The 71682-nt window shown below is 37.1% G+C and overlaps 6 protein-coding genes across 7 annotated transcripts; 2 read left to right on the top strand and 4 right to left on the bottom strand.

The window, feature by feature from the left end:
- The first annotated feature begins 5702 nt into the window (after nucleotides 1-5702).
- On the top strand, nucleotides 5703-13448 carry LOC147866993 (ABC transporter C family member 14-like). The gene is made up of 11 exons (XM_087339796.1): nucleotides 5703-7876; nucleotides 8439-8759; nucleotides 8875-8961; nucleotides 9154-9822; nucleotides 10057-10221; nucleotides 10312-10606; nucleotides 10724-10938; nucleotides 11372-11677; nucleotides 12177-12240; nucleotides 12375-12614; nucleotides 12875-13448. Exons 1-11 carry the CDS (start codon nucleotides 5771-5773, stop codon nucleotides 12973-12975), a joined length of 4569 nt encoding a protein of 1522 aa, XP_087195922.1. The 5' UTR covers nucleotides 5703-5770; the 3' UTR covers nucleotides 12976-13448.
- Nucleotides 13449-14692: 1244 nt separating this feature from the next.
- Nucleotides 14693-26752, bottom strand: LOC147866992 (uncharacterized). The gene is made up of 16 exons (XM_087339795.1): nucleotides 26457-26752; nucleotides 24875-25423; nucleotides 24607-24792; nucleotides 24405-24518; nucleotides 24200-24258; nucleotides 24060-24126; nucleotides 21323-21374; nucleotides 21101-21193; nucleotides 20810-20893; nucleotides 20291-20706; nucleotides 17759-17820; nucleotides 17605-17674; nucleotides 16705-16785; nucleotides 16101-16202; nucleotides 15575-15750; nucleotides 14693-15278 (listed from the first exon to the last, which is right to left on the bottom strand). The coding sequence occupies exons 1-16, from the start codon at nucleotides 26583-26585 to the stop codon at nucleotides 15149-15151; spliced, it is 2370 nt and encodes a 789-aa protein (XP_087195921.1). The 5' UTR covers nucleotides 26586-26752; the 3' UTR covers nucleotides 14693-15148.
- A 14364-nt stretch (nucleotides 26753-41116) lies between these two features.
- On the top strand, nucleotides 41117-50711 carry PGM (phosphoglucomutase). Its single transcript, XM_087339794.1, has 22 exons — nucleotides 41117-41389; nucleotides 42333-42398; nucleotides 42491-42535; nucleotides 42779-42871; nucleotides 42971-43023; nucleotides 43105-43156; nucleotides 43236-43304; nucleotides 47181-47249; nucleotides 47343-47465; nucleotides 47554-47606; nucleotides 48081-48159; nucleotides 48247-48311; nucleotides 48418-48485; nucleotides 48579-48697; nucleotides 48813-48887; nucleotides 48957-49072; nucleotides 49167-49308; nucleotides 49443-49524; nucleotides 49627-49673; nucleotides 49777-49854; nucleotides 50155-50260; nucleotides 50465-50711. Exons 1-22 carry the CDS (start codon nucleotides 41150-41152, stop codon nucleotides 50530-50532), a joined length of 1908 nt encoding a protein of 635 aa, XP_087195920.1. The 5' UTR covers nucleotides 41117-41149; the 3' UTR covers nucleotides 50533-50711.
- A 2266-nt stretch (nucleotides 50712-52977) lies between these two features.
- LOC147866990 (uncharacterized) lies at nucleotides 52978-57205 on the bottom strand. 2 transcript variants are annotated; one of them, XM_087339792.1, is made up of 8 exons: nucleotides 56786-57205; nucleotides 56561-56582; nucleotides 55448-55504; nucleotides 55285-55366; nucleotides 54682-54777; nucleotides 54469-54593; nucleotides 53674-53692; nucleotides 52978-53589 (listed from the first exon to the last, which is right to left on the bottom strand). In XM_087339792.1, the coding sequence occupies exons 1-8, from the start codon at nucleotides 56883-56885 to the stop codon at nucleotides 53251-53253; spliced, it is 840 nt and encodes a 279-aa protein (XP_087195918.1). In that variant the 5' UTR covers nucleotides 56886-57205; the 3' UTR covers nucleotides 52978-53250. The 2 variants fall into 2 exon arrangements, with proteins under 2 accessions (XP_087195918.1, XP_087195919.1); XM_087339793.1 differs by lacking the exon at nucleotides 56561-56582 and having other exon boundaries at nucleotides 56786-56809.
- A 3503-nt stretch (nucleotides 57206-60708) lies between these two features.
- LOC147866989 (threonine synthase, chloroplastic-like) lies at nucleotides 60709-63026 on the bottom strand. The gene is made up of 2 exons (XM_087339790.1): nucleotides 62970-63026; nucleotides 60709-62755 (listed from the first exon to the last, which is right to left on the bottom strand). The coding sequence occupies exon 2, from the start codon at nucleotides 62451-62453 to the stop codon at nucleotides 61047-61049; it is 1407 nt and encodes a 468-aa protein (XP_087195916.1). The 5' UTR covers nucleotides 62454-62755; nucleotides 62970-63026; the 3' UTR covers nucleotides 60709-61046.
- Nucleotides 63027-66669: 3643 nt separating this feature from the next.
- On the bottom strand, nucleotides 66670-68630 carry LOC147866988 (threonine synthase 2, chloroplastic-like). Its single transcript, XM_087339789.1, has one exon. The coding sequence runs from the start codon at nucleotides 68566-68568 to the stop codon at nucleotides 66874-66876; it is 1695 nt and encodes a 564-aa protein (XP_087195915.1). The 5' UTR covers nucleotides 68569-68630; the 3' UTR covers nucleotides 66670-66873.
- Nucleotides 68631-71682: the final 3052 nt, after the last annotated feature.

Below are 71682 nucleotides of genomic sequence, written 5' to 3'. Positions count from 1 at the left end.
TTATGTATGTTGTTTGTGTTAATCATAGATTGACACATGCGTGATATTCGTGATATTCTCCATGCGCAATATTCTCTATATTCGAGAATATGAAATGGCCCTAAGAATATTAAAAAACCATTCGTTTTGCAAAATAGATATAAAATATTTATTTATTTATTTAAATAAATTTATTTTACCAAAAAAAGAACAATTATTCATTAATAGATTATAGTGTCAAGAGAGTTTATGAAACTTATTTTAATTAATCAATTTTTAAAAAACGAATATTTTTATATTTACTATACAAATATGATTAGTATAAACTTTGAATATATGATTAGTTTGAAGTACTATTTTTAATGTCAAAATAAAAATATCCATAAAATTTGAGGGAATAAAAAGTGAGAAATTAATGAGCTTTTATTTTATTTATTAAAAATAAAATAAATACTTATAATTTATAAGTTATACATTTATTATAAAAATTTAGTAATGACAAATCCCCAAGTCCCTCTTTTATTATCCCTATTTATTGTCTAAGTTCCTTTTTTTTTATCCTAGGAAATTAAAAAAGACAGTTTTTTTTGCTTTTTTAGTTAAACGAATACTTGACCACACATTCGTATTCGTATTCGTTTGCATTCGAATGGGAAACCCGACGAATGCGAATATGTCAATCTATGGTGTTAATATATGGGGAAGAGTGAGAGAGAGTTGATACCAAGGAGTGACTTAAAGAATAATAGAGATTGGAATATCATTAGAGTATAAAGTAGTTGTACCATATGATTATATGACCAAGTTAGAGGGCAATTGAAAATGGATGGTGGTTTAGTGATGCAAAGCTTCAAATATCTTGGTACTAATGTCCCATTGACAAATACATAGAATGTATGCTATGCGTTTACGCTTCGAATAGGTTGGAATAGTTATTATGTGTTTGAGAATGAATGCAACCGAAGTGATACTCAAGGATAGAAGGCGAGGTTGACGGTCTTCAATGTTATGGTGGTCCAAGTGTTCCTTTTATAGAGTGGAAGTGTTGGGTGGCACTGTCCGACGTAGTGCACGAAATAAAATAGAGAAATTTCTAAAAAGCCCTTACATGGAGAATTCAGAGTCAAATCCTCCACGCCTTACTTTGTCATGATATGAAAAAGAGCCATGTAAATCCATAGAGGTGCTAATCACGCAAAGAGTACGGAAGTATATCATAAAAGACAATAATATGTATGATCACATATTGCCGAAACAAGCTTGGAAGATAGGATGCAAGATATAAAAACCTAGTTTTTGGAAAAAAATAAATATAAAAACCTAATAAACACAAGTCTAACTCCCTCACACAAGTTAGATGTTGATATTGTACCATGGCATCATCATCCTAGTACTTGTTTGGAGGTAGTATGATGTGGCTAGATACATTTTGGCATTTTTGCCTTGTATCAAGGCCAACGTTGGGGGTTAACATTGGCAATATAAAATTCCAAATTTGTCTTTTTAGCATCCTTAGTGCCTCTAGTATTGTATCATCCATGGCATCATCACCCTAGTACTTGTTTGGAGGTAGTTTGATGTGGCTAGATACATTTTGGCCTTTTTGCCTTGTATCAAGGCTAACATTGGGGGTTAACATTTGCATTATGATATTCCAAAATTTTCTTTTTAGCATCCTTAGTGCCTCTAGTATTGTATCACATAGTTCATAGCATTGCCCAAGAGCTCCGATAGATCTTTTACTCCCCGCCTTTGAAATGATTTCATGATGTCAATCACCCAATCAAGTGAGAGAAATTGGCTCAAAATAGGCTTTCATATTTTGCATCTTGTCTTCCTATCTTGTTTTGGCAATATGCAATCATGCATATTCTTGACATTTGTGATATACTTATGTGTCTTTGTGTGACTAGCACCTCAATGGGTAGAGCAACTATTTCTAATAGCATGATAGGTTAAGACGTGGAGGATTTAACTCAAAATTGTCTGTGTAAAAGCAATTTTTGGATTTTCTCCATTTCAGTCCATGCAATGACAAAGTTTATTCTCCCATTAGTACCCATACCTCCTATGGATATAGGGGATCGGTATAGCTTGTATGTTTAGCCTTATGGCGGTTTTCTAATACTAATGTAGTATCTTTTTTTGGAAAAAAAAAAAAAAAAAAAGGGTTCATGGCTAGATGTTGAAAAATGCAATATTAATATTCCAATGGGATTAACACACATTTTGTGTACAGGTTGCTACAACTCTCGTCATGGTTTCAAGAACATGGTAAAATGTTTCGGGTAGCCTATGAAGAAATGCTTATTTACTTCAATCGACTACATTATGGGGAGGCAATTTGAACCATCTGGATGGTCTGCAACTGTAATGTCTTTGATGAAGACCAAATGCATTCTTGGCATTGAGTGTTTCCAAGAACTTGTATCCACTCGGAACATGTTACATTTCTTGTTAAGGGTTACAACCAATAATATAAGGCTTACTAAAAAGGGTGTTAGGCAATGGCACCATGAACAACAATAACCTTGAGTGATATAAGAACTCTCACTAGTGGAAAAGAGGGCAAATGCATGCAATAGCACCACTTGCACCATGAACTGAGTTAAGTGAGTAACTAACTAAGTCGGAGATAAACTCAATTGCAAAAACGTATGATCTATTATGGACATAATTGCAATCAAATTGTTAACTAGCAAGACTATGATGCTAAAGGGTTTTCAATTCATGATGTTTTAGTTAGTGGTTTAAATTGTTTCTAACCCATCACTATATCTAATATATACATTATGTGGATACATGTTTTTTTTTTTTCCAGAAAACACTACTTCGCATTAGTTAGCAAATAGAATACAACTGAATTTGCCCGAATCTATAGTGGGATCAACATAGACAACTCGGAGGAACAACTCCAAAACTATCAAACAAAAACAACAAAAACTCACACAGCCCTTAACTCCAACAAAACTGAAATAAACCCCATTTTACCCCGACTCTACTTCTCCCAACTAACTCTTTTATAACAAAGTTATCCAGGTAACATGACTATATTAACCCACTTGTGCTTCAACTACACATACATAATTACAACGCATGTACAATATTGGTAGCCATCGGCGGAAACAACCACCTAGGCACCTAGTAATTCCACTTAGGCCTCGATGAAGATTTGACCATCATGGGAGAACCACCCCATTTCAGCAAGAACTTTGACCTTTGCCCTTTTTGTTTCATTCAATTCCCCCTGACTCAAGTCATACTATCCGCACAACCAAGCCACAAAGCTCAAACCAGATATTTAACATCACCTCCCTACATGAGAGCGTTTGCTGCTGAAAAACAAACTTACATCACCTGATCCAGATGTGCCAGACTGATAAACACACCACCATAAGCCAAATCTCCTCAAAAATTTCAGAATTTCTGCCAGGTCTCACCCCATCACATTAGAAGACGTTACCACCCTGCACTATAAATCCATGTGGATACAAGTGTTAGTTAACTAAATCTCTATGTGTTGAGTTTTTGTTTTTATATCCACATTGATCAATTTTAACTTTCTCTAATTCCACCTAATGCCATATATATCTCAAAAGATGCGCCATTGAACTTCAAAAAAATATACGTTACAAAGAGAGATATTCCCCTTCAATTTTCAAAAAGAAGAAGAAAATACGACATTCAAGAATCATTTATCAAAATAATTTCTCGAATCTCGCACCACATATCCCTATGTTTTTTCGCAATTTTGATTGATATGTGCGTGCATGCCTTCCTCTCTCTTGATTCTCTAAAGTGGGCGTCGACAAGTTGGTTGGAAAAAGAGAAACAATAGTTCACAATGCTAGGATCATGACACATGTTGAGCTTGGAATGGAGAGTGTGGACAAGTAGAGGCCAATAAGTATTGTGTGAGTGTGTCATAGAAAGAGAGATATTCATGTACAATGCTACAACATAATCAACACATACATCCCCATGTGTGACATTTTCTACTTGACCTTATGTCTTTGATATTATGATAATGATACGTTGGTTGTATTGATGTATATTGATACAGTGCATTCTTTACAAAGGAGAGAGGGTTGTGGCAAATCATAAGCATTATGGTTAGCGAGGAATTAAAAAAGTTTTATATTGACATCATGTGGGATCATAGGTAGATTTATATATGCCCACGTCTCTAATTCTCCACCTTTGGATTAGCATGAGAGCATTATAATAAAAGATGTAAATTACCAACGATTGAAATCAACCCATTCGATGAATCATGATTCATTTGTAGAAGAGAATGGAAGGGACCGTGATACATCTATTAGTTAACAATCTATTCATTTCAAAATAGTTTTATCTACATTTAGATATCATTTATTGAGAGCACCAACAAAAAGCTCGTTTGTCCTTCAAAGGTAAAGCAAGCACACTAGAACCCCAAATGGGATATCGGCCTTCGAAAATAGAAATTATCTTTAAGATTATCACAACATAAATTGTAATGGAACAAGGCCTTTTACGAATGACGGAAGCAAAAGGTAACACGTGAAAATCGTGTGATTGACTATCGTGTGCTGCTTTCCGAATGATTACAAAATATCAACAAGACGTGGAGCATGATGTCACTCACGATTTTATGTGTGAAGAGCAAACAAGACACGAGTAGCAAAAAAAATAAAGAGAAGCAAAAACAAAAGTGAAAAACTTTGTGACCAGGAGTAAAAAGCCATGGGATAGTGGGAGAGGATCCATGTCCTATATAGAGGTCCATCAAAGAGAGAAATTACATATTTGGTTCTTCTTTTTCGAAGCTTCCCCACACACAAAGATGAATGAAGGAAAAGCAAATAGAATCCGACATGCCACCATAAAGATCCAATAAGTAGAGTAAAAAAGACCGCATTAACGAGCCTGAGTGGTGGAGTTTCACTTTCCTACACAAATTGTTGCTTTCCTGAAAGATTGATGGGACTTGGGAGAGAGAAGTGGACAAATAAACTCTGAAGTGTGGGGTGCAACCTTTTTACCCCTCGTGTGATAAAAAAGAAAAAAAGGACAAAAGAATGCAATGTAGCTACATACATTGGCTCATTATGTTTTAAAGAAACAGAAGCAGTACAATGGAGCTTGGAACGCAAAAGCGAAAAAGCTTCAAGGGGCGGTCGGGATGTGCCGTGTAAAGCAAGCAACGAGAGAGAGAGCCCAGATGGATGTAGCTCAGTTGGTAAGGTTGCCCAATGGAGACCAGGTGGTCATGGATTCAACCCCTACATTCCACAGTGGCATCTAGTGAATTAAGAGATATATATGAAGTATATAATAGAGAGAAGTGAGCAAATTGGATTTTGAACCCAAGACACAGTGCTTGTTGTGTTAACAACTTACAACTAGGGTAAGCTAATTACGAGAGAGAGAGAGAGAGAGACAAGCATAAGAGAGTCTCAACGGGCCGCAACGACTCCGGACACGAAGCCAAAAAAGGGCAAGTGGAGGGACATATCGGAGAGCGAAAACATGTGTCCTGGCAAAAGCAAGAAACCGAAAACCAATCAAGCAAGCAAAAGGAAAGGGGCCAAAAGCAAAGAGCAAAAAAAGCAAAAAAAGCAAAAAAGCAAAAAGCAAAAAAGCAAAAAGCAAAAAAGCAAAAAAACAAAAATGCTAAGTAAGGCACCCCCCCCCCCCCCATTTTCTCTGTTCTCCTTTTCTCTCTCTTTCATTCTTTTTGCTCTCTGTTCCTTTCTTCCTTAATTTTTTCCTTTTCAGCTGGAGCTCTGCTCTCTCTGAGCTCCCAGCTATGGCTCAGTGGTTTCTTTCCTATGCCTGTGCAGGCCCGGGAGCCCTAACCTCAGACCAAACGCCATTTCTAGAATGGCTTATCTTCATCCTCTTCTCGCCTTGCACGCAGCACATATTCCTGGCCGCAATCCACATCTTCTTCGCCATAACCCTAACCCTAACCCTAATTTACATGAAAGCAAATAACAAGAACACTGACAGCCTCAATGGCGAGAACAGAGGAGGATCCACATCCAGCAATAAGAAGGTGCGACGACCTAGCATTGCTGCCGGACCTCTCTACATAATTACCCTGATTCTGCTGGCTCTAACCACCCTATTTACCTACTTCTCCATTTTCTATCACATCTGGGCACTCTCTGCATCCGTGCCAAATGTGGTAGCATCCGTCCTAGATGCCGCCGCCTTCTCCATTTTCACTCTCGTGGCTGCCCACGAGATCCCAAAGAGGTCCGAGAAATACCCCCGGCCTCTTCGAGCATGGTGGTTCTTCACCTTCATCTTCTCTGCCCTCAGATTGTGCGCATCAATCATCAGAATAGTGAGCTATGGCGGATTAGATTCCTACGGAAATGAGCTTCGATTCGACGATATTGCGAGTATATGTATCTTCCCTATTTCAACACTTCTCCTATTCCTTTCCATAAATGGCTATTCGGGTCTCCGGATCATCGGCTCCAAAGAGCCTCTCGCAGAGCCATTCCTTGCTAATAATAGTAAAGAAGAAGAATCAGGCATTGATAGGAATGAGAAAACTACTGGTTTTTTCACTGCCAATTTGTTGAGTAGATGCTTTTGGCTTTGGTTAACCCCTTTACTGTCCAAAGGAGCCACACAAGTTCTAGAAATTGAAGATGTTCCCGAGCTTTCCCCGTCTGATAAAGCTGAGGTATTGTATACTATCTTCCACGCGAACTGGATAAAGAGTAAAGGAACACATCCATTGAGGCAAGCTCTCTTAAAAACTTTCAAATTGAATTTGGGTTTCACGGCAGTTCTTGCAGTCTGCAAAGGTGTATCAATGTATGTTGGACCTTTGCTCATACAAAGCTTTGTTGATTTCCTTGAAAGCACTACCAGATATTATAGTGAAGGCTTTATGCTTGTCTTCATCCTTTTCTTTGCTAAGTTTGTCGAAGTTCTATCTACCCATCAATACCAATTCTTATCTCAAAAGCTTGGTATGATGATCCGATCATGCCTTATCACTAACATTTACAGGAAAGGTTTAAGGCTGTCGAGTGCGGCTAGACAATCACATGGAGCCGGCCAAATTATTAATTATATGACCGTTGATGTTCAGCAAATTAATGATTCTATTGTTCAGATTCATAATGTATGGATGCTTCCCTTTCAAGTGGTTTTGGCCCTGCTTATTTTGTATAATGAGATAGGAGTAGCGATGTTTGCTGGATTTGGTACGATGATTCTATTTGCCGCTATCATTAGTAACAACTCTCGGATGCTTCGTCAATTCTCAATGAAAGTCATGGGTATGAAGGATGTGAGGATGAAGGCTACCACCGAGGTCCTTAACTATATGAGGATCATTAAGTTGCAAGCATGGGAAGACTACTTCCAGAAGAAAGTAGAGGAGTGTAGGAAAGGTGAATATAAGTTCTTAAGAGGGTTTCAATTTGCGCTTGCATCAAATATCACTTCCCTTGGCATGTCCACATCGGTCGTTGCCATAGTAACCTTTGGAACATGCATTTTGATTAACACTGAGCTCACTGCTGCAAAGGTGTTCACTGTCATCTCTACATTCAACATCCTTTCAGAACCGATTCGAACTTTTCCACAAGCAATTATATCTGTTTCTCAAGCACTTGTATCACTGGAGCGTCTTGATAAGTACATACGGAGTAATGAAATAGATGACTATGTGGAACGAGATGCAGTGAATGATTCTGGATGCTCTATTGTAGTGGAAGGTGGACAATTTACGTGGGATGAGAATGAGGTCTTGTCGAGGCCGGTTCTTGATGGAATCAATTTAAGCATTCCGAAAGGCCATTTGGTTGCCGTTGTAGGAATGGTGGGATCTGGGAAGTCTTCCTTGCTTGCTGCTCTACTTGGAGAAATGCCCAAATTGTCTGGAAGAGTAAGGCTTTCATGTTACCTCTTTGTACACATATCATGACATCTCTTTTCATGTTATTATGATCTTGGGGCAGAAGTAACTAACTGTTTTAGGGAGAATAAAATTAAGACCTGAGATAAATAAGCCCATTAGCCAGTGAGCAGCTTTAGGCAAGATAAAGGGTGGATGGCAATGGTGGGCCTAGGTTTTATCAGCATATAAATGCTTTAGTGTGTGATAATATCCCCTTTCTGTACCTAGTAACCCTAGTTCTATCACCTAGACGGTAGCTGTCCACCCTTCGTAAGATGTTAATAAACCCCTAAACCCCATTGTGTCTGACCAAAGTTCTTCCACTCGTTAATGGGTCTTTCTCTAGTCTCTATTTGACCCCTTCATTTTGGTTACATGTATGATCATAATATGCATGCATTTATGTAAATACTGAGAAGACTATTTCCCACTCGATGAAATGTTTATGCAAAGTTTGGTAATTAGAAGATGATAATCACCATTTCTTAATCACTGCCATCATTAGGAGATGATAGTCATCATGACTTATTTATTGCAAATTTATCAAAAGGTTCAAGTACGTGGTAGAACATCATATGTTCCTCAAACAGCATGGATTCAGAGTGGAACTGTGGAAGAGAACATATTGTTTGGGATGCCCATGGATCGATCGAAATACCGGCGCACAATAAAAGCTTGCTCTTTGGAACAAGATATTGCGCTCTTCGAGTTCGGGGATCAAACGGAGATAGGAGAAAGAGGCATAAATCTCAGTGGCGGACAAAAGCAAAGGATTCAGCTAGCAAGGGCCTTGTATCAAGAGTCTGATGTCTATTTTTTAGATGATGTCTTCAGTGCAGTGGATGCCCATACCGGATCTGCCATATTTAAGGTTTCTCAACAATGTCTTCTCTCCTTTGTGGTTCTATAGATTGAGGACACAAAAAAACTCTCCGAAACAACTTATGGTATTTATTTTGATCCGTTTTCTCTTTGTGCTGCAATAGGATAGCTTACTTGGACTAATGAAGAACAAAACACGGGTTTTGGTAACACATCAAGTGGAGTTCCTACATAAAGCTGATCTTATTCTGGTATTTTCTTCTATTTATTTTGCATATGGCAAAATTCTTTCCGTATTCTGTTATGGAGGCCAGGTGTCTAAGATATATACCCACCTATTTTTACACATTGATTCTATTCATGTCTATACTTCATTTCTCGAAACAATGTCAACGTAACTAACTGATGCTGATAGATTGGAATGTTATATGTGATTTATGCAGGTGATGCACGATGGAGTTATCAAACAATCGGGAACCTATCCAGAGCTATTAGAATCTGGGGCTGAATTCGGAGCATTGATAGCAGCCCACAAGAAATCTATAGGGTCGGTGGAGATTGGAAAGGACAAAGAAGAGGAATATATGGGAGTGGAAGAATGGGTTGACTCATATGATGGAAGTATGAAACTATTAGCAAGGGCAAGATCTAGTTCATTCTCTTCAGAAGAGAACCTAATGAGGCATAGGAGCTCAGGCTCCTTCTCATCATCTACTGTAAAGGGGAAGGCAGGAAAGCTTGTGGAAGCTGAGAAGAGAGAGACTGGGAGAGTGGGATGGGACATCTATTGGCTCTACCTCACAAGTGCATTTGGACCTTTCTTTATAGTACTTGTATTGGTAGTTCAGTTTCTCTCCCAAGCCTTCAGTATAGGTGCTGATTTCTGGCTCTCACACGAAACCTCACAAACTAGCTTCAATGCGACCACCTTTATCAGCTTTTATGTCCTCCTTTGTGCTGGGAGTTGGGTTTTCTCGATTATACGAGCCATTCTTATGGCTTATTTCAGCTTGAATACTACCCAAAGCTTTTATCTTACTATGCTCAAATCCATTTTCAGGGCTCCCATGAGCTTCTTCGATACTACTCCAACAGGAAGAATACTAACTCGTGTAAGTATTATCTTTTATCATGAATTTTGAGATCTGAGACCTCTTATTCTCGATTACATCTAAGCTTTATTCATGTGGTGATTTTTTATGGAAGAAAAAAAGATGTTTTCTTTGCCATATTTTTGTCTTTATTTCAGCATCAAAAGATTTAATGGTTTAATCTATGATCCTGCGTCTAGTCCCTTGGGACAGCTATTCTGGGATGAATTTTGATAAACTTTTACCTATATACAGGCATCCAATGATCAGGCAACCTTGGATATCATGTTACCTCTTTGTTTTACACTGGGAATGCTCCTCTACTTTGCTACAATAGGTGTATTGGTTGTAACCAGTATTGTCACATGGCCAATTATATTTGTTATCCTTCCACTAGGATGGATATATATTCAATATCAAGTGAGTATATACTCTTCCTTACCATTAAATTTTAGGAATGATTTATTTTACTTGACCCTGTAATAACGAAGAAATTCCAATTTTGGGCAGACATTTTATATCAATTCATCAAGAGAGCTTACTAGGCTTGACTCGATCACGAAAGCCCCTGTCATCCACCATTTTACAGAGACAATTGCAGGCTTCATGGTTATCCGCGGGTTCCGAAAGCAAGAAGATTTTGCTGCAACCAATTTATCTCGTGTTAATGCCAATCTTAAGATGGATTTCCACTTCAATGCTGCCAATGATTGGCTTGGATTCAGGCTTGAAATTATTGGAGCAGTGGTGCTTTGTGTGGCAGCCTTTCTTCTTGTAGTTCTTCCATCTGGTGTAATCTCAGCATGTAATTAGCTTGTCATCAACCACATACTTATATGTTGAAAACACTACTTTATAATTTCTCTCTTACGGATTATTCTGTGTTGTATCTAAACATTAGAAATTATTCTATCTTATGCAGCATTGGCAGCTCTATCTCTCTCATATGGGCTATCTTTAAACACCACATTAGCAGCATCTGTCTTTTTCAGCTGCACTGTTGAAAACAAAATGGTTGCGGTGGAACGTATCGGGCAATATACAAGGTTGCCGAGTGAAGCTCCATTAGTTATAGAAGGTAGTGTCCCAAGCAAAGACTGGCCATCTCGAGGAGCAATAACTATCCGAGACTTGAGTGTAAGATTTACTGGATAATAGATTAATACTGTTTATTTTGTGAAACTAAGGCAATAATACCTTCTATTTATTTATTTTTTAATACAATAACAAACATATACAGGTCTCGATCAGTAAGATTTTCTTGATTGTAGATTAATACTATTTATTTGTAACATTAGGGCAATAATACCTTTTATTTATATTTTTGTGAATAGAAGAACGAATATATACAGGTCTAGATCATTATCAAAAAAGCATTGTAATTAACACATAATTATCTGTATCCAAGAGTAATAATATGACGTGAGTTACATTGAGACAACTGTTCAATATATGTGCACGTTTACATAAGGGGATTATCTGACATTGTTTGGGTATTAATATTCAACCAGATACCAACTTTTTTCTTTGATAAATGTTTAACAAAAACTTTACTTGAATCGTCACACAGGTGAGGTATCAACCAACAATGCCCTTGGTTCTGAAAGGTATCAGTCTAGATATCATTGGTGGACAGAATGTTGGTGTAGTTGGTAGAACAGGAAGCGGGAAATCAACAATGATTCAAGTTATGTTTCGTATAATTGAACCAGCTGGTGGACTGATTTTGTTTGACAATACTGACATCACATCAGTTGGTCTCCATGATTTGAGATCAAGGCTGGGAATTATTCCCCAAGACCCAGTTTTATTTGAAGGTACAATCAGGACAAACATGGATCCATTGGGTGTGCACACCGATGAAGAGATTTGGGAGGTATATACTTTTTTTGTGGTGCCATGAGTTGATTATTGTGATTGTTTTTAAACCTTAGGTTATGGTGTTATGAAGTGAGATGTTGAGGCGAGTCATTTGGAATATCCACTGGCACATCACAAGATGTACAATGAGTTAATTGCACATTATGTGCTCGGTGTAGGTGCAGATGGGTGATGGGGTTTGTGGAAAGTAGTGGTACATTCATAGTCTAAGGTCTAAAACATGGTTTCTGCCAAGTGGCAGAGGAACTCCACCTTTACACTAGGTGAGCCATCTATATATAAGAGGGGCCTTGGAGACCTTCTAGCTGATCAATAGGTTGGGTAGCAGAGAATCCTCCTGATGGCATTAGAAGACCCCAAACTTGTGAAAATGTGGATTTGGAAGGCCATTTTGCCAGAAGAAAAGTGTTGGTGTTGGTGTTGATGATCTCAAATGAAAAAAAAGTAATCGTATAAATAGTTTTTTTGTATCATACTAAATATCATTTTCTCAGGGGCTAGAGAAGTGTCAACTTGCTGATATGGTGAATGCGAGGAATGACAAGCTGGATGCGATAGGTTAGTCATCCCTCTTCTATGAAGAAATATAAAATTTTGCCGTAGTCATCATCAACAATTTCAAAATTTGTCGAAACTTTAAACGTGAAGGAAGAAAGAGGGGATCTAAAATATATATATATTCATCTGTGTAGTTGTTGACAATGGTGAGAATTGGAGTGTGGGGCAGAGGCAGCTACTATGTCTCGGCCGGACATTATTGAAAAAGAGCCGCATATTATTCTTAGATGAAGCCACAGCCTCGGTGGATACCAAGACTGATGCTGTGTTGCAAGCAATCATAAAAGAAGAGTTCAAGTCAAGTACTGTCATCAGCATTGCACACAGAATACCGACTGTGATGGATTATGACAGGGTTATGGTACTTGAAGCAGGTAAAGGATCATTAATGTCTCTATAGGCAACAAAGCCGATGAATCAATAGTCAATTACGTCTTATAGCCAACTAGATCTGAAAGTCAACCACGACCATTCAAATATAAAGTTGCACACTAAGTGGGCAGAATAAATCGACTAACTATTTATGTTGATGGTTATAGAGTGACCATGCAAGTCGTCAAGTTCTTGCTTTCATACCATGTGTGTTTTTATGGTATTTACCATGTATTTACTGTCATACTTATTATTTTGGCAGGTCTTTTGAAGGAATATGATAGCCCAGCCAAGTTGCTAGAATCATCGTCGACAATGTTTTCAGCTCTAGTACGAGAGTATACCACAAGATCAAGCAACTAACCATTTCTTGGAATTTTTGGCAGAAAATTCCCGGCATGTATATTGGCATGATGTTTTATAAGGTGTTATTTACACAGCACCATGACACAACTGACAACCACAGTTTTGTTCTCTCAATCATGGAAGAAAGTAGGATTGTGACACCGTTACACCATCATGGCAGTACAATTATGACATCCCGAGACTTAAATAAGACAAATAAACTGTTTCCCCTTGGTATATACATTGATTTTGATAATCTTTTTGTCTGATATGCATTAAGACATTAAAACATATCAAATATCATCATTGTCATCTTCAACACTCTAGTAAGGACTACTGTAATTTATACTTTTTTGCTAACATTATTGTTGAGCAAGGATGCTCCTTATCACCAACCCTCATTGGCTTGTTTTGATGAGGTAAAGAAGTCATTGAAAAAGTTCCAATTGGGAATATTCTTATTCAGTGAATGATTTGGCACTTTTAGCAAATATTTTAGAAGCCCAAAAGCTTGAGTGCACTGGGAAACTTTAGTGTGCATTGGAGTTGGATGCTTGTGGACATTGAAGAGACAAATGGTCTATGCGTTGGGTACAACATTGAGCCCCTTGAAGGAAAATAAAGTCTTAATACCTTGGGTTTGAGGGTCCGTATAATTTTAGATGGAATGAACATGCTACTTACCCCTTAGCATTGTAAAAGAGAGCTGACTATGGATTTGAGGACATGCAATGGAAGCAATTTTTAAAGTTTGGTTCTTGACAAGTACCTCATGATCACTTTGCCAATGCTAGTGCTTCTCCATTAGGTTGAGACATAGGATAGTAGCATTCATAAGTTTATTTGAAAAGAGTTTGAGAATGTCCAAAAGAACTTTCTTTTGAAGTATTTCAAGTCAATATACAAATACTTTGCTTATATTTCACTTCAACTAGACAATGTGATCACTCATTTACACACCTACAAATCACTCAGCCAACAATGTCAATCTAGTCTAATCCCTACCCAGATTTATCACAATCACTATGTGCACACTGAAGTTCAATGTTTATTAGTGAAAATCTTGCGCATCAAGAGTCACTACTTTGATCCACATACTTATTTTTTTAGTCCCCCACACAGGTCACTTTTGATATCTTAGTGACAATAAAATACCTCACTTAGTCAATGTCTCATATTGCAATAAGAATATGCAGATTGCATCTGAATTCAAAATGAGATTAAGTCCTCTTCTCATTTGTAAGAACCACATGAAACAGAGATTAAGTTTTCTTTCCAAAGCACAGCCACTACATAATCATGTGCCTCAACTCTTAAAAAGCTTCAAGTTGGCATAACTATCCAATATGTATCATATCCTTGGAGTGTTATCCTCGTCCTTCTGAAAGTATCGTCAAATACTCAAGCATTCAATGAAGGTGAGTGAACCATTGCACAATCTGCCAGTCTGCAAGTATTGCTTGTCCTTTATTTGCCACATTTGTAAGGCTTCTATAGTTGTCTTCGTGTAATGATCACAGGACCTGGTGCAACAATAACTTTTCTGTATGCAATACCTTGTTTTCTTGCATTTGTATGCAATACCTTTTTTGTTTTGTATATAATAACTACCATTTTTGGACATCAAGTGTTAGCAAGACTGTGTACAAGGAAGCAGCCAATCAGAGTAGACCAGAAGATTAATAGTAAGGCATCTGCACTTACCTTCACTCCATAATTTAACATACAAGATTCATTTTTGAAGCATTAAAAACAATGCTAGAAAATTTCCATTAGCTTTTAGAGAAGGCATGCACCGAAATTATGGAGTCTCCAAAAAGAATTGGTGAGTATACATTGCTCTCGGCTGATTATCCAGTCAGACAATGGTAAATGTTAAACAATAGTATTTACTTTACAATAATGGGATAGTTGTCTCTCCTGCAACCCAATCATGAGTATTTGTAGCATCTGTTTGCAGCATGGGCCAACAAATTAACTATAATCTTCAAAGAACTCAGGTAAAGAATGACCAAGAGTGAATTTACAAGGCATCCAGCCCTCTTTAAAGGAATACTTCGTAAATCTAAGAGCGCCCACTTTGACAAGTTGAGTTTCCTTTGAGCTCAACGTAGTTGTTGACAGTCATGTTGAATATCAATTTTATATAGATTTTACAAACAAAAATAACTCATGGAGATTGAGAAACTGTTCACTTTTCACGCCATCGAAATAGTAATCCTTGCTTTTGTAGATCAGGAAGCTGGTTTGTTTTGCCTTTCATCTTTAATAGTTCATCAGCAAGCTCTGGCATTTCTGATGTACGTGGCAATTCGGCAGGTCTGTCATATCATAAGAAAAGGCCTGATTCAAATTTACACTCAATAATCTATGACATAGTATTGTTCCAATTTAACTTCTTCCTTGGGGGCTCCATGAAAGGTTTCAAACAGACGTGGAAAGGAAATTATGTCCATAAACATTTAAATTTCATTCATATGATTTCAAACTTTGTCATACCATGAAAAAAGGCTGTCTTAAGTTGCACTCTTAAACACTGACGTGCAATTGCAAGAGTGCAAGATCATCATTTCGTATAAAGCAGTTTATCAGAAAACAATGGATAAAAAATGTTTACTTCATTGGGAATCGTGGCCACCATCGAGATTGTTCTCCATTAATTTCTTTTGGTTGCCCAACTGGAAAATTACTATCAAGGGCCTGATACTGCAAGGTAGCTGTCAACATGCTTTCTGCCAGTACTGCTCTCTTCTCCATTTCTTCAAGTAAGACAATGGCATCTTCATATTTAACCTGCAATCAAAATGTGATGCTTGTATCAGAAATAACATTTAATAGCTGGACTAAAACTACTACTGATAAGATGGCCAATATAAGACATCCTCTCAAAACACTCATAAAAGAACAGAAAATAAAGGGTGCTTAAATGGTTTGGATACATCAAGTACTACGTGTGCATGTGAGATGTGTCTCTTACTCTAGCCTAGGGCATTAAATCCCAGTGACACAATGATCCAATTGCCATGTGATTATGGCCAGCTGACAAAGTTGTCTCTTTTCATTTCAGTGATGAAACATCTTGTTGATATCAATGAATATATATCATAAAAAATAGGTCTATCTAATACAAGCTTCACAACTACCTGAATAGCATTTGCCACGTTTCGTTGTGCTGCAGCATCATCCTCTGCATATCTGCGAGCATCATCAGCAGCTTGTTGCTCTTGCTCCATTTGAAGCATTACCTGACAAAATGTTTTAAGATTATGTCCTTATATATGGTGCTAACAAGTCATAGCAAAAAAAAAGTCATAAACTAGCAGTGAACCTAATTTCCACACATACTACACTTTCTGAGCCCAATGAAAATGACGTCTTTTCCATCAAGATATTGAAAACACTGTTAAGAGGTTAATATTCATGTACTTTAACTTCAAGAAAGAAGATTTCATGCTCGAAGCATCATTTCTTGTATACCAAAACATGGCATAAGGGTTGCTGAGATCAGAGACTTTTCATGCAGGTTACAAACTTTAGAATCTAATGACTTACTGCAAGTCATCAAGAGTGACAAAAATAGTATGAGATAATCACAAATTATAGCTGAACATTAACTGTTAATATTTATCAGCTTTACTTGTAAAGTAAATAAGATATTCAAATTTTATGAACAAAAAAAACTAAATGTTACCGTAAACACAAGCTCTATCAAGCACAGAATCAATGAGCTTTTTGTCCTGTTGCTACCTTGAGCATGGCCTGTTCTTGTTCTTCTTTTTCAGCAAGAGCTTGTTTTAATTGTGCCACATCATCTTCTAAACTCTCTACCTGTAAAGAGCACATGGGTATATTTAATTCGTAATAATAGACTTCAAAATGCCCCAATTACTGAAATCGTTAATACAAAGAAACAAATTCTCATGCCATGATATTGCAGCATTTCAAGACTGGAAATTTTACAAAATCATAGCCCCATTTTAAGGCTGTGGAAGAGTTCCAACATTTCAAGATTGTGGAAGAGTTTTAAATTTTTTTTTAAATGCTTACAAACTAAGAGACAGAAACAGAGACTACAATCTATCACCATAGTACTACTGTAGAAAGTCATATACAAATTTGTAAGCACATAAGATGTGATCTTTTGTATTTTAATATCGCCAAAACTAAGAAAAACTAAGATTGTGGAAGAGTTTTAAATTAAAAAGAAAAATGCTTACAAACTAAGAGACGAAAACAGAGACTACAATCTATCACCATACTACTACTATAGAAGGTCATATACAAATTCGTATGCACATAAGATGTGATCTTTTGTATTTTAATATCACCAAAACTGAGTAACACATTAAATACACTAGTAAAACATATAGATATCCCCAAACTGAATGCAGGTATCTTATTATTCCTGAAAAGAATAGGAGAAAACAGATAACAGATAACCCCAACAAAAAGATAAAAATGAACAAAATGAATAAAAAAAAGTAAAATAGAAGTTACAAACATATTAACAAACTCAAACGCAATCTTTCTTTTTTGGGGTGACTCCAAACAAATGAAGACCCATCTTGATAACTAACTTGATGACAGTTATAGATTTTAAGATTTAGCTACATATTTTGAGACATGAACCAAAAACCGAAATTTAACCTTTGCAGTCAGTGAACGCCTGTTGTCTTCCTTCACAAGCTCCATAAAGGCAGTTTCCAACTCCTCTGCTCTGATGATAATCAACAATGATGTAAGCAATAAAGAAATGGTAATGTGTGTATCCTTGTTTTCAGATAATGCACAAAAGAGACACCTTAAATTTGCAGCTCTACATTCTACAAGGGCTCGAGAAAGCTCTATTTTCAACCACTTAACCTGCAATATATAAAAGCACTTTAGCATCACCTTAACTACAGTAATTCCACGTAAGCCATGTTCTATCGCCGATAATGATATATAGCGATAATGAACAGCAGAAATTTGCAAACTGAATTCTACCATAAAGAGGCCATAAGCAACTAGATGCACCAGCACAGTGCCAGAGTGCCAACCTCATTATCTTCAGGGATGTCATCTGATGCAGGGGACAATCTGACCTATGATTGATGAGAGATGATCAAAATGATGAACATAATATACGCACTTCTGGCTGGAATACAGGCATGCAAAGCCTCCGAAAGGAAAATGAGTGAACTAGCATTACTGGTCAATGCCTATATGTTGAAAAGTATGAGCAGATTCCTCATGCAACAAGGATCAGGCGGCAGAGTTGCCATTAGCACCGCACTAAACCATGTAACACCACCAATTGACAATGTACAACTCTGGTGTTCATGCCTCTTTTCTGAGCAAATGGGGTGGGGTGATATAAATCAACCTGAATTTGGATACCATAGCAATTAACATTCACATAGAGGCATTATTTAGTAGAGGCATTGATGCATCCACAGAGAGGTTTAAAGATATATAAAAAAGAATAAGAACATAATTGGAGCAGGGAGAAAGTTTTGTATCAGAAAAAAGAAGATGAGTAGTGCAGAGGAAGGCAGGTACACTGGCTCTTCATATCTGAGACAGCAAAAACATCCTAGAAATTCTTATGGTATAGAACAATTTTATTTATAAGAAAGAAACGACGATATATTATCATCGTTGCCAAAATGGCCTATAAGACCAAACAAGAGATTACATCTTAAGTGTTGTCTCGTCTTTGAGAACAACAAATCAAAATAAAATAAATACTACTAAGTAAATATAAAAGTAATAAGATAAAAAGATACTAAAGAATCTGGTTTTTGGCACATGTAAGATTCTCAAGTTAAATATATTATAACTTTTGTCCTTGAAATATCTCTAGCATAGGTTGATCTAGAATGGAGAGGTTTCTGAAGCGAGGGAAGCATCTGCAATGGCAGGACATAATGGCCTTTATCTGTCGATGAAAAGGGTCGTGGGGTCGTGTTCCGTGGGCCTAAGCCTACATGCACCACAAATCGCTATCGCCCGATCTAGTGCAACCCCTTTGTTATGTCCTTGATTGACTTGTAGCATTATTAAGAGTGATGGGGCTAACGAAAGTTGTGATTGCTTTTTGTGGATGAGCTTGTGTGGTTGTACTATTGTCCTACAACAACTTTTCCCTATGTCTCTTGAGTTCTAACAGGAAAAGTTCTAGGCACCATTGGTTCTCATATTCCATTAACTTGCATTGTGGGCCAAATCCTAGTTTAAAGAGACAATGGTGCCTAGGACTTTCCATAAATGACGCTACATTAACAAACATAGTGTACTTCGCATTCCACTCCGTGATGACACAATTGGTAAATTTTTACTTCTAAAGGTATTCGTGTATATCTATTTACCTCAATCTCTAACTGATGTGATGAAGTTTGCAGCTGCCCTATCACACTGTGCAGCGCATAGGATAGATGTATCTCCATATAAGGTGGTTTGATGATGAATCCATCCTCCGATGTGTGTAAAAAGTGAGTCTCATAATGGGCCATATTCATACCAAGTGATATTTTGGGGCTTATCCATGTTATCCTGTTTTAAGTTAATAATATCAGTTCGAAACACTTTATTCTTTTCCACTTTGGTCATGTTTAGATAGAGACAGTCCAAGCTTTATTGGAACGGGGGTAGTGCATTTATGCTTATGCCATGTGACTCGAACCATTGCTGCATTTCAGCATACCAACAATGAATGTCTCCATTTTCAGCCAATTGTCTTGATGACGTAAATGTCAACCTTGGGTACCTTCATTTAGGAAGCTCCCAAACACGTTCGATACATATCACTGATCGGAACAATGCCTCGGTGATTATAGGGGCTGCTCGCGTCTAGCCATTGCATAAATCGAGCATGTGGCACAGTATGTGATAAAGAGGGGTTCCCCAACAAGTATCTTTTAGCAACGAGCCTTCCATATGCGTCAGGGAGTTGTTTGCAATGGAGGAAAAAGATTCATGCGTCACTAGGGACTTTGGCAAGAGTGCCATGAGAAGGAATTGTATCATTATAGTTCTCTCAAACTATAGATGAGGACTATGTTGTCTGGCTATCGAACTTTCTGCTCCACAAGTAGCAATATTCTCGTCCAGCTCATATTGCTTCCAATGGATGTATTATCAATTAGTGAACCATTCTATATGACCTATATACAGTTTCTTTTCGCTTTTCCTTGTTATTGGATATTATATTAAATCTCTCTGGGATGCAATTTCTTTGGTTTCATTTCTCTCAAGGACATTAAAGTAGATTTTATTTCATCTCTCTCTCAAGTCTCTTAATCTCTCCATCCTGAAAGCCCATGCATAAAAGATAAAGAAACAATGTCAGCACCTGTTCTAATATGTCAGCAACACAGATTTCATCATCATCTAAATCATCACTTTGAACTGTAACAGCGGGTAGAGAATTATTTTCCAGCTCTTCATGAATGGATAATTGTTGACCATCGGTAATATCATTGTTATGATCTGCTGACTTTATTTGGGAGCCATTTGAATTTCCACGATTTGAGAGAGTCTTTGAAGAAAATGATCTCTTTGAACTTCTCCATTGAGACCTCTCAGAAAGGGCTGCAAGAACTAGAGGACGATTCTTTGCACGTAGTTCTTGGAGCTGAATCTCATCTATGAACTGATAACCCATGCATGCAATGAGAACTAACTGGCTGCTATCAAAGGTTGAACCAACTAGGGACTGCCATAGTGACAATGCATCACCAGCATCCTTTGCAGCCATTATTGCTGACCCTATAAACAAACAAATGAAAACCATACAATATTCTTCATTCAATTTCCATTGATTCAAAAACAGATTATTAAGGTTTCTGTAAATAGTATTTTCTGACTTTACCATGTTGCTCCAGAAGGGCAAGAGCTGTCCTGAATAGCATACTGCGATTTCCATCATACAAAAGAACATCCCAAATTCGTAGAACTGCAAAGGTATGATGGAAAGTTCATTCTTATTTCTGTCATAGAGTATCCAATATATTTTAACAGAACATAAGAATTCCAGATACTTCATGTTAGATACTAACCATGCAGACAGCATGACAAATAATACTTCTTATATATAGAATGCACCAAAAGTGATTTTGGTCACACTGAGTAAATCATATGCACAAACTACAGTTATACTAACCACTCTCCCAAGGCAATATGTTTACGAATATGGATAAGAACCAAGGCCCGGTAACCCAGGCTACTTGCACTCCAAGAGCATCTAGATGAGACACTGCAAATTATAGAGCATGTTAATTTTGGTGCATACTACTTTCACATCATGAATAACAAAACAAACATAATGAATATCAGAAGTCAACTCTATATTATAATCAAAAATTCAGTTCTTATTAATATTCACCTAGCCTTGGAAAATGTTTGTGCACCAGTTCATCTAAAACCAACTGATCAACCTGAAACAAATCAAAAAGAGCATGTTTCGTATTTTCTGAAATCAGTTTAGAGTACGAGTCATGTCATGCATAGTTAAATTATGCAGATTATCATACAGATTTATACCTGAATGGATAACAAATCATATCCTATATATGAATGTGTTTAAAAGTGGAGTGCTACTGACAATTTAATAGGCATATGCAAAGATGATGAACCAAATCTGGTGGTTGGATTCTATTTTACATTGCAGTATACCAAACAGCCTCAGTTTTCTTCTATGACTGGCAACACTTACAACATCCTTCTCCATTGGTATAAATTTTTTCAATGACAGGCAGATCCTTGGAACAAGCATATTTCAAATTTCACATATTATATCTGGGAGGTAATAAAACCTCATGTTTATCAATACATTATGTTTAGTTAGTTCCACTAGCTTGCCAAGATTAATAGAAGTGGTGGAATTGGAAGCAAATAATAGAAGTTTATTGCAGTCTGTTTACAACGCCAAAAGTCAAATTTAACATTGCATATTACTTGGTCTCTCCGAATACTCATTTCAGATCACATCCTCACAAGAGCCATAAAGAAACACATAATTAAGAAGGGGCTATTTAAATGGTACAAATACATAAGGGGGATTTTGCACCAGATGAAGAAATTCTCATAATGCTCTAAGCAGTGTCACAAGAACACTTCCTGTTTACGTTGTTACAAAGTTTTTAGGGCCCAGATGAAGAAAATTGAGCTTCATAATATATGAATAAGCAAGAGAAAGAAAGAATGAGCAGCAGATGTCAGAAATTCAGAACCAATTCTGGACAATTCAACAAAATTGTAGAGGTTCATAATATATGAATAACCAAGAGAAAGAAAGAAAGTGCTGCGGATGTCAGAAATTTGACCCAATTCTGGTCAATTCAATGAAATTTTGGAATGCACCAGGAAGATACACCATCGACGGAGACAATAAGATAGAATAGATGTTTTAGCGTCCATAAGGAGGTCAACATTGCCTACGAGACCACGTCAAATCGTCTTGTATGCCAATTCTGGTCAATTCAATGAAATTTTGGAATGCACCAGGAAGATACACCATCAACAGAGACAATAGGGTAGAATAGATGTTTTAGCGTCCATAAGGAGGCCAACATTGCCTATGAGACCAAGTCAAATCGTCTTGTATGCGATTCCTAAGAATGGGGATTACTACTCTGAACTCTCTATGTGTAGTAAAAACTTTCTATGATGGGCACACAGAGATGAAGGTTGAGGCCGCAAGTAATCCATAAGCATAAAACATTTTGTTACTTAGATATTTTGTTTTATGGGCTAAAGTAGTGGTTTATTACAGGGGTTGTGGGACTTGAGTAGTCCATTGATGTTTCAACCTGACGTATAGTCACATATAGGCAAGGACAAGCTCAGAGAAGATATCTCCATGTTAGAAAATGCTGAATAAATCCTGCCAAGGGAGGCCACAAAAAAGAAAGAGGACAGTGGAAGATTGACCCTTTGTTGTGATGTTTTGAATCTACTTACAAATGAAATTTAATATAATATTAGATTCTAAATGTCCATAGAGCCCTACTCCACCAGTTTTACAACCATCATTTGATGCATGCATAAATGTTTGATACAGAAGCTAACAGTAGTAATAAGAACCCAAGAACTGAGGAACAAGTAGTGACTAGTGGTACATGCATAAATGTTTGATAAAGAGGATAACAATTAGTAATAACTCAAGACCTGAGATACAAGTACTGACTACTAGCACTATAGAATAAAGGCGATCACACATGGCAGTGATTGATGATGGCATGTATCGTCTGAAGTAGGCCATACATGATGTTAGGATTCACCTATCTGTGGACATCAATAGCATTCTAGCTGAAGTGCTCTATGCAGTTGTACCCCTTGTGTATGAAAAAACAATAGGCCTATCAAATGACATCTCGAGTGGTGTCAATGTAGAAATCTATAATGTCTTTGTAAAGGATATTTATGCCACTATCTCTCTCTGAAAAAGATTCTTTAGCATTTATGCCTACATACCTACAGTGGAAAGTTCTAGAGAACTCTGTTCATAGTAATCTACGGGTTTTGTTAGCCAATTATGCAACAAGCCTGTGCACAAATGCCCCAAAAAAGCTGTAGATGCCCTTCATTTAACATGTGTACTTATAGGTGATGAGCTTACTTAATTCTCAAACAGATTCAAAGGTATTGCAATGAAGCCATCCTATCTAAGTGAAGTTTTCATTACCTTCATGTAAAACCCTATATAATACATGCTCCTTAAGAACAGAAGGATCTCTCTTTTGAGATAAGAGTTTAAGCCTTAGAGATACTCTTATCTTGATATACATATTGCATCCCCCATGAATGGGCCAAGGGTAGTGATCCCAATGTCACTATCTCATAGTACCTGCATACTTGGTTTGGATATTGATTTTAAATTATTAAAGTCAACTTTTCTCTTTACCCAATGCTTGTTATAAATGCAAATGAATAAATAGCCATAACTGGGATACATGAACTCATGCATCTGTGGGATTGGTGTGGAGAATCCACATGTATAGTATTGTCATTTCCTAAATGGTGGAATGATAAAAAAGACACCTCCCTAAGAGAATGTATATTGCACAATCTCTGTTTTCTCAAGAATTTTTATTAAAATATAAATGTGTGGATTTCCATACCTGAGACTCTAACATCTTCTCTGAATAGTAACCCTCAAAGTAATCATCAATAAAACCAGTTAATGTCCTGCAGAAAAGGAGTTAAAAGTTTTACAAGAAAAAGCAGAAACTATTTTCTAAGAAGAATCGATCACCATTACCAAAACGCATTCTCTTCTGGCATCATCAACAATAATAGGGCTGCAAAGAAGTTCATTGCCTGCAAGCAAATTGCCCATTATGAAATTAAACTGTTATCTGCTGAACCTTTATGTTCTGTGTTGTGTTCTCCCCAAATCGTATCATTCACAAAGCTCAAATCAATATAACCATATGTTTTCAATATGGTCATTTCCTAGGCTGTACCTGGCAATACCCAACATCAGGATTGTGACGAGCATATGCTGTGAGCAAACGTCGAAGTGCGTTTCTGCCATCTACATCCAAAGCTGGATGGCCAGGAAAGGTCCTTGGCAAGTCCTATTAGATCCAAGTTCAAATCCAGCATACAGTTATGATCCACTGCCAAAAACCAGGGAGAAAAACACCAAGAACAATTACAAATCACCTTCTCTATTTGGTTAGTCCACTTCTCAAAAATTCCAGATTCTGACAGGCTATAATTATTTGATTCTCCCTTGTAAAGTCCGCCAACACCATCACTATCTCCACCACCATCACCAAGCAAAGTTAGAAGAGCTTCATAATGACCTGAAATTCTCCGTCTCTTTGTTCCTACAAACACTTGCCATACCTGCTTGGCCAGTTTCAATACTTTAGAAAGAATACAGCTTCTACACATTTTGGGAACATTGTCCAAGGCCATAGCCTACTACCTCACCCCGCAGGGCCATGGGAACTCCCCCTTGTACAAGGGCATCTAGCTCATCTCTCCAGGGACATGGTTCAGGATCGTTATCATTTGCATTATGAACTACGTCACAATGAGCTGCATTTCTTTCTTCATTTGTTTGTTCCTCTAATACATTGGTTTCCTCTATAACACTGTTAAAACATTTGGGAACACTTGCAGAAGTTTCATCTGTCTCATTGATACTCTTCACTTCCTCTGAGTCATTGTCAGATGCATTGATTTCCTTCCCAGAATTGCTGAAACCTTCAGATTTTACAAATGCACTTACAGCAGGATTGTCTGTTTCATGGTTACTCTTCACTTTCATGAGCCTAGCGCGCATGACTTCTTCAACTGGCCACAAACTTGGACGGATATGGCCCCATATCTTCACCCTTACTTTATCATCACCTCCACCTCTAGTAACTTCAATTGCTTTGTCCTCTTCTCTAACAGGTCTCTTTGCAACCTCTGATTCACCATACCTTTCAAGGAAACTTTCCCATCTGGCTGACCTTTCTGCTTCTTCTTCCTGTCAGGCACCCAGAACTAAACAGTTTAGATTATATTAATGGTACAGGCCTGAAGTATAGCTACTAATCTCTCGATTAGGTGATCATTCCATGTCATTCCTGTGATAAAATAAGCAAGCAATGTCAACTTTTGCAAGGAGTCCTGCATTATGATGGATTGGAAATGGAAATTTTCTGTTTTTACCATCTGACACATAAAGACTGAGAAATAGCGAACACCAAATAGCTTGTATGGGGTGGAAAACAGCCTACCTACCTCGTACATTCATATTATTATAGCAAATGTAACTACATGTTGCTAATCATTATGTGAACGATCCACTGTGTCATCACAACTACATATGTTAAGAGCCACATTGAGGTTAAAGATAACCAACATCAGCATTGGGGAGGCCTTATGGCCACATGTAATCTGGATAGCTAGCAAGTTTATTTGGCAGAAGAAACGCATATGAATAAAACATACAATGTCGTATAGGAAAGAAAAAACCTTAGCTTGCATATTGTAAGATAAAAGCATACCTTTGATAAGGGGGGGAAAGAGTATGAATTGATCAAAGCATACCTCTGATAAGGGAAAAAACAGCATGAATTGTATGTGGAACGTATATATTGTAAGCGTACGTTGCATATGTATAGCACATTGAAGACAAAAAACATGGCATGTATATGGTAAGAAGAAAAAAACATACGGTGTATGTAGCAAGAGAAATGCATAGGAAAAACTGCACATTGCATATGATAAAGCAAAAGCACACCTTGTAAATGGCAACAGAAAAACCATACATTGCATATGGAAAGAGAGAAAACAACATGCCTTTTATATGGCACGGAAAAAAGCGTATAGCTCATATGTTACGAGAAAATAAAATAAAAACATATGCAAAAAACCTTGTATATGGCAAGACGGAGAAAAAACAGCATAGGAAAAACCCATTCCTTGTTTGTAGCAAGAAGAGAAAAAAAAAATGCACAACTTGTTTTGAATATGGGGAGAGAGAGAAATCAGGAATCAAAAGAAAGGAGGCGTACCTTGTAGATGGCAGAATACTGTTTGTAGAGCTGAAGGTGTTGAGGTCTTATGGTGAATCCATAAACATCTCTGCATTGATTCTCATGCGTGGGAGGTTGTGAGGAGCCTTTGATAGGGCGTTTAGCCATGGTTAGATCAGATCGCAGATCAGAAGTCAGACGTGAGATCAGGGGAAGAGAAAGAGAGAGAGAGAGCTATGGATGTTGCCATTGACGCGAATACATGCAGATCTGCCAAAACCTCTCTCTCTCTCTCTACTTTCTGACTGTATCTCTGTGAATCTCTGTGGATATCTGTGAATCTCTGTGAATCTCTGTGTCTCTGTGTACCTCTCTGTTCTTGATTTCTTCTTCTACACAAGCATCATGAGATGGTTGATCCAATCCACTGCAAATTTGGAGGTCATCAAAACACAATTGTCAAAATGGAAGGGAATACATAATGAGTGAGTCATGACATATGTCATATACATACACATCAGCCAAAAAGCAGAAAAGCAAAAAGCAAAAAGCGATCGCCCGAGGGAAAACACGAGAACCCGGGCAACGAATATGTATGTATGTACACCTTGCCCCCCGGTTGCCTCGAGAACTTTGGGATTTTCGACTCTTCGATATGGAAGACCATGAGCTATGTCCGGATCGTTTTATTTCATCTTCATCAACACGAATTAAGGACCCGGGATGTTAGGTCCAAAGCTCTGGATGTGTACTCGCCATTCGTCGTACAACATATGGGTGTGTGGACCAGATCGCGGGGCCATATTGTATAGAGGGAGGCACATAATATGAACAATGAACCTTAGGATGACGGCGAATGTTGTCACCTAGCCCCCCCGTTGCCTAAAGAACTTTGGTATTTTTGAATCTTCGATATGGAAGACCATGAGTTATGGCCGGATCGTTTTATTTTAGCTTCGTGGACACGAATTAATGGCTCAGGATGTTAGGTGCAAAGCTCAGGATGTGTACTCGCCATTCATCGTACAACATATGGGTGTGTGGACCATATCGCAGGGCCATATTGTATAGAGGGAGGCACATAATATGAACAAAGAACATTAGGATGACGGCGAATCTTGTTTGTCATGCAACAACGATGTAATTAAACCTAAAGTGTAGAATGGCGAACTTGGTAGAACAAGTATACAAAAGCCTCCTGAAGGAGGCATAAGAAGAAGTTTTGCATATGGAAATCTATTTCTCTTTATGAACATTGTGTTGACATATTTCGGTAGTGATGTGTGTGAACACCCTTAGGACAGTGTTGTGTGAACACACTTAGGACAATTATGTGTGTGAACACACTTAGGACAACAAGGACATTTTTTCCCTCTTTAGGGGGTTTTTCCCCCTTGTCTATATATACTCTCATAACCCTAAAGTGGGTAAGCTTTTTGGGATTCAAAGCAAGAATCCAACAGTGGTATCAGAGCTACAAAGAGACATTTGAGCAGCAACGCAATGGCTCTCATATGCAGTTTGTTTGTGCCATATGTGGTGGCATTTTTCTGATGTTGAAAAAACAAATTTTTGCCGGTTTTCTTCCTCTGTGCAATTTCAGTTCTGTTTTTTTTCTGCTTTCAAGTCGATTCAATCCTAGAAATAGCCTCCTTGAGTCTTCCAAGACTTTCCTATAACCCTCAGAATTCAGATTTGCTTCCCTTTCTCTTCGCTTGTTCATCTTTCAAGTCAAAGAGGTACGTTATTCCCTTTTATCCATTCAGCAGTCCATTTTTTACATCAAAACATGTTCAGTCCACGGCCATGGCTGAGAGCAATGATGTATTTCAGATTCTTATTGTTGAGGATAAACTGGATGGAAAAAATTACCCTCTCTAGGCTTATTATGATGCGCCATGTATTAGTAGCAAAGGGGTTGTGGAATGTGGTTCAAGGAGCTGAAAAACGTCATGTTGTTGAGAACACAAATGTTGATGGTACTGATTCTGTTGCGGATGTTGATAATCCTGCTCATGCCTGTGCTATAGTTTCTATTGTACCAACTGCAAAGCAACTTCGTTGGGATGGCAGAGATGCTCATGCACATGCTTTGATTGCTTTGTCTGTGAAACGTGCCATTATTCCCCATATTCTCTCTTGCAAGATAGCAAAGGATGCTTGGGATTCTCTTACCACTTTGTACCAAGCAAGAAATGAGACTCGTGTTTCTTATCTCCGAAAACAATTGGAGAGCGAGCACATGAATGAAGGTGATTCTGTGGACAGTTTTCTTACAAAAATCAAATATTTAAAGGAACAACTGATTTCTATTGATGAAATGATACCAGATAGTTCACTTGTGCAGACCATTCTAAATGGTCTTCCCGATTCATATCAGAGTTTTGCTTCTACTCTTCGTTTAATGATGAAAGGTAATCCCAATGCCTTATCGTTCGAGGAGCTAGTCTCTGTTTTGTTACAAGAAGACCAATCTAGGCAAAACAGGTCTATTATGCATGTTGCAGATCAAGCTTTCCTAGCTAGTCAAAAGGGCAAAGGTAAATGGAACACATCTGCGACCAAGCAGAGATTTGCTAATACTTCACAAGTGAATGAAAAAAACAAGAGCAGAAACAAAAACTATTTTGCAAATATTATAAAGGAACTTATCATATTATAAAGAACTGTCCAAAATTGGTTGCAAAAGAGGCAGGACTCGTTGTTGCAGAAGTCTATGCACCGAAAACAAAGTCTGCAAATCTTGTGCAGAATGAAGAATGGGCATTTACTACTATTTGTAGTTTTGACCCATCTTCACTTGAACAATGTATGTCTACTATAGAATCAGATGTTTGGTACTTCGACAGTGGGGCAACCAAACATATTACCTCACATCGCAATTTCTTCACTTCATTGGAGCTTGCCCCTACAGGGAATACTATCACATGCGCCAACAACTCATCTTATCCAGTTATGGGTGTTGGTAAGATCATTTTGACTATTGTTGATGGTAGTCCTTTCATCTTGTCATATGCTTTATTTGTGCCAGGGATCAAGAAAAATCTGTTGTCAGTTTCAGCATTAGCCAAGATTGGCTTGGTTGTTAAATTTGTTGATGACAAGTGTATAGTTCATGATCTATCCAATGGGGATGTTATTATTGCTTCTGGTATTTTATGTCATGGGTTGTATAAGCTCGTAGATTATTAAAGATCTATAAACGATTCAACCTGTGCAATACAGGATTCTCAAGCCATTTCAGATGCAAAGATTTGGCATGCACACTTTGGTCATCTAAAAATTGCAAGTTTGCTTCACCTTTTTTCCTCTATTTGTCTAACGAATCTCTTGTGTATATTAGTGTTCCTTACCATCTACTTTCGTTTAATCCTAACAAGTTCTATTTTATTAGGATTCTTAGTATCCGCTACAGGTTTTGGTGGATTCGCTTCGCATGTAGAAATCTGAAATGGTGTCCTCCTTGCTCAAACTTGAGGCACCTCGGAAGCATGTTTGTGAAGGTTGTATTTTGGGCCAAATGCAACGTTCATCTTTTCCAAAAGATGGTTCGGTTAGAGCTACGCAAAATTGCAGCTTGTTCATATTGATGTTTGTGGTCCTATGTAGACACATTCTCTTGGGAACTATCTTTACTTCGTGACTTTCATTGATGACTTTTCTAGGCATGCATGGGTATATCCATTGAAGGCAAAGTCCAAAGAGTTTTTGTGCTTCAAACAGTTTCTAGCTTGGGCTGAAAATCTGTTAGCATGTAAAATGGGCACCCTCCGTTCTAATTGAGGGGGGGAGTATATGTCTTCTGAGTTTAATGCGTTTCTGGTTGAACGTGGGATAAAACATCAATGTACAGTGTCGTATACACCTCGACAAAATGGAGTTGCTGAAAGAAAGAACAGTTCACTCATGGAAATGGCGAGGTGTATGGTCAAAAGTCATGCCTTACCACATAGTTTTTGGCTTGAGGTTGTCATGTGTGTAACATATGTACTCAACAGGTGTCCCACTAAAGCAATGCACTCTATCACTCCATATGAATCTTGGCATGGCCAAAAGCCATTTGTTGCTCATCTGTGTGTTTTTGGTTATTTGGCATATGCATTAGTGCCTAAACAACAATGCAAAAAATTGGATGATAAAGCAGGGAAATGTATTTTTGTAGGATATAGTTCTAAAAGCAAAGGCTATCATCTATATCATCCACAATCTAAACGCATTTTGGTTAGCCGTGATGTTGTTTTTGTGGAGTATGCAAATTCAACCACTTCTTTCATGTACTATGGAGACATCAGTTAGATCCAGATATGTGTATGACACTTTGTTGCCTCTTTTTACAAGTGGATAGTTAAGTGTTGGCCCACTCGAGGCACCTTCTCAGCCTTTGGAAGCTACTCATAATTATGTAGATCATTCCATTTCTGATGCAGATCATTCTATTTCTGATGCATACTTACATGATGCACTTATTAATGAGAGGGTTGATATAGAGGAGGCAAAGATTGTGCCTAAATGGCTATTGTAGACTTCGTAAGATAGCAAATTGGATTTTCCTTTGTCATATCGTACTCGCTCAGGTTATCATAATGCTTCTTTTGCATCATATTTTTATTCTATGGCTACCTCTAGTCTTTGTGATGAGAATGAACCTGTTTCTTTTGATGAAGCACACAATTCAGAAAATTGGATGGTTGCTATGCAATCAGAATATGATGTTATTATGAAGACTGGTACATGGTCTTTGTGTGACTTGCCTCTTGGCAAGAAGGCTATTGGCACTAAGTGGGTATATAACCTGAAGCATAAACCTGATGGAACAGTTGACAAGTATAAGGCTAGGCTTGTTGCGAAAGGTTATGCCCAAGAAAAAGGCATTGATTTTGATGAGACCATTCCTCCCACCTGTCGTATGACTACTATTCATAACATTTGTGCATTTGCAGCTCAACGTGGTTGGAATGTACATCAATTGGACATTAAAACAACATTTCTAAATGGTGATCTTCATGAGGAAGTGTATGAGAAAGGCATTATATGGCTTGAAGCAATCACCACGTTCTTGGTATGAAAAGATACATGCCAATTTGATTGGATTTGAGTTTGACAATAGTCCAATTGAAAGCACCTTATATGTTAAGCATGTTGATGATGTATTTCTGATCATGATTGTGTATGTCGATGATATGTTGCTCACTGGTCCCAATGAGAAGCATATTGTTAACTTTAAGGCTGATTTGCATGCCTCTTTTGAGATGTCAGATTTGGGGCATTTGCATCATTATCTGGGCATTTTATTTATGCAAGTTGATGGTGGAATAGATTTGTGTCAATCGAAATACATTGACACATTATTGCAACATTTTGGCCTTGAAGACTATAAACCTATTGCCACTCCCATAGAGACAAGTTTACGTTTGAGCCTTCATGATGCTGGAGATGCATTTGATGTTGTTCTCTATCAGCAGGCAGTTGGATGCTTGATTTACTTATGCATAACCCGACCTGATATTCAGTTTGTTGTCTCTCAAATGAGTAGGTTTATGCATTGCCCAGGAGTTAAGCATTGACAAGCAGTTAAGCGCATATTTCGCTACTTGAGTGGTACCCGGTCACCTAGGTTGTTTTATCCCAAGGGGGGAACACTACCGCCAGACCTGCATGCTTTTTCTGACTCTGAATGTGCTGGTTGTTATGACACTCGTGTGTCCACAAGTGATTTTTGCTTCATGCTTGGTAGCTCATGCATATCGTGGTTGAGCAAGAAGCAACCTACTGTGGCCACTTCTAGTTGTGAGGCCGAGTATAGGTCAACTTTCACAGCTAAAGTTGAGTGTGTGTGGCTCAGACGCCTTTTAATTGATTTGGGTGTTGGTTAGTCTTCTGCCACCACCATCTTCACTAACAATCAAAGCGCAATGGCAGTTGCGAGGAACCTTGTGTTCCATGCTCGCACTAAACACATTGAGGCGCATTATCACTATGTCAGGGAAAGGTTCTCCACCGGAGAGATCAGTTTGGCTTATGTGCCCACGCAAGAGAACATTGCATACCTCTTCACAAAGGCTCTGCCTAGGGAGAAGTTTGAAGCTTTCTGCAAAGCTTTAGGCCTACTTCCATTTGTGGATTGATCTCTATCCACATAGCTTGGTACTTGCTTAGCCATGAGTGCTAGCTCCTCATTCACCGCATCACTCCCAATGGGGGATTTGTTGACATATTTCGGTAGTGATGTGTATGAACACACTTAGGACAACATGGGCATTTTTTCCCTCTTTAGGAGGTTTTTTCCCCCTGTCTATATATACTCTCATCACCCTAAAGTGGGTAAGCTTTTTGGGATTCAAAGCAAGAACCCAACATGTACCTCAACTAATTCCCGCTATTTCTGGTCCTTGCCTTATTATCATGTTTTGGACAAGTGTAGGTAGTGTTGGGAGAGGAATGGATAAGATATATGCGCGAGGTCCTTTGAGGTAGAATGTCGCTTTTGAGATCCTTACTTCCCTCTTGGACGCTAAGATATATGCGCGAGGTCCTTTGAGGTAGAATGTCGCTTTTGAGATCCTTACTTCCCTCTTGGACGATGATAAATGCAATGTATCATTTGAGTGTATTAACCGTTACTATCTTATAGTTACTTTGTGTTTGTATGGTCTAGAAATCATACAAATCTCACACTGGCATACAAACCTTCATACTTGAAACTTAGAATGACCTAAAGAGAAGCGAAATACTCGCAATAGATTAAGCAAATCAAAATCCCAAGGGAACATCTAGAACAAAATAATAATAAATATATGAATCGTATTGCACGAATGGTTTAAAATATAGAATGCTCCAAAATGTACTTTACAACAATGCTCATTCAAAGCAAATGTGACCCATGCAAGAGACCTTTCCAAAAAAAATTGTCCAAAATTGAAGAATATGTCTAGGATTGAATCATATATTTTATCCAATAAACACAATAATTGATTAAAACAAGTACAATGTTGAACTCCTAGTCTCAATAGTGAGGTTTCTCTCTCATGGGCCAATTTTGGTCTTAAAAGACGTGAACATATCTTTCTTTCTTCTAAATAAGCATCTCAACTGTAAATAAGAAAAATATTGACTTATGATTCCCTCCTTGGACGAGGACTTTGGAATTCTTTTGTTCCATTTTGAAGCACATAACCATGATGGCATCTCAAATGCTTGCCATGTAATGCTTCACTTTGCCTTTCCAACCGCATCGACATTGTCATTAGTACAATTATGGTCATGCCCCGGTTACAAACATGACCATAATTTATCCCTTGGTAAGTTGTACCCTAGAATTCTATACACGAGGATAATTTATGGTCATCCCCATAACAAGTACCATAGGGATAAGTCTAATGGCAACCCAAGAGAAGGGAAGTAGACAATCAACAAGAGACAAAGACCTTGTGTTGAGTATACCAGTTCTTGGTATATTATTGTTGTACGTTGGCTTTTTACAAATGGCCTAGACATTAATAACCTACCATGAGACTGATAAAACATCAATATGTCATGAAGATCGTAATAAAGTGATAAGCCCAAAAATGTGACAAGTTTCTACTAAACACAAATGGACTAACCCATCAGATCTACTCCCATCTAAAATGTTGTACTATTAGGAACACCTCATGCATTTTTTTGAGTTAGGTTTCATTATACAACCAAAATATCTAGATACGTTCTTACCAAATGCACCAAATGCACCAAAGGTTGCCATTGGACAACTTAGAGTATCATCCCACCAACTTGTGATTGAAAATGGTTGTGCTAATGGAGTTCCCAAAGAGGAAAAGACATGTAAATTATGTCACATACAGATAGAGGATGAGTATGTTCTACATGTAAATGTCTAGCTTACGTTGAGATAAGGGTAAAATACCAAGACATACTTGTGCCCTCTCCCAACTATTGGATACTTCGAATATAAAGACACTAGGTAGGTATATCTTAGAATTAAAAGAACATATAGAGAATAAGCTACAAAATGTTAACTATGACCTTTTTAATACTCACAAACACATCACCATTAAATTTTTTTGGGGAGTGGAGTTTGAATTTTTTTAAGAGGGGGTGACATGGACACACCTACACCACTCAACCTCTCCCTCGTTAAAGTAGAAAACAAATGAATGACCAAACGCCCTCGAATACTAGGCTTCAAAGTCACTCATCGTGTACAATAATTAAGAAGATAAGGGAACGTGAGTTACCCCGCCCAGAAGCTCTAGACGGGATATCATTTACATCGAGACCACGAGCCACACTCGCATCGAAACCCTTCAATTCCACATTCCTTTTCGAGAGACTTGGATGGAAATGAAACTAATCTTGACATATAGTCATTTCCTTTATAGAACATGTTACATTGCATAACATCTTTTGTACCATGCTCAAACTCTTTTATTTATGTTTTATTTATTTATTATTTTCAATGATTGGATACACATGCCCATTATTGTAATCAATTGTCTCATTGGCAAATTTGGTTTTAGAAGAAGTTAATCTCTCTCTCTCGCTCTCTCAGTTAGAAACTCGAACTCTAGTTTCTACTGCAAGTTTTTGAGTGTCATTCGCTTCTATCAATAAATGAGAGCATGTTGTAATTATATAGGTTTATTTTGATTTCTTTGAAAAGGTAAAATTGAGAATGTGTGTTAAGACTTTTCATTGATATATTTAATAAAATATTTAAGATGTTAGAGCGAAAGTAGGAGGACAAATTGTTAAGTGAACATGTTGCTTAATTAACATTTTTGAGAGTGGTCGACACCCTCACTCCAACTATAGGGTGTTTGCCTGCCAAACTTCATACCAACAATGCATATTCCTATCAAACATTACATAGGTAGAATCAACCCTTTTTTATTTGATGGGTAATCCCATTTTCAACCAAACTAATTTTATTATCTAATTTGACTTGAATGGTTGCAATTAGAATGTAGCCACAAATGTAATCTAATCGATGTGATCAAATTGTTAAAACATGTACCATTAGATGCAAACCATCTTTCAATGGTCATATAGTCATTCTATACAATATATTTGGGTCAATAAACTAGCTACCTTTGAAAGAGTCAATATAACAACGGAGACGAAGGAAACTTTGTTATGAAGAACGCATTTCCCAATGGTTGGACATTTTGGGAACCCCTAACCATAACGTCCTTGAGAGCAACATTCTTAGTAATAAATGAGAAAATAATGCAAATTTAAAACTACAAAAACAACAACAAAAGAGAACTATATCATAATCATAGATTGACATATTCGCATACGTGGGGCCTGCCCCACCGATGCATACGAATGCGAATACGAATACATGTAAATGTATTCGTTTTGTTTTTTAGCGAGCGAGGGAACAACGCAACAAGTGAGGAAGCCTCATGTTGCTCCGTATGCTTGATGCTTACATCCTCGCCTCCCTTTGCATCCTGTTCTTGGCTAGGAAATTAGGGTTTCGGCTGAAAACCCTAATTTCAATCAAAACCCTAATTCGACCATATTTCTTCTTTTCAGCCTACATCCTTGCCTATCTCTCATGCTCTATGCGAATTCTATATTCTGCTATTAGTTGCAAGCTCAAGGTTTCAAGGAAACACTAAGTTTAGTTGAAACCTAATTAATAAATTATTAATGAATTAATTGATGTTTTAGTGAATTAAGTAACGTATTAGTAAATTAAGTAATGTATCAGTGAATTAATTAATTTTTATTATATAAAATTAAAACGAATGGTAGTTTTTCATTCTCAAATATCGTATGTGTCAATCTATGATCACAATACAAAGAACTAAAAGCATTGGCCATTAAATTTATACTTATTATAATTCTTCATCAATGGAGATTGTTTAGCACCATGTGTGACATCACAACCAAGAGGAAAAATCATCTTGGCACCAAAAAAACCACTGACATACCTTTTGTGGCAACAAATATGCTATATTTAATAATGCTAGTGAATTTTTGTTTTTAATGTACACTAGGAAAAAATGAAAGTCAAGGAATTGGTTTGCCTTTGTGTCCTTGCTCATCCGCTATCGAGTTATTTATTGATACAATCACACTCATCATGTAGTATCCATGGGAGTGACTTTTTGACTACTTCGTCCACGTGGACTTATTTTGAAAATAAATTTCAACTTGGTTCTCTAGCATACCACATACCATGACTAATAGTGAAATATCAATTAGCAATCGGCAATAGTTCCGTTCAACGATGTCAAACTCAAACCGTAAAAAAAATTTGAAATTTAAACCGAAACCGTTACAAAAAATCCAAACTATTAAAACCACGGTTTTGCAGGTCAAATTTGGTTTTCAAGTTAGGTCAAAATTCAATTTTTCAATATTTCAAGCATTAAAGATTTTACTTAAAATGTTAGAATTAGACTTTAAAATGAAAAGGTTGTCCAAAAAAATATTTAAGAAAATAATCAAGTGGCAACCCTAAACCGTGAAACTGTTTAAATCGAACCGCTTAAATTGTTAAGCCGTTAAACAACGATTTTGCGGTTCGGTTCGGTGTTGCCGATTGCTAATATTAATAGCTACATCCATATGAAATTGTTTGGGTGTTTTATGGGCTTTCATTAGTATAAGCGCTTTATAATTAGACCTAAGATAACTCTTTGGTTTGTTTTAGACCCACCCGCTCCATAAAAACGCAAAATTTAGAATGACAAAATGGAATGTTGATTTATGTATATTCAAGAGGCGTTACACAACGTGCATGAGCAAACTAACATTATATATAAATAAAATCAATGTAAGCTTGCATATGAAATGTGGACAATACTTTGATATAAACACAAGTGATCAACACAACACGAGCTCAATGTCATCCCTTGTTTTTTATGGCTTCCATCCTTCTTCTTTCTTTCTTTCTTTTTTCCAAAAAAAAAACACCTTCCATTAGTTATAAAAATTTACAAATGAGATTATTATGTACAAATCCTTGTAGGGACGCGATAGTTCCATCTTATGTGGATGCCTACTGACTCAAGAAAGGGAGAGGACGACCATTGTTGGATGAAGGCTATTCGTTGTCTTTCAACTACATCAGAACCGCCCTTGAGGCCATCATATTGGCTCTTTAGAGTGGCTACAATTTCACTCCATATTTCTTACAGTAACCTTGTTGGGTTTTATCCTTGGCATTTCATCTTAAACAACAATGGCAATAAAACAATAGTTTCATGATAATAATAATGCGTCTCAATATTGGCATTGAAATAGTTTTTTGTGTCCCCTAAATGTTGTAAATTAAGTTTATGATGTTGTTGAATTTGTGAAATGTGTTGTTTGGCTATAATCAAACAATCATTAATAGTTTGAGGAACCATAAGGTAATGAAGGTCTTGATTTAGTAAACTACAAGATGCAATTTAACACATTATATACTCTACAAGCACCATTCAAGTGTGATTAAATGTTGCGTAGGCTTCCAAAATTGACTAAAACTTTTATAGAGTCCTAAGTTACCTTTGGTGGCAACATGAGTATTGCGTGAGGTTGTCGATAATCTCTCTCCATGCCATTTGAGATATAGATGACTAGGATAGACATAAATGGCATGTTAATTTGATCAAGACATCCTCAACAATGATAGTTCAAATAAATGTGTGAGGAATGGAGACTTGTAGCAAATTGGAGCTTATGTGCTTGATGTGGTGAAACTACACAATGTTCTAACTTATATACAAGATAAAATGAGATGTTATGTTAGGATCTTATGGTGAGATCTCCCTGAAAAGGAGTACAACGCATGAAAATAAAATTTGGGATACATGGCAAGAACAAAACAATGCCAAACCATAACAAAGACCTTAATAATTGATAAATAGATGGCACCAATATGTAATTTATGCAACACAACAAGAGCTTGATAAAATCTTAATTTCATACAATGATATAGGAGGATAATTATGGGTATTGCTTTTTTTACCAACAAGGCATCCAAATTTGATAAATGTCCCAATCACCTTTCCTTTTCCCATACCTAAAACAACACCTTATCAAGGTAAGTTAACCGATACTCAAAGCATCCCTTCTTCTTACTAAGGCTAATTAACAACGGAATATGCATAGTTTGATAACAACCACTATCACCTTTGAAGCAATTTTAAGAAGAAGAAAATAGCCAGTGATTGCTTTGTTCTTACAATGACAATAATGTACTCTTTACTATAAATTGATGCTATGTTTCATTAAAAGAACCTCTTAATTTTGGATGTAATTGATCATAACCATAATCATATGTTGGTTCAAATAACAAGCATAAGAATATTGTCACAGAATCAAGGGAAAGGGAGAATATTCGACCTAGCTCTAAATTATGTTACAAGTGAATATTCTAGGGCAAAACATAGCAAGAATGGAATTATTCGTAGATTTTGAAACATGCAAATATAAGGAAAAGTGAAATTCGTACTACTGGACTGATGAGCCTAGTGTTAGTCGTGTTCTATTTGTTCCTTGCACATTAATAGTTTGCTCCTAAAGAAACGACTTTATAAATTCATATTCAACGATAGAAAAGTGTCGTGTACCTCATGCAATGTTAATAATAATAGATACATATCGCATCCGCATGAAATGAAACCAAACCAGTCATGCCATATCTACATTAAATACATAATTATCATATGGTAGAGGCTTGAACAATGCCTTCAGATGTCATGTCATAGACTTGAGAAATATTCATGGATTCAATTGAAAATGTATGGGTTTCATATTCATCAACTTGACAACATTAACATATTGGATTTAAAAATATAAAAGTATGATGATAGAGGGGTAAAGGTTGTGGACTCGAGTCTCAAGAAATAGATATGATGTTGGATCCATTATAGAAAGAATATTTGCTTGTATTTTGAATTCATACACGACAAATTTTGCATGAATAAATGGTTTTACAAATTTCACACTTCCGCGACTTGAAATAATATATGCCATTCCTTTTCCTAGCAAAATACTTACAGCTCACAAAACCACATCAAACAAATACAACCCACTTACCCCACAACCAAATGGTTTAGAAACGACACACATTCCTGTGTAAGAGACAATGTAAAAAACACACGCCACACATTAAAAAACACACATGTTGACCGATATCATATGTATATTGATGCATCGATAATAGTAACACATTAGTGTACGACCACTCAACTGTGTGGGTGTACAACCCACTTTTCAAGGGACATGGGTAAGACAATTTTGCAATGGCACATGCCATTTGTTTCCTATGCAAGCATACCAATAATGAATTTTATTCTACACCCATTTCACATCGGAAGGAAAATAAGAAACAATATGTTTTTGTTGATGCAATGACTTCACATTCTTGCATGAATTGAGCATGATTATTTTTTGTATTTCGAGAATAAATGTCGCAAAGCATCAAATTAGTTGAATCTAGAAGTCCGTCACCAGATCAAAACCAATGTTTAATTGTGAAATAATAATTTTAAAACTCGTTTTCCAACTGCTCATGTTTTCTACCTACTTGATTGTGTCCCAATCCTTAATCATTGCCTCAATTTATGACAAGCTAGTGTCGCATGGGAGGCATGCACCATGTTGACGATGGGTTTATTGACTTTTATGTATTCTCTCTCCATAACCCAACATCTACTCATACCCTTCAAACACTAAGGTAGTGAAGTGAAGTGGATTCGCGCATAGGAGGCATGCACCGTGTTGACGAGGGGTTTATTGACTTTTAAGTATTCTCTCTCCATTGAAGTGAAGCAGATTCGTAGATAGAGAATGAGCTTGTGTTCATATTAGCCCTAAAAACATATGATTGGTTGGGATAAAGATGAATCCCTCATCCAAATTGAGGTACAATCCGAGTTGGTTTAAGGCATTGGTTTGCGAAATCAATATACATTCTTCGTGTGTCATGAGTTTGAATCCATATAAAGAATCATCATGCAATATGGTTGACAAAACTATTAAGAGGTGGAGAATATCGAGTGATCTGTAATGGAAAGTTGATCAATCACACAGAGCGAGCACGAGAGGTTCGTGGGACAGAAAGAATTTGTGGTTGGCATTGTTTGTTTGTCACTACTAGCCAATCTCTCGACTGTTGGTTACTTTGCGATTCTTCATGACAACACGATTCATCCATCCTTTCACTATCACGCAACAGATTTTTGCCTGCCTGCCATGGTACCGCCGAATATGTATATATACATTTTGTCGGGTTTCCAATCGAAATGTTGCAATGGTGGTGGCATCATCAAATGAGTTTTCGGTTTGATCATTCTTCTTGAGCACCACAATCTCATGATTTGAGCCCAGATTTCGTCTAGTCCTCGAGAGCAGACATGGTCTCTCATGAGTCGAGTCGACATTTCATACGGTCTTCAAGCAGACACACACACACACGAGAGAGAGAGAGAGAGAGGTCTGCGTGACGGATCTCCGAGGAGCCACGCTGTTGAAGATAAAAGTACTATACACGTGGCAAGCGTCCATTAGGCCGAGATCAATGAACAAAAATTATAACAAGCAAGATTATGTCCACGTGGCAAAAGAAGAAAGAAGAAGAAGGAAGAAGAAGAAGAAGAAAAGAGAAGAAGGATTCTTTCTCTGTGTTTCTGCTTCCCCTGTTTCCTCAAAGCAAAGCAAAAAACAAAAACAAAAACAAAAACAAAAACAAAAAAAAGGAACAAAAAAACAAAAAAGAACAGAGGTTTTCCATGGCTTCCCTTCTGCACCATACTCTCCTCTCTTCTTCCTCCGTACCTTCTTCTTCATTGCCACTCACCTCCCCTGCTTCTCTGTTGTCTTGGCGCCATGGCTTTCTTCACCCCGGGCCTCAACTTACTCTTCCTCCATCATTTTCCATTGCATCTTCTCCTTCGCATGCTTCTTTGAGAGTTTCTATTCGTTCGAGCTCGATCACCTCTTCTGCCATAGCTGAGCATGAAGAATTTAAGGTATGTTCTCTCTCTCTCTCTCTCTCTATATATATATATATATATATATATATGCATCATTTACGTTTATGTCCATTGCTGTGTGTATGTGTATATAGTATATACGTGTATGTGGATGTGTATAGAGTATACACGAATATGTGTATGTGTATATATAGGTGTATGTGTATGTAGTATGTAGTTTTCCATGTAGGTATACATATGTGTATGAGTGTATATATCTTGAATGGTACGTGTAGGTTTACATGTCCATAGATGGAGGTGTAAGTGTGTGTATACCTTTGATTTGCTTCACACTAGAGCAAAAGTAACTGTCGAAATGCTTTTCCTTATCAAATGTCAAATGTATTTGAAGCACACATTGAATGCATTTGCTAGGTTCTGCCTTAGAACTCCAATGCCTTTGCCATATCACGTGTATTGTCATATCAAGTGATCTTAGGGAGGTTGGATGAACTGAAGTAAGTTGCATGATCTTATCGAGATTAGATAAATTGAAATGTACTAATTTCTTTCTTAGATTCTCATGCTCTAATGTGTTACTATATTAAACGCCTTTAACTAGATCATATGAAGTGTTTAGTGCCAGGTTAATTTAGTCTAGCTCATTGTGCCCTAATGTCTTGCTATGCCAAACTCTCTCAATAAATAGATGGAATGGGCCCAATCTTTGTATCATAATGTATGCTACTCTCCTAATGAGATTAGACGAAATGGAGTTAAATGAGTTGGGACAAAGTTCTTATTCTCTCAGGGTAAATACTCTTAAATGAGATGGACGAAGTTGTTATGCTTAATGTCTTGGTGACACATTGAATGCTCTTAATGTGATTAGATAAAATGGGCTAGGTGTTTAGCATATTGTGTGCATAGCTGTACAGTCAGCTATTGTTGTGGTCTCTTTTTCATAACCTTATGTCTTGCATTTTGTACTGTCATTTAGATTGCATCGGTGCCTACGAAGCCAATTGAAGGTCAAAAGACAGGGACAAGCGGTCTTAGAAAGAAGGTAATCAATCATAGTTAAGTTTAAGATTTGTGTTCCATCTCACTCAAATGGGGGTAATGGCATTAACCATATGTAATGTATGATTCATGCAGGTAAAAGTATTTATGGAGCCCAACTACCTTGCTAATTGGATACAGGTAAGTGTACTTCGGAAATGAAAAATTTATACGAGGAAGAAACATCAATGTACCCTTAACATTTTGGATATCTCCCAGATTATCCCTAACTTTTCTTTTTGTAAAACGTGGAAAACTTAGTGATATTCTGATAAATATCCAGAAGTTAGGGGTATCTGGTAAATACCCAACAAGTTGTGGGTATTTTGATGTTTTTCCCTTTGTCTAATTTACATATATGCTGATAGGAAATACTGGGTTCAGGCCTTATTCAATTCATTGCCTCCAGAAGACTATAAGGGTGGTACATTGGTATTGGGTGGTGATGGTCGATTCTTCAACAAAGAAGCTTCCCAGGTTTGATAATCTAAATCTTGAATCGTTGTTTTGAATACAAGTTTGGAAATGGTAATGTGTAATGTTGCCATCAGACTGATAGGCTTCATTGCTTTGTAGATTATTATCAAAATTGCTTCAGGAAATGGTGTTGGAAAGATCCTCGTAGGAAGGTAGGTAACTCAGAAAAATTCATGACTTTTCAGATTTATTTGTTCTTTTATAGTTATAGATCTAAGAGTTTGTTGTTGTAGAAATGGGATGATTTCAACTCCAGCAGTTTCTGCCATTATTAGGAAACAGAAGGTAAAACGTTTTGTAATGCTGGTTATTTCTGAGTTATTCTATTTAATTTGTCTTCAAAGCTAATTTTTTAAAATCTTAGGCCAATGGAGGATTTATTATGAGTGCAAGCCACAACCCTGGAGGTCCTGAGAATGATTGGGGCATTAAGGTATTTCCCATAACTCATTGTGGAAGAAGCATTTGAATCCATAACATCTGGACTTTGGGAACTATTCACAAATTTTAACACCATGATTCACCATCACCATTGCTACAATCAGTTGACTGAGCACTCTATCAACCAAACTCAACTGGCAGTGCCAACACAAGTTTAAAGGATGTGAGAAAGAAAGAAAGATATGCTAACATCCTTTAAGAGGCCAAAATGACGTATAAAACCAAATAAGAGCTTACATATTAATAGTTGTCTTGTCTTCAAGAACAACAAAACCAAAGTAAACGTAACTAAATAAAGTAAATAAAAATAAAGGTGACTAAAGAATCCTTATCTATGCATGTAATATTCTCAAGTTAGATAGACAATGTCTGTGATTGATTCAGAATGGAGAGATCTCCAAAGTGAGGAAGCACCTACAACAATGGGAAATAAAGACCTTTATTTGTTGATGACAAGGGTGGAGAGATTACAGTTCACATAGACAGGGCCTATGTGCACAAAAATTGCTATAGTTCGAACTATTCTAACCCCTATGCAATGTCTTGGTTGGGACACGTATTCATGCAGTGCATAGATTCCCCATTGCATAGCTGGAGGGACACCAAGGGCTTCTAGCTGTTGCCTAAGCTGAGCACGCGGCACAATGTCAAAGGCTTTTTGGAAATCCACAAAGCAGCAATAAATCCTCTTATTATTGGCTCTCCTGCCCTCAATAAGGGCTTAGAGGGTCGATATATGATCCAAAGTTGTGAACCCCTTCCCAAAGCCAGCCTGTCCAGCTGAATGGCAACCATTTCGCTTTGCCCGTATAATCAATTCTGATTCTAGGATCGAGCCATATAGTTTAGCCAAGTAATGACCAATCATGATTGTCCAATAGTTAGATGGATAGATATTTTTTAGTGTCCATTAACAATCGGCAACGGTTCGGTTCGGTTTGAGAGGGTCCAAACCGAACCAGTTTGGAACTGAACCGTTTAAAAAATTTGAAGCCTGAACCAAACCGCGAAACTGTTAAACCGAACCGATAAACATTTTTTTTGAAACCGTTAAACCATTAAACCGTAAAAACCGCGGTTTCGTGGTTCGGTTTCGGTTTTCAACATAGGTCAAATTTTTAATTTTTTAAAATTTATAATATTTCATTATTTAGGATTTTTAAAATTTTTAAGATGTTCCTAAAATGTGAGAATAAGGTGTAAAAATGAAAAGATTGTTAAAAAACAAATTTTAGAATTTTTTAATTAAAAAAAAAACAAAACCGTTAAACCGTTTAAACCGCGGTTTTTTACTGTTGAAACCAAACCGAAACCGAACGGAACGGAACCGTTTAAAAAACCTAAACCTAAACCGAACCATTGAAACTGTTAAACCACGGTTTCGCGGTTCGGTTTGGTTCAAACCGAACCGTTGCCGATTGTTAGTGTCCATAGAGAGGCCAATATTGACCCATAGGACCTAAGTACAAAAGTTATCTTGATATGTGTCTCCTTCCTAAGAAGGGATATTCATACCTTTGAAGCACCAAGTCTCAGTGTGCGAGTAAGGCATACACATGAGCTCAACCTTCTAGGCAAGTGATATTCATCCTCTACTAGCCTTTCCTTGCATACCTTACGTGTCTTTATATTTGGCTGATTTTGATTCCATAATTCAACTTCAATACCTAGGTTGTGTGATTCAGTTGCTTGGCATAATGGGATCTCCACTCTTGAGGATTGGCACATTGATATGTTCTGTCCATCTAGTAGGGAAACCTTTCACACGTAGATCTATTAAATATGTGTACTATCAATGGGAGCAAGGTGGCACGGGCATAGATAAAGTGCTCGCAAACCAATCCATCATGATCCTGGGTCTTCCCAAATTGTAACAGATCAATGGCATTTCTTACATTTTGTGGAGTAAAACGGGTGGACTCATGTGGGCGTAAGCCATATGGGCAGGGAAATGGAGGCTGCCTTGGGATATCATATAGTACCCCTGCATATTCAGGTCACACCTGAGGTGAAGTCACTTGTGTGGTAGGTTGCCTCTCATTAAACATTTTCCATGCTCTTTTAATTTCTTGTCCTAGAAACAAGTGATACAAATGATCTTCAAATTTAACTAAATCCAATCTCTTCTGCTTCCGCACAAGGAGTTGGAAGGTTTCTCTTGCTTGTTTGTGTGTATAAATACCCCAAGTTACTTCGTTCTGCAAGCATCTCCATGTATCGTTGATATTCCTCATCATACCAGCTATTTTGTACGACTCTACCAAGTTTGGGGGCATTTGCTCGTTGTGTGGGGAAAGGCATACATGGCTGCTTTATGCAATGACTTTGACAATCCTTGTTTAACTTCATCTATGGGTGCGAAAGGATCCAAATCTAGCATGCCATATATACTCTGCAACCATACACATCAATTGTCTCTCGAGTAAATTGGTATTTAGACAGCCCACTCTCCTTGGCATATACATCCCTTGTGCATCTATCCATCACCTCAAAGCGTAATATGCATGATCTGCTGCCAAGACAATAGGTCTACCAGATATATTGAATTCTGTTATTTCAGGTATGAGAGATGGAGATCCCATTAGATAATGGACTGTGCTTGCACCTCCTTTTGGGTTCCAACATGTCAAAGCATCTGATCCAGGCCATTGTGTCAATCCATTATATATCACAAATCCATGTGCACATCCCAAGGCTAGTGTTTGCCAAATTCAGTTACTCCACTCATATCTTGAGCTTGTTGCTGTAGACCAACCTCTTCTGCCAGAACTTCTCCATAAACAGCCTTGTTGTTGTGGAACATAGTTGTTTGTTCATCCTTAGTTTGTGCATAAGTCTCCTAATAGTATTATGTCAACCATAGTTGTAAATCTTATGATATCATCATATAATGGTAGATATGGTGATTCCCCGAGAGGTGAAAACCATACTGCTGTTACCTGATCTATCGTAACCCTTTTCAAGTGTGTTGGTTGAGAATCCACTTTAAAAAGATTTGGACTTCTACAGCATTTCACTGAATCCCCAGCTGGATTAATTTTTTATAAGAATGGTTGTGTGATAATTCTGATGATAGGTGGTATTATAACACTTTAGGTAATTAAGAGTTCCTGTGAAATTGGTCACAGGAATGCTTATTGTACTTGCTCCCAATTCCTAAGTTCTGGCAAGTTAAATAATTGGGAAGCATTCTATGCAGTTGAACATAAGGAATGCTATTTTTGTTTTCCTTCAGGTTCATTGGTATAAAGCTTGGTATGCTAGGGTAGATCAGGAAACATTTTGATAGTTTTAATGCAGACTCATGAAAGGTTGTGTCTTCTGCCGGTTAAACAAGATGTTCATGGTTAATTTTCTTTACAAAAATAACTAATTAGGTTGTGCTCACATTGTCGATGATGAGCAGTATGAATCGGTGAAGTTAAGCTAATTATGCGAGGAGCTTTGATGTATAATGATTTCTTCATCTAATAGAACCTCCCGTTTGTGCTATGATTTGTGGCATTGATTCTTGATGTTTCTTTTGTGTCTGTTATTATTAATTTTCTTGTATTTTTCTTCCTCACATTGCTCTTCCTAATCATCTTGTTTTTCCTTGTCTTCCCACACTAGCTATTCACTATTTTGTCTTTGCTTACATTGGTAGATCCTTCACTTCATTCTTTCAGCTGTGTTCATAGAGGAATGAGACTGAAATTGTCATGGACCGGGGCTGCACTCTTAAAATTTAAATAGACAGGATGAAGCAAGTAAATGTAGTATAGTATTTGGGCGAGAATTTTTATATTGTTCACAGCTATAATCAAGCTCTGGAATGTTAATGCGATTACTTGTGTCCAACTTTAATGATTGGATTGATGCATTGCAGTTCAACTACAGTAGTGGCCAACCAGCACCTGAATCCATTACTGACAAAATCTATGGTAACACACTCTCTGTAAGTGAAATTTATTATTTCTCATTGAGTTATATATGCATAGATGATTATTGTTGCCATAAGAAGGGGCACTAATTCAATCAAATAAATTAGATTTCAGAGATAAAAATGGCGCAAATTCCAGATGTGGATTTGACGAAGCTAGGCCCAACTAAGTTTGGAAATTTTATAGTTGAAGTGATTGACCCTGTTTCAGATTATCTTGAATTGCTAAAGGTAATTAATCAAGATATTGAAATTTTCCTCTTATGGTCATGTAGCATAATGACATGAAGTTTATGTTCCCTTGAATTTGTGCATGCAGGATGTGTTTGATTTTGACTTGCTCAGAGGTTTTTTTGCACGCCCGGATTTCAGGTATAAAAGGAACCTCAACTCACCAGCTATTAGAAAATGTAATTTTTTACTTAAAAAAATTATCATAGCTCTGAGGATGAGGTAAAACTTCCTCAGGTAGGTGAAATTGAGGACTTCACAAATGAGTCTATTATTTTTTGAGTGTAATAAGAAACTCAGAATCCATAGGGGCGATCTGAGATATCAATCCAATAGGATTACATATCACATTCAGTGACTTATATGGGGATAAAAGATTGCAATAAAGGGCATTCTTGTGCATCCCTGACATTATGACAACTCTTGGCTTATTCAAATGAGGATTTTCATGGCTCGAGTGTGCTTATGATTTTATGCTTTGTTCATGCGTACTAGATATCTTCTCTTTTGCCATCTACATTATACCATTTGAGCCTCGGCTATGAATCATTCAGTAGCATTGTAGACTTGAAACACAAGTTGAGTTCGTGCAAAGATTTGCAACCACATATGCAGGTTCAAGTTTGATGCAATGCATGCGATTGCAGGAGCCTATGCGAAGCCAATATTTGTGGATTGTTTGGGAGCTAAAGAGGTTCATCACAGGATTTATGTTTCCACTGTTAAATTGTAGGCGACTTACATAAGGATAATACTTATATTCTAGAATAATATCATGCAGGACTCCATTGTTAATGGAATACCTTTAGAAGATTTTGGTAATGGTCACCCAGATCCCAATCTCACGTAAGGCATCCAAATGGATTTTTATTCACTTATTTGCATCTTCTAAAATTTTCTTTGTCATCCATCCTTGAAATTTTCGGTGTTTACCTTTATTAAACCATGCTAGGTATGCAAAAGATCTCGTAAAGACAATGTATGGGCCAGATGCACCAGATCTCGGAGCAGCTAGTGATGGTGAGCTATTTAAAGGCTACATAGCTCTTCATTATTTATAATATCCATTGAAGTTCAGTATCCATTTAAGGGAGGAAAACTGGTTTTGTGTAGGTGATGGTGATCGAAACATGATATTGGGAAACCATTTTTTCATCACACCATCAGACTCGGTTGCGATGATTGCCGGAAATGCTCAGGCAGCGATACCTTACTTCAAGAGTGGACCAAAGGTACATGTCTTCATGGGTATGGTGTTAGGCACATCTGTATTTTTGATATTATTTTCATAGGCTTTTTCCCACTGGACATACTATAATTAATAATGTTTCTCTGTATTCATTTTAGGGTTTAGCAAGGTCTATGCCTACAAGTGCTGCCCTAGACCGAGTAGCTGAGAAATTGAGCCTTCCATTTTTTGAGGTAACTATTTTCTTAAAACTTGAGTTGCGATGAATATATATTTGATATTCTTTGGAATGGGGGATATAGGTACCCACTGGTTGGAAGTTTTTTGGAAATTTGATGGATGCTGGGAAGCTCTCAATATGTGGGGAAGAGAGCTTTGGGACAGGTTCTGATCATATTCGTGAAAAGGATGGAATATGGTAAAGGTGTTAACAACAAGAGGTTCAGAAAAAATTAGTAATATCATAGTAATGTGGTTGTGTATGTCACTGAAGTTCTCTGTGAACAACATAGGGCTGTTCTTGCATGGCTGTCTATATTAGCTCACCGAAACAAGGACAAGAAAGTTGGAGAGGACTTGTTTTCAGTTGCAGATGTTGCAAAGGAGCACTGGGCAACATATGGCAGGAATTTCTTCTCAAGATACGATTATGAGGTAAAATTTTGATTTATCAAGTGAAAAATCATAATATGAGCTTTCTTCTCCAAATTAATGCGGTTTCAAATGGATCCAAAATGATATAATTTAAGCTACCAATCTGATGGATATTATTTTGCTCCATACCTAAGGAATGTGAGTCATCTGGAGCCAATAAGATGATTGAACATCTACGAGCTATTATATTGAATAGCAAGGCTGGTGATACCTTTGGTACATCCTTATTCTCTCTCACCACACAATTTATGTTTTTGCATTATGTATGATGTGAACAATCAAAGTCATGTTACTAATCTATGCTTCAATGGAATACAGGAAGCTATACTTTAAAGCTTGCAGATGATTTTACTTACACCGATCCAGTATGTATTTATTTCTACATCTAGAAAATGTGTATATATATGCATAGATTTTGCTACTTAATTTCAGGTTTCTGAGATCTTTCATTACATCATACAATGGCAGGTCGATGGTAGTGTGGCTACTAAACAAGGGATTCGATTTGTTTTCACTGATGGATCTCGAATAATTTTCCGACTATCAGTATGTTACTTCTTAGGGATAAAACCACCAAACACCCTTTAACTTGTTTTGGGTATTCACCAGAGTATTCCTAAGTTTTTGAGGTTTGTTGCCCTCTCATCCAAAGGTTACTACTGCATATGCATATTTTTAGTAACTTCTGGAAACCTAGGGGTATTCTGGTAAAATACCCAGAAAGGTAAGGGTAATATTTGCTGTTTTACCCTACTTATCAACTGATCTATTTATAGAAAATATTTTCTTAACATTTTGTTCAACAATTATATCAATTTGTCTTTGGTTGATGCTTTGTTTTGCAAGGGTACGGGTTCATCTGGTGCAACCGTTAGGGTATACGTGGAGCAATATGAACCGGATATCTCAAAACACGATTTGGATGCTCAGATTGCCTTGAAGCCTCTAATTGGTAATAATCATTCAATCTCAACATTTCCTGTTTTTATAAGTAGTTTTTTCATGAGTGCTTATACCAAGGCTTTTAGGTAATGGTCAAAATTCGCTGATTTTCTGCTGAATTTTGACCTTATATTAACATGTTTCCTATATTAAAACTATAAGTTGAAAGAAAACAGAAAACTGATAAGTTCTGTGGTGCTGATATTTTTGACAGATGTAGCCTTGTCTTTATCAAAGCTCCAAGAATTTACTGGCCGTGAGAAGCCCACTGTTATCACGTGAGCTAGCTTTCGTAATGTACATATGGCCAAAGAATTATTTCTGTAGCCATCTCTCTGCAAGATACTCTACCGGAGTATGACGTACTATGAGTTAAAATCTATGGCAAGGCAATTTTGTATTCAACAGTTTCAATAACAATAATAGGAAAAGTAGAGCATGTTGAAGCACGTGTTTTTTTCCTTGTGTACCTTGTACACACATTCTAGTCTATCTGGGTTTGCGGGTTTGTACTGTGGGAAGCTTTCTTAATGCAATGATGATATCCACAAAGCAAAAGAGCTGTTGGATGGGGTGAGAAGTTCTCGCATTTTAATGCTCCATTGCATTGCGACATTTTGTTCCTTCATTACTACATTTTGTTTACCGTGCAGAAGTTGCAGCAGGTTTGTGTGAAATGGTCTGAGAAATTTTCGCATGTATGAATGATAAGAATTGCGATTGTCTTTTATGTGATTCATGCTCTTCTTTACTTTCTACTAACATTTACTACATTCACTTTTCAATTTGAAGAGTTATAAAAGGAAAGGCTTTTGTGACTAACAATTGGCAATGGTTCGGTTCGGTTCGGTTCGAGAGGGTCAAAACTGAACCAACCACGAAACCGTTAATTCGAACCATTAAAAAAATTTGTTAAGCCATTAAACTGGTAAAACCGTGGTTTTGTGCTTCGGTTTCAGTTTTCAACTTAGGTCAAAATTTAAAATATTTCATTATTTAAATTTTTTAAATTTAAAGATTTTCCTAAAATGTGAGAATAAGGCATGAAAATGAAAAGATTGTTTAAAAACAATTTTTTTTAAATTGTAATTTTTTTTTTGAAATATAAAAAAACAAAAAAACCCCGTTAAAACTGTTTAAACCATGGTTTTTAACTGTTGAAACTGAACGGAACCGTTAAGCCTCGGTTGTTGATTGTTATTTGTGACCCTTTACCTCTCTCCATCTTTACTATCTCAAGAACTTTGCATATGCTTGCAACGTAGCAACAACATTTACACATGGAAAACATGTGAATTTATTTTGAAGTTTGTTACTTTATGAAGGATTGTATTTGTTTTGGCATGACTTTATATTATTGTAGCTCTTCTATGTTCTAAGTAAATAGATTTCACTCTAGAAAAAAGGTTGTGATTGTTAAGAAAAAACATGAGGTATTGAATTACATTTCTTATCTCATGAACGTGCTATTAGAGGCCTATGATCAACATGATCAACAAAATAATGTCTAACCTTTGTACACGGTCTCAAGAAATTACATTTCCTATCTCATGAATGTGCCATGAGAGGCTTATGGTCAAGTCTAGCAGTAAAATAATGTACAAAGGTCTCTAGAAATTCTTCAAACTTAATTAACTTGGTTTGATGTGTGAATATCATTGGTCATTTGAACAGAAGACTGTTAACAATGTGCAATGGAGATGAAACCAAGCCCCAATAAGCTAAAGACTAAAGTGTAAACCTGAGCCAACAACTTCTCTTTGAAGCAAAAACATGGTATTTGTGCACATCAACTTTCTTTTCTGTACAATGTATTTATAATGGCATTGGTCGTATGGGTAGCAACAGGCTAGAATGTTAACAAAGAACCATGGAGGCAAAACCAAGTCCCAATAAACTAAAGTCTAAACCTGTGTCAACAGGTTCTCTTTGAAGTATTCTAAGCATTAATTTCAAGACAAACTTAAGGTGCCAAAAAATATAGCATTCATGCACATTAACATTCTTTTCTAAACAATGTTATTATAGCTAATGCCAGGGAATAATGTTTGATACATTGCAAGGCCATTGCAATGATGTTTATATATAAGGTAAAATTCCATAAACATGTGTTTAATCCTATATTTTAGGTGACCAGAAACCTCCAAGTTGAACTAACCATATACATTGGTTTTGCAAATAGGCAAGCAAACCTTTTGACTTTCTCAAATTCATGCAATCAATACACATTATAAATGTGATCTTTAATTTATCATTTGGTTTTGTGACATGCATAGGAATCATGCAATGTGAATTCTTTTTCTTTAAAGATTATCATCCATCCAAACAACTGCACAACAATCATAAAATATGTAAATGCAAAGATAAAGTAAAAACGCATTAAACAGATGGAACAAACACATAATATCGAGCAAGCTATAGGTTAGAACTTTTGTAGAGAAAAATGTCATTGTCTTCGGTAATGATGATTCCAACCTTGTCGATGAGGTGGATAAACCAAAACAGAAATAAACATAACCTAAACAAACAAAGCCTGAAACAAAAGACACCCTATATATATATATTCCAAACCAGAAACAAAAGACACCCTAGCAGAATGGTTTCACAATAATACCGATAATAATAATAAAGCATTGCAATAAGCACAAGAAGCAGTGTACCTGAATGATCATCATACTATAATGCTAAGAATAAAACAGCATTGCAAAAAAATGATATAACCCATCACACGAAAATATAAGAAATATATAATCGAAGCTTAATGTTAGCACACTTCAGTAGAGCGAATGAGCTCCTTTTATCTAGGGTAACCTGGATTATAAACCTGCGGTGGTGGTTGGGGTGGATAAGCTATAGGAGATACTCTTGTCCGTAATGCTAAGCTCTAACAATAAAACAGCATTGGAAAGAAATGATATAACAACCCATCACATGAAAACATAAGAAATATATAATCGAATCTTAATGTTAGCACACTTCAGTAGAGCGAATGAGCTCCTTTTATCTAGGGTAACCTGGATTGTAAACCTGTGGTGGTGGTTGGGGTGGATAAGCTATAGGAGCATAATCTTGTCCGTAAGGTTGATTATAAACCTGAGGTGGGGGAGGATACTGATATTGTGGTGGATGCGGTTGGCTATAATGTGCAGGATTAGGTGGAGGATATGGTTGGCCATATACAGAAGGCGGATGACCATATACTGGAGGAGGCAGCTGTGGAGGATATCCACCAACCGCTGGTGGCACTGCTTGGTCTATCCGAGACATTTGTTGAACTCGTGGTGGTTGCATCGGGCCAAATTTCCCATCCCGCTTATCCATCTCAACTTTGTGCTGGGTCTGTGCATAGTTCCAAAATCATTAGTTTCACATTTCCAAGTGGAAATTAAGAGAGAATTTGGCACGATAGAAGAATATATGTACCTGCATGCATGCACATACACTGCAAACCAAACACAAAAGAAAAACGATTAGTGATAATATTATTTGTTACATATTCGCTCTCACTTTTACAAGAAATACATCACATGACACATCTGCCCACCATGTTAGGTGTTTTCTTCTACCTCATACATATGGCAAGATATATAATTAGACTTGGCCTTGCAATGATCACCTTTTAACAGGGCATGTGTACAGATACCTGTATGCGAAATAGGTGTGTGTTATGTGGGGCATTAAAGTAGTCACTGATCAAATTTTTGTTGTGAACTTTGTATTGGTTGTCCTTTATGGTGGAAAACGCCAGCTCATAATTTGTCTGTATAGCAGCCACTTACAAATCTCTGCTTTTTAACTTTGGAACACAGGGTAGAATGTGCTCACTAAAGTTTGTGTTTGTTATAGCCTACATGTAAAATCAATTATAGCCTAAATTAAAGTTTCTGTTTGTCATAGCCTATATGTAAAGGCAGTTTATTTCAGCACAAGCAAGTTTACTTATATCAGGTGTTCATCATTTCATCATTCTTATATCATAAATTTGATATTCCTCTGCATTGTTTTATTTGTTATGCATACATTCCCTTACTTGCATGCTGGTCATTTATGAGTGAGTGGGAAAATATAGATAGCATGTTTTGAGATCGCTCATGAAATAATTGCATTAAGCACTTACCAATCTTGCAAACTCATCATATGAATGTCAACATTTTTCCTTGACAATAGACATAAATACTTACAACAAAATCATTGATTTTGATTGCAGATAAGTCATACCTGCAGTATACTACATTTGAAAGACAACTGAGCATCTGTGAGGCATCTTCTAGTTCAGGAGTCCCAACAATTGCAGCTACCAGAGAGAAGATACATGCAACTTGCTGCAAGCAAAACATGAATCCCTGCATGGCAGAACAACTGATTTTAGAAGAAAACCATATCAAATGAACATTCAAACGTGAAGAAAAATATTAATGGGTTATTACTCACAATTATGCAATTGTCACATTTCGTTGATTGTATATTGAATTCATCTTGTAACAAGAATCGTGTTGATTGGACAGAGTTTGCGAAACAGCACCATACCTGTTATATAGAGCAGTGCCAAGTAATGTTAAGAAAAGGATTAAGTCACATTCTAATGCATCCAAATGGCCTTGACCACATCCAAAAGCCTCACAAAGGAGCTGACATACATTGTTTCTTAGTATAGTTTACTCTTATTAAGAGCACATAAAGAATATTTGATGTGTTACAATGTAAGGTGTTCCACTCTTCGCTAAGCTTCAACTTTTTTAAATGGAGGGGCTTCAAAAGGCAGCATATGTTATCTTAGCATATCCACTTAGCGAAGGAATCTAGTGCTTTGGGAAATTTGAAAAAGAAAACTTAAACAAGGAAACTTTCATTCTCCAATTTTAATAGATGGTCATACGTTGTTTATTGCTCTTATCAAATACCTATAGCTTATTGCTAATTTTTCTCTATAATAATACTGCTGATTGTTTTCTAAACGTTAAGTAATTGCTAATGTACCAAATTATACTTCATATGAAACCCAAAATAGGTTTCAAATTCAAGCATCAATCATACCTCAGTACATAGGCAAAGTTCTGGGCAGTCCCTTTCACCACAGCTGCCACTACAAGGCATGTATCCAGCACAACAAACATATCTGCAATGCATATATGCATTTGAAATTTGCATCAAGATCTTTACATACAAAAAGCAAACGTTTTAGAAAGCAAAGAATTACCTTGACATGTCATCATATAATGCTCTCTTGCGCAGAAGATATGAAGCACATGGTGCACTGTACGGACATAAAACATTCAATAATAGGGTATTATTGATAAAAAGTTAGGAAATATTTTAATAACTACCAAAACTGGAGTTCTCTCTGCAAGATATCCAAATCGAAGTAAGTGAATGAAAAGAGTTCATTGAGAGAATTTCACCTCCATCAAATTTATTAACAACGTTTAACCAAACATATTACATGTCTAAATTTCAAGGTGATTCTCAAATATAAAAACTCAAATTATACTACATCTGGTAATATTTCTCAGCATCTGGAATGTTTTCATTATAAAGATCTCATAGTTTGACCTATACACACCTGAAAATTACTCTACAGCATTTTCCAAAAATGCAGGTGTATCCTATATTAATCTATTCAAATTCCAACTAATTAAGCTCAGAGATATTGGGGAACACCTTCAAATTCAAAACATAAAAGATGATATTTAAATAATGCAACGGGAAACTGTTATAGACAATTAAATTTCAAAAGTCAAAGGTGATCTTCAAATAATGCAAGTGCAATTTACATTAAAATTTAGGAGGTCAACCAATATCAAGTTTTAAAGGTGATTTTGATTAATGCAAATGAAAACTCAACAATTTCAAAGCAAGAGAAAATTATACAAACCTAATGATTTTTGAAAAAAATGCAGGTGTGCAAAATACGCTTTACTCTTCCATTTTCAAATTATGTAAACATTCTTCAATTTGAAAACTTTTAAAGGTGTTTTTTCAACTACACAAATAACATTATACTCAGCTCCAAAACCATATTTGCGACTATCACACAATGAGCAAAGAAATTAAGGACTTACTATTGCAAAGGAAGCAGAAATCTATTCATACAATAACATGCAGGAAAACCCTTGTTAAAACCATATCTTCTGCATTCAACATGACAGAGATCTAATACGAGGATCATTTACTCACATAACAAAATCTTAAAACTATTTCAAATAGTAAAAAACAGGTTGCACAATGTTTTGGAAACACCATTATATTGAGGTGAATAGGGGAAAAGATTCGAAATGAGAAAGTTATGGAAAGGAGAGAAAGAAGGACTTACCACCACAAAGAGAAGCAGAAATCTGTTCACATAAAATAAAAGAAAAAAACAGATGAAAAGAACATGAGAAAACAGACGATGAAAGAGAAACAACTCATTTTTTATAAAGACAATCAAACAAAACTGACTGAATGAACGGAAAGAAAAAACCAAAAAGAAGTGATGGAAAGTAACAGAGAGGGAGAGGGAGGGGCAAGATAAGAAAATCGTTTTCTGTTTGCTTACATGGAATATCTGCAGTCATGGTACCAACAAGATCTGTATGCCAGAAATTACTGAAGCTTTGGCGAGCTTGCATTTTATCGAGAGATTCATGCTTCAGCATGATTGATGAGGGATGAAAATTCTGTCAGATTCTTGTTTCTCTGAGCTACTCTTTCTCTGTATTTTGTTTGAACCTTTTGGAAAATCTCTTCCGAAACACAAACAATAAAAGGAATACAAGGATGGGAGTCAGAAAACGGTTCGATGAGGACGCGATCAAAACGGAACAGCAGAAGAAGAAGAAGAAACCATGAAAAAAGAAAGGATCAAAAGAACGTAGCAGAGGTAGAGCAAGAAGAAGATACGGCGAGAACGTGATACAGATGTCTCCCTCGCCTGCGAAGAACTACAGCGAGAATTAGGGTTCCGCCAGGAAATTAGGGTTTCGTCAGGTTATGGTTGTTCGTCAGGGGGCGAATTCAGTTCAAAAAACGAATAATAATAATAATAATAATAATAATAATAATAGTAGTAGAATTATTATTTTGCTTACTTGTTTTAATTCAGCTGTTTATTTAATTACAAGAAATACCCCTATTCTCTTGCTTCATTTGGTTAAATTCAGTGGTTTTATTTAATTACGAGAATACCCCTGCCCTTGGTTCTTCCTCTTCCCTTTGCCGGCTCGGTTTCTTCCTTCCTCTCGTGGTCAAGACCAAGTCAAGTCAAGTCAATCCAATAAACCCTAGCTCGATTTCTTCCTTCCTTGATCGGTCAAGTCAAGTCAATCCCATCGACCATGGCCTTCCATTCGGACAGTATGCTATGCACACATTTTGATCCCATTGCCAAAAGCACACAATTGCATCCAGTTGTGCAAGTGTCACGCCCTTTACCCCTACCTACCTACTAATATTGATCTGGGTTGGTCAAAAGTTACTTATTGGAGAGACCAAGCATGGATTTGGCGGACTTCACTTTACATGCCTCCATACATAAGGATTGTCATTTGTTATAGGTAAGAGACCCAAAATGCGAATTGAGTGAACTCCCCCCTTCACATAACTCGATTACTAACCTCTCAATCCAAGCGTACGCGGAAGTATCGATTGATTGGTTCACATCATATAGTTCGGCTATGGGCCTCAATCCAAATCTAAGAAAGTTATTGGAGATAGATTTAGAACTATCCATTCGAGGGGGCAAGTATTGGTGACTCACATTCATGTTATTTCACTACCCCTCCAAATCCAAGTGGAAGGAAACTCATGCTAGAGATAGGTGTATAAATAATATCTATGTATTTTTGTTGATCTTCTTCTCATTATCCGAAACTTGAAAATTTCTTCGGTCTTGAAAAAACGTTTGATTTTGATTTGCTAACTAATGATTGACATTCACGCTTATATATGTTATCTAACCATGGATATTGTACATTATAATTCACGACGGTTTCTTTAAGACTAGAGAACGAGTCTCTTTTCCAAGGCTTCAAGAACTTATGACTTGGCAATGAATGAGACTTATGACTTAGTTTTAAGCATTTAATTGTTCACCTAGATCAGGCATGAGAGGTTGGAAAAGAGTCATGGGCCATGACATTGTCATAATGACAACCAACTAGCTCTAGAAAAGGAAGGACCAAATTTATTAAATGTATTTATCAATTGTATCGCCTTGACACATCTTAAGGACATTTGCAAAGAGACTTTCTTGACGTTTCATTTTCAAAGCTTTAGGCTCACATGGGGATGGGGGTAGATTCTCGAACAATGCCAAATGATTGGTTACAAAAAAGCTTGGGATGCAAGGGTTTTCTTGAGACTCTCCAAAAATATATGAGGGAATATTTACAAAAATATTGATGATACTCCCTTGCCATATCTTGTTCCTCCTAGAAAGCATCTCACATGTCACACCTCGTGTTTCAATGGTTCATTAAAGGGTAGATAGAAACACACATATAGAGATGGATAGATATCTTTTTAAGAGCCACGACAGACAAATTCATGACATATGAGATGAGGTCTATCCCATGGCCACGATCAAACTCAGGTTCTCTCAATTTCATGATTTTGGTGCTACATTGTAAACCAATGACCCCATCCATGGCCAAGAGCGAACTCAGATTCCCTCAATTTCATGACTTTGATACTACGGTGTAAGCCACCCATCCATGTAGTCATGAGTGACATTTCCTTTAAAATGGAATACATTTTCAAGTTCACATTTTTTTTAAATCATACATTTTTAAGTTCACATTTTTCATACTTGGTTGAGAACAATCTATAGCTTTACTTTAGTTGCCAACTATACACAATCAGATGTTCCATTTTATGATTTTCCTATATCTACATATTGATTCTTGATTGTTTCAAAACTTTACCTTTCTACTTTTGTTCTTTTCAACATATTATGGCTTTAGTTAGCTTGGTTGCAACTTTGCATTACGATAAAGCATATCATCCTACGTAATTTCTTCCCATCATTTTTGGATTTTACCAAATGCATTGAATTTGACTCCAATAGCTCAGTGTTGAGGTTCCTCTACCACCATAGCATTTGGGTCCTTGAAACACCATGACAATCAAACCAAATTTCATCAAGAGGATCATGATGCACCATATTACAAGTTATTGTATGCTCTTTACCAAGCCAATGCCACATTTTAGTTTAGGATGTTATTTGTCCTTGTGAAACTATTTCCAAACGATGACTCATCTATCAAGTTCTGCACCAATTGTTTTGAAGGTCCTGGACCTTGGTTTGATCCCGTAGTCCACATCAATAATGAATAATATGTTGTCTTAACTTGCCTTGCATGTCTCTTGAATGGATGTAAATGCTAAACCAAGTGCACTCATAGTTAAAAGTAACATGGGGGTCAACATTACATCATTTTCCAGGTCTTCATGTCATCACAGATTGGTGGTTTAATTCTTCTTCAAAAATCAACCAAGTATTTCATGTCTCAACATCAACTATAATTTCTTGTGCAACTCTATACTGATCTAGACTTCAAGAACTTCCAAAACACATAACTCCATCAAGTTTCCCTTCACTATGACCTCTTATAGATGCATGAGACACCATCCATATCCTACTTCTTTTATCTTCACCATGTCAATCTCCTTGTTTGATGATTAAGTGCCAAATTCAAGCTCTTCATTTCCCAACATAAAAATTGATAATATTGAGTCTAGTTGTTGGATAATAAAGTATAACCATGGTAGAGTTGAACTTAAATTAGCATCAACCCATACCAATTATGTTAACGGAGCATCAATATGGGGAATTAGTTCATATAAAAATAAATGAAATGTTTGCTAACCAAACAAGAAATTGCCTATCTTTGATGGATTTATAGTTAATGTTGCCAAAGACACTTAAACGGACTTTGGTGATGAAGATGGTACTTTAAGGAAAGTCAAAAGGTTTTTCATAGTGCCTCCCTTCTATAGCATCAAATGAAGACTACCTTGAATAATCATGATGTAATTAAATTCCTTTTTTCATGCATTCTCCTCTTACACTCATCAATACCGAAGCAAAATATAGCTACAAGCTACACTTAAACTACCATTTTCTTGAACACTTTCAATCCAATGCAAACATGATGTCAGGAGACTCTCCAATGAAGTTGATAACAAGCATTAATTAACCCTACACCCTAAACTGAACACTTGGATAAACATCATTATTGATTGAAATTTGACACTATTCTTTTCAGAATACGTTGCATGATAATTAGTTCGTAGCATAACATACATTTGCACCAAGCCAAAACTCGAGTTTTCATATGTTTTGAGACTTAAAATACCAAAAATCTCAGTCATTACATTACAACACAATGAGAAGAGGATTGAAGCAAAGATCATTCCATTCTTCTGTTTGTGTACTATATTCTACATTCTTTTCTTGAAAAAACATATTGATCCACAATATTGATATAGAAAACGATAAATTTTGTTTACAACCTATACATGTGGAATCTAGTTCTGTGTCATAGCATTGCATGCATTCTCGCAGAGTGAGAACTCAAGTTTTCATATGTTTTCAGGCTTACAATACAAAAAATCTCAGTCATTACATCCAACACAATGAGGAGAGAATCAAGGCAAAGATCATAATTTTCACTGTTTGATTTGTGTCCTATTCTATATAGAATTTTGCCAATGTTGCCTATCACAACGGTTTTTTTATATAGCACAACATAATCACAAAGTCAAAAAAGGAAACAGCTTTCCAACACTTAACAATTTTTATGTGTTGGTGCTCATGTTTATGTCAATGATAAATTCTTTCGAAGGATATCCATGACACTTCCGAAGTCAGCCTTGACTTGTAAAGGCGGATTTGCATACTGGCATTCCAGATCCGAAATCTTTTTCGAATGATAATCGACCTTCGATTGTGCAAACTTCAATCCATGGGCAGTGCTTACCACAACTGTTCGATCATTTGGACCAATAATACCCTTCTCTCTTAGTTTGATCAAGGCCGACAATGCTACCCCTGTGTGAGGGCAAGTAAACATACCACTTTTATCGGCTAGAGCACAAGCATCCATTAGTTCTTCTTCACTAGCTTCCTCTACTATCCCATCTGAATTCCTCAATGCATAAACTGCACGATCTATCGATACTGGATCACCTATCTGAATGGCTGATGCGAATGTCGTACTGGCTATCACTGGCTTATACTCTTTCCAGCCAGATTTGTAGTACAGGTACAATGGATTTGCATTAGACGCTTGGGCACAAACTAATCTTGGGATTCTATCAGTTAGACCTAATTCTTTACACATAGAAAACCCTTTGTAGAAAGCATAGACATTACCGAGATTGCCGCTAGGGACAATGACCCAGTCGGGAACCTCCCATTCAAACTGTTGGCAAATCTCGATGGCTGCAGTTTTCTGACCCTCAATGCGTAAGCAATTAAGTGAATTAGCAAGATATATGGGTAGTTTGGCAGTTACTTCCTTGATGAGACGCATGCATCCATCAAAATCGGTATCTAAGCTCAATACCAGGGCACCATTAGCTATGGGCTGAACAAGTTGTGCAATAGAGATTTTATCGGCAGGCAAGAAGACAATGGCTGGGATGTTGGCTATGGCACAATAAGCTGAGAGAGCAGCAGATGTGTCTCCTGTAGAAGCACACCCTACGGCTACAATAGGCCTTCCCATCTTTCTCAATCTATTCACCTGACTAACCAAGACTGACATCCCTAGGTCTTTGAAACTACCAGTGTGGCTAATCCCACAATGTTTCACCCACAAATTGTTCATATCAACCACCTCTTTTCCGAACCTCTCAGCCCAGAAGAGATTCGTATTCCCTTCGAAAGCACTAATGATATCGTCATTGTCAATCCCTGGCAAGACCCACTCCTTCTTCCCCCACACACCAGAGCCATATGGCCATGTGGTTCTCCCAACCCGAGAATCGAAGAGATTCCTCCAATATTTTCCATCAAATCTTTTCAATGCATCCATATCATGCTTCACATCCAAAAGCTTGCCTTCTTTGCTTCTATATATAACCTCATCTAAAGAGTACTCTTCATCTGTTGCGTTTGTCGTGTCGTACGGACCAAAAGGAACATACTTGGCTGAGAAATTAGCTGCCAGAGAAAGAGATGTATCCTGATGACTCGACACATCGGAAATGCGTGTAGACATGGCCCTAATGTTGGGATTAGTGGAAACTACGCTTCTTTCCAATGATCTATCACAACCCAAACCGAATTCCCATATCTTTTGCAAAGAAGTTGAATTCAAAGCTCTCGAAGTCTCATAGAAATCACGTTTAGAATGATATCTAATGTTGATATTCGAGCTAATTATGTTTCTTTCCAATGATGCCTCACAACCCAATCCAAATTTCCATGTGTTATATACATACCTTGAAGTGCAAGCCGTAGATTGATGACAAAGATAGCATTTGGGCTGAATCAAGGGATCATTTCTACTGCTGGAAATGCCTGGAATAGACAAGAAAGTCAATGAATTAAGATGGTTATTCACAGAGAAGCTATTGATTGCCATGAACCCACAAATAATACAATCCAGAAGAGTTCATAAAATAAGATTTGCTCAGGATTTGGTTGAGCTTTTCCAGATGATATATGCACTCAGCGTAAAAAGAAAAGAAACATGTGCAACAAAAGAGAAATGGGAAAAGGGGGAGAGATATACCTTGTCATACTGTTCGTTGAGAGAGAATTTAACTGAGATAGAGAAGAAGAAAAAGGAAGCAAAAAGGAAAAGTTTTTTTCTCCAGAATTGATCAGTCCTTTTCCATGGCCAAAAAAGAAGAGAGTAAAGAAACAGAGGGACCCATGGACCACTCCTTTCTGTCGCTCAACGTGTTATTTGTTTTCCACTATGTTTGATGAAATTACAATATTAGCCCCATCATCCCCATTTCACACTTCCTACAAAATCTCAAATATAGCCTCCCCCACTTCTTGCCACTCTCTCTTCATCTTGTTTGATCTTATAGGGGGGGGGCCTCTTAAAAGACCATTAATACATTATATCTTTCTCTCTGGTTTGGCTTGGCCTGTCCCTACTAAAAAGTAAAAAAGTATATCCCTTTCGGCTGGCCCTGGCCCCTCTGGCCCTTGCACTCCTACACACATGTACACTTTGCATGTTCATGTTGAATCATTAGAGGCGAGGAACGTGTGACAAACACCCTTTCTCTTGTTTTTTTTGCTTGCGGTCCTGTTTGAGGCCACGACCGAACATGTAAATAAGTTTACGTTGAGCTAATATGGAACCATTGGGCCCAAGAAAAGTGGGAGGCATATATATATATCCCGTTGGCCATGTATCGATTCGGTTCCATTTTAACAATCACATTCACATTCACAAATTAATATGCATACACATATGGATCCTATATATTTAGGTAGATATGGAGTCTATGTTTGAGGAATTACCATAAAGCATCCCAACACTATTATTCTTTGCACAAAATTTCATGATGGTGTTGGGGTATACAAAGGCATGACACACATGGTCCTGCTACGAACGTTAAGAGTACGATGGTCTTTGGAGATGTGTCAAGCCACTTACAAATCAACATTTCTCGAATGTTGCTACCAACACCAACGTGGATGACGAGTCAAGTACAACCACTAGCACCAAAACCATCATCATCACCAAGAACTCCTATAGGCACATGTGTAGGTATCTCAAGGGGCCTTGTACTTTCGAACGTGCCGTTTTGCATGGCCATGATTCTATATCCATAAATTTGAGGTAGGTGCATTATTTATTACATTATTTCTTTACATGAGTTCTTAATTTCTCTTTGCTCCATGTAATAGGTCTTGACATAACGATGGCACCAAATTGACACAAAATATGAGCGTGGTGAAAGGTTTGTATTTTGAGGTGAAATTCAATCTCATTTTAGTGGGCGATAATTTCTCGACCTATCTTGTTTTTGTTTCTTAAGAATTATGAAAGGTGTGTCAACGTCTTAACGAACTGATGGCTAGCACGACCTCAAATCTACAAGGGGTGGATTCGATAGAGGCACTCGCATCTTCTACATAATCATGTGTTGGTTGGTCCTCTCGAGGGTTGAATGTAATCTTGAATCACAAATAAAAAATAAATGGGCCTCAAACCCTTTTATGCCACCTCTTCCCAAGTGGGAAGCATGGCCCATGCATACACGAACCATGATAGCTTCCTATTTTTAGGACACAAACTCATTGAATTAGTGATACAAAGGATGCAACATATAATATAGAAGAAAGTAAAACAAGTAACATGATAAAAATTCAAGTAGATAAACCTTTTGGTTTGGGTATTGCACATTTTAATGCATTTCGTTACGAAAATGAGCCTGTGTGAACACGCCTAATTGTTCCCATTCTCATGCTTTCACCCATAGATGATGGCCTCATGGTACCTTTTCTTGATTTTGTAATCCTCTTGTTATAAAAGTAAACACCTATGTTAGATTGGTTCTAATTCACATTTGATCTTATGTTCAGTACAAATTCAAATTCAATTGCACCAACACCATCTCCACCTCCACCTCCTCGTCGTATATCACCATCAATCTCAGGGTTGCTACACATGAACTAAGGATGGATGGATCACGTTCAAATGCTCGAGAAGATGCAAGATTTCTTAGATGTTGGTGTTCTTTATATCCAAGCATGATCACCTAATCATGAATCCAAGTTCGTTAGCACTAGTACCAAAATGGAGTGAACGCAAATGCCCAAACAACACATCAATGAGAGGGTTGACCCAAGTAAAAATATATATTTTCTTAGAGTTTTATATTTTATAATTGGGCAACTCTAGGTTAATTGAGATAGTGTGGCCTATAAGTACCTATCACAATATTAGAGGAAGAAGAGGAAGATGAGGATAATATTGAAGATACTTGTCATGGCCAAGATTGGACAAACATTGGAACAAGACACGTTGTTACGTTCCATGCTCGCTAGACACACAATAGAGACATTGGGAGACTGCCCACTTCATGTGCCCCTTCAATCATAAAACTTCGATGGGAATCTTATTGTAGGTTTTTCTGGCAAATTTGGTGCTTGCGAAACTTGTTGTCACAATGTTACTAGTGTCACTTCAAGTTGGTGAGCCCTCTAAATTAATTCCTCATGTTGTAAATCCATGAGAAGCCATTGACTCTCTTGCTCCAAGCCCATGAAGTTGGTTGTTAAGCATTCGAGATCACCTAAAACGTGCATATATTCTTGTTCACTTCCTGTTGTTATTGTTAATGAAAAGGTAGGATGAGAAGTTCCTTGGAAAAAAAGGTGTTGTTATTGTTAATGAAAAGGTAGGATGAGAAGTTCCTTGGAAAAAAAGGTGGTATTCTGTTTCAAATTGCCATAGTTGTGGCCAAGGACAAGATTAAAGTGAAGAAGAGAACGGGAAGAGGAAAATAAGAAGAGATTGACGATGTATTAATAATAAGAACAAGGGTTTGATAAATATGCCGAAGACATCAATACTCGACCACATACATATATAACATAGTTTGGACACATGCATGCTTGCCACTTGGCATCATGCGAGCATGACACTTGGTGATCATGCATTAGCCTATATGAGGTGGTGGCATTTCATAATATTAGAGATATATCCTGAATGATCAAATAAAAGTTACAAAATTAATATTTATAATAGACTAATCTATCCTATTGGTTGAGGTTGCGCATCTCTATTCCGAGTTTGGAGCTCTGGTATATGTTCATAACACATACAATAAAAATATTTCTCATACATGCATATTCTATCTACATAACCTTGAATGGTAAATGAATTGATCTATGTGTGATCAAGTAAAGTATGATCCTCGAAACCATTTATAAATGACAAAATTTGATCATTGTCTCAATCATAGAAAAGAAATATTGGAACTCATGATAAAAGATCGATTTTCTATAGTATCAAGACAATGTCTAAACCAGTACAATATCGGATAGCTAATCTCTTGATTTCACACTCTTTTCTAGAGAGAACAAGAATAGCATATTTATGTAAACACAATATTGATAAAGAAATGGATTAATTTTGTTTACAACATATTTTTATGTGGAACCTTAGTTCACCATACATTCACACCTAGTGAGAAATCTGAGCTCTCACCATGTTTTTGAGGCTTAAAATACAAAAAATCTTACAGCGATTACATCCAAAACAAAGAGGAGAGGATCAAAACCCTAAACCCTAAACACAATATTGATAAAGAAATGGATTAATTTTGTTTACAACATATTTTTATGTGGAACCTTAGTTCACCATACATTCACACCTAGTGAGAAATCTGAGCTCTCATCACGTTTTTGAGGCTTAAAATACAAAAAATCTTACAGCGATTACATCCAAAACAAAGAGGAGAGGATCAAAACAAATACCATTTCAATCTTCGATTTGTGTCTTATTCTATGCAACAAATACCATTTCAATCTTCGATTTGTGTCTTATTCTATGCAACAAATATCATTTCATTCTTTGATTTGTGTCTTATTCTATGCATAATTACTGCAACTGTCGCAGCCCTTATTTTGAAAACACAACAGAAACACTTTCAATGGGATGGTGCTCATGTTTCTGTCAATGACAATTTCTGTCTAAGGATATCCAACACAGATTCGAGGTCGTCCTTGACTTGTAGAGGAGGGTTTGCATACTTGCGTTTCAGGTCAGAAATCTGTCCCGAATGATCATGATCATTCATCGGAATCTTTTTCGAACGATGATACGTGTCTTTCGATTGTGCAAATTTCAATCCGTTGGCTGTGCTTACCACAACGGTACGATCATTCGGACCAATAACACCCTTCTTTCGTAGTTTGATCAAGGCTGCCAATGCTACCCCTGTCTGAGGGCAAGTAAACATACCACTTCTATCGGCTAGAGCTGAAGCATCCATTAATTCTTCTTCACTAGCTTCCTCTACTAAACCATCTGAATTCTTCAATGCATAAACTGCACGATCTCTCGATACTGGATCGCCTATCTGAATGGCTGATGCAAATGTCGTTCTGGCCATGATTGGCTTATAATCTTTCCACCCGGATTTGTAGTACAGGTACAGTGGATTCGCATTAGATGCTTGGGCACAAACTAATCTTGGGATTCTATCAGTTAGACCTAATTCTTTACACATGGAAAACCCTTTGTAGAAAGCATAGACATTACCGAGATTGCCGCTAGGGACAATGACCCAGTCAGGAACCTGCCATTGAAACTGCTGGCAAATCTCGATGGCCGCAGTTTTCTGACCCTCAATGCGTAAGCAATTAAGAGAATTTGCAAGATATATGGGTAGTTTGGCAGTTACTTCCTTGATGAGACGCATGCATCCATCAAAATCAGTATCTAAGCTCAATACCAGGGCACCATTAGCTATGGGCTGAACAAGTTGTGCATCAGAGACTTTGTCAGCAGGCAAGAAGACAACGGTCGGGATGTTGGCTATGGCACAATAAGCTGAGAGAGCAGCCGATGTGTCTCCCGTAGAGGCACATGCCACGGCTTTTATACGCTTTCCCCTCTTCTCCCTCTCATCCATCTTTCTCAACCTATTCACCTGACTAACCAAGACTGTCATTCCAAGGTCTTTGAAACTACCAGTGTGGCTAATCCCACAGTGTTTCACCCACAAATCATTCATCGCAATCTCGTGTCCGAACCTCTCAGCCCGGAAGAGATACGTATTCCCTTCGAACGCACTAACGATATCGTCATCACTTATCTCTGGCAAGATCCACTCCTTCTTCCCCCACACACCAGAGCCATACGGAGACCCCAATGCCCTAACCCGAGAATCGAAAAGATTCCTCCAATATTCTCCATCGAATCTTTTCAATGCATCCATATCATATTTCACATCCAAGAGTTTGCCTTCTTTGCTTCTATATATAACCTCATCTAGAGAGTACTCTTCATCTGTTGGGTTTGTGGGATCGTACGGACTAAAAGGAACATACTTGGCCGAGAACTTAGCCGACAGAGGGAGAGATACATCCTGATGATCCGAGCCATCGGGAATGCGTGCAGACATGGCCCTAATGTTGGGATTAGCAGATTTTATGCGTCTTTTGAATGATCTATCACAACCCAATTCAAATTTCCGAGAGTTATGTACATACCTTGATTTGGATACCTTAGATTCATCACGAAGATAGCATTTGGGCTGAATCAAGGGGTCATTTCTACCTCTTGAAATGCCTAGATTAGACGAGAAACACAATGAATTAAGATGGCTACTCGCAGATAAGCTATTACTTGCCATGAACGCACACAAACCAATAGAATGCAGAATTATTTCGAGAAAAATAGGATTTGCTTAGGATTTGGTGAGGTTTTCCACATTATATAGTGCGTAAAGTAAAAGACAGTGCAAGAGAAAGAAAGAAAAATGTGATAAAAAGAGAGGGATATGCATCGTCTTTGCTTACCAGTCGCTGAGAGGCAGATAAATTAATTAGTCGGAGAGATGAAGCAGAAGGAAAGGAAATTATTAATGGAAACTGAGTCAATTTTCCATTGGAAAAGAAACAGGAAGAGCAGGGCCCCCATCAGTCATCACACGTCGCTCTGTCGCTCAACAATTTGGTCTTCCTCTTTGGTTCTGCACTATTTTTGGGCGAATTTGCAAACTTAACCCTCCTCCCCACTCACACTTTCTACAAATTTCCAAATATAGCCCCACTTCTCACTATCCTCACTTCACTTGGCTTGGCTTGGCTTGGCTTGGTTTAAACGGCTTGGCCCTACCTCCCCTTGTGGCCTTGGCTTTTATGAATGTATGAATTCGGTCTTGATTTAACGTTGAAGAATAAAATATATCCCATGATTGAGATGGGAAACAAGCAGGTGCTTCGATGCCAGACAATCTTTTTAAACGATTTTATGGATAATGTAAATGACAAAGGTTTAGGCTCAAAATGTATTCCATACATAGTCAATTGTCGTATTATCATGAAGCTTCCTAATTGCATGACAACCTTCTCCAAGGGAAAGTAATGTCTCTCTCGTTTGTGTTTTCGAGGCGAGGCCAAGCAATCTCGGATATGTCCCCCCATGAACAGACTAGCGTTACTTTTAAGCATTGCAAGTAAAATGGCCAAGGCCACAACAAGAATGGATTAGTGCTACTTTGAGAATATGTATATTGCTCCAACATTTCTCAAGGCCAATGATCTTTGCATCAATTCCATGTAAAATTATTATGTTCTGTTGCAGCCTCAAAGCAAGTCTTGAACAAAGACAAACGGATTATTGTCCACACTTTCCTTACTGCTAAGGATTCGATGCTAGCTACACACAAAGTGTACATGTTGTCTCATATCCATGCAAATTCAATACTTATATATATTGGATAGTTGGGTTTAAAGCTAATCCAAATATATCAAATTCAATACTTATATATATCGAAGAAGGTTACAACTTCGTAGGGGGCAGGTTATGATAGTAACCTCATTATAAAAACATCGAAGAAGGTTCAACCACTATTTGGGTTCTAGTTGTTTGAAAAGTGATTCACAATTACAAAAAATGGATGGTAGGGTTATAGTGAATGTAATGTTTTCGTGTTTATTTATTCAAATGAGAATGCCATTTTATATTGCACACATTCACTTGAATATCCACATCCAGAATACCCATATAGTGATGAAAAATGGAATATATCATCTGATTGAGTTGAGAAACAAGCAAGAGTTTTGATATAGAACAACTATTTAAAATGATTTGATGGATAAAGTAAATGATGAAGGGTTGGCTTGACCCCTCATGCTTAAAATATACGGCTTGACCATAGAAGTTAATATCAATTGATTGAGTAGATTCTCTATGTATGTGTGTCGTTTTGCTCGTTCAAAGTTATTTACCTTTTCGATTCACATTAGACAATTAAAATCTTCTTCATAATGTTATACCTTCTAAATAAGCTCCCTTGACATACACCTACCTCTTTATCCTTATCATGTATTCTATGCACTGTTAATTGCCATATTCATGGAGCTTGCTTACATGACTTCCTTCCCTAAGACAATGCAATGTCTAAACTTCTTCGCAACATAGTTGTTCTTGAACAACGAAATGAATTATATTGTATGAATATTATCCGCTACTTGCAACTAAATAAATAAATTCATATTATTGAATAGTCATTGTAAAAAAGTCAAGGATTCAATTACAAATTGAGAGAAAAGATTGATGAGTTTGTTCATCAAACATTGTGGCTTCTCATAAGTATTGACAAAGGCTAAATTGATATTTACATATATAAACTCTATAAATGTATAAACTAGTAGGGTACATTCCACACATTAGAGTCAGTACCATATAAAAAGGTAGTCAAACATAGTTTTGATGAGGCAATAGAATATGCTTTAGACTAATACTCTCAAAGACCATATAAGTTTATATTTATATAAACTCTATCAACATATAAACTAATAGGGTACATTCTACACATGAGAGATGAGAGTCAATACCATATAAAAAGGTAGTCAAACATAGTTTCGATGAGGCATTAGAATATGCTACAGATTAATACTCTCAAGGACCCTATAGTAATGGACAAAATATATATATCATATGAATGAGTTGAGAAACAATAAGGAGTTTTGATACAAAGCAAAGTCAATTATCTATTCCTTGCCATTTAATAAATAAATTGATATTATTGAATAGTCCTTGTAAAACAGTTTAGGAGTCAATTACAAGTTGAGAGAAAAGATTGATGAGTTGGTTTATCAAATATTGTGGCTTCTCATGAGTATTGTAAATGTTAAATCACTGACCATTTGTCTCAATACTTAGTAGAAGCAGTTTGCCATGAAGGACCTCAGTCGGGCAAGACATATACTTGGTATGAAGATTAGTCGGCATCACGATACACGACAACTTTTCTTGTCTCAAACCAACTACATCAGACGTGTCTTGGAATGCTTCAACATGCACTCGGCCAAGTCTGCTTCGACCTCGCTCCCCATTAACCTTCGGCTGTCTCAGCGAGACTGCCCGACATCCGGTCCGGAGGGGGAACATATGAAGTTGGTACCGTATGCACTGGCAATAGGCTCCCTTATGTACGCGATGGTCGCGACACGACCTGATATCTCTTGTAAACGTAAGTGTTTGCGGAAGCGTAAAACAGAGAACAACAGAGAGAGAGAGAGAGAGAGAGAGAGAGAGAGAGAGAGAGAGAGAGAGAGAGAGAGAGAGAGCAGAACGTAATTTCCAAAATTATATAAAGACTCTACACATACACATTGTGCTAAGTAGCACTATTTATACAAGTCCTCTTGGGACTGACAGAAGTACCATGTACTTCAATGCTCACACGAGCATCTGACACTTACTACGAGACTATAGATACCTAGTAGTATATCCTATT

This window comes from Azolla caroliniana, unplaced genomic scaffold (assembly GCF_043228905.1).
Source record: "Azolla caroliniana isolate FFs.n. ecotype wild unplaced genomic scaffold, voAzoCaro1.0.p SCAF_2, whole genome shotgun sequence".
In the NCBI taxonomy this organism is placed as follows: Eukaryota; Viridiplantae; Streptophyta; class Polypodiopsida; order Salviniales; family Salviniaceae; genus Azolla; species Azolla caroliniana.
This window is presented reverse-complemented; position numbering and strand designations above follow the sequence as displayed.

What these genes read in the sequence shown, in the direction of transcription:
- LOC147866990 (XM_087339792.1), bottom strand. Translation starts at nt 56,885, where the DNA reads ATGCTGAAGCATGAATCTCTCGATAAAATGCAAGCTCGCCAAAGCTTC. An exon ending in TTATATGATGACATGTCAAG is followed by an intron (nt 55,367 to 55,447) that starts GTAATTCTTTGC and finishes TATGCATTGCAG; the next exon opens with ATATGTTTGTTGTGCTGGAT. An exon ending in AACTTTGCCTATGTACTGAG is followed by an intron (nt 54,778 to 55,284) that starts GTATGATTGATG and finishes TCTATATAACAG; the next exon opens with GTATGGTGCTGTTTCGCAAA.
- LOC147866993 (XM_087339796.1), top strand. Translation starts at nt 5,771, where the DNA reads ATGGCTCAGTGGTTTCTTTCCTATGCCTGTGCAGGCCCGGGAGCCCTA. An exon ending in GGATATATATTCAATATCAA is followed by an intron (nt 10,222 to 10,311) that starts GTGAGTATATAC and finishes AATTTTGGGCAG; the next exon opens with ACATTTTATATCAATTCATC. An exon ending in CCGATGAAGAGATTTGGGAG is followed by an intron (nt 11,678 to 12,176) that starts GTATATACTTTT and finishes TCATTTTCTCAG; the next exon opens with GGGCTAGAGAAGTGTCAACT.
- LOC147866988 (XM_087339789.1), bottom strand. Translation starts at nt 68,568, where the DNA reads ATGGCAAGTAATAGCTTATCTGCGAGTAGCCATCTTAATTCATTGTGT.
- LOC147866989 (XM_087339790.1), bottom strand. Translation starts at nt 62,453, where the DNA reads ATGTCTACACGCATTTCCGATGTGTCGAGTCATCAGGATACATCTCTT.
- LOC147866992 (XM_087339795.1), bottom strand. Translation starts at nt 26,585, where the DNA reads ATGGCTAAACGCCCTATCAAAGGCTCCTCACAACCTCCCACGCATGAG. An exon ending in CTGATGTTGGGTATTGCCAG is followed by an intron (nt 24,259 to 24,404) that starts GTACAGCCTAGG and finishes ATTTGCTTGCAG; the next exon opens with GCAATGAACTTCTTTGCAGC. An exon ending in GGCGTTCACTGACTGCAAAG is followed by an intron (nt 16,786 to 17,604) that starts GTTAAATTTCGG and finishes TGCTCTTTACAG; the next exon opens with GTAGAGAGTTTAGAAGATGA.
- PGM (XM_087339794.1), top strand. Translation starts at nt 41,150, where the DNA reads ATGGCTTCCCTTCTGCACCATACTCTCCTCTCTTCTTCCTCCGTACCT. An exon ending in ACCTTGCTAATTGGATACAG is followed by an intron (nt 42,536 to 42,778) that starts GTAAGTGTACTT and finishes TACTGGGTTCAG; the next exon opens with GCCTTATTCAATTCATTGCC. An exon ending in TGCCTTGAAGCCTCTAATTG is followed by an intron (nt 50,261 to 50,464) that starts GTAATAATCATT and finishes TATTTTTGACAG; the next exon opens with ATGTAGCCTTGTCTTTATCA.